At 39.4% G+C, this 72,089-nt stretch overlaps 1 protein-coding gene and 1 pseudogene across 1 annotated transcript in view; one reads left to right on the top strand and one right to left on the bottom strand.

Annotated features, from left to right (window-relative positions):
- The window catches only part of clvs2 (clavesin 2), a 57,196-nt gene extending 29,784 nt beyond the window's left edge, over positions 1–27,412 (top strand). Inside the window, exons 3-5 of the mRNA XM_062436878.1 lie at positions 21,905–22,015; positions 23,112–23,344; positions 27,319–27,412. Of these exons, the coding sequence (XP_062292862.1) occupies positions 21,905–22,015; positions 23,112–23,344; positions 27,319–27,412 (438 nt within the window). The remainder of the gene's footprint in view (positions 1–21,904; positions 22,016–23,111; positions 23,345–27,318) is intronic.
- A 10,617-nt stretch (positions 27,413–38,029) lies between these two features.
- Positions 38,030–45,653, bottom strand: LOC133998016 (NACHT, LRR and PYD domains-containing protein 3-like; annotated as a pseudogene).
- Positions 45,654–72,089: the final 26,436 nt, after the last annotated feature.

The raw sequence follows: 72,089 nt of genomic DNA, 5'->3' as shown, positions 1-72,089 counted from the left end.
CCATATTATATAAAAGTAACATGAGCTGTATGAAATGTAACAGTGGAAGAGGAAGGTGAACCCAGATGCAGAGACTGGGGGCAAAGCTGCAGAAAAAACAGACTTGATGAAACTTAGACAAACTTAGACAAACTTAGACAAAAGATCCAACAAAGACTGAACAGAAAACCAACACACTTGATTCTAATCATTAACTCGTTATGAACTTCAGCTGCTTGATGGCAAGTTAATAACAAGAATCAGGTGTGTTAGTTACAGTGAGGAGCTTCCTAAAACACACAGGGCAGCAGCTCTACAGGAGCAGGGTTAAATACAAACCAAACTAATCAAACAACAGGAAACAGGTGCAGGACACAAGGAGCAGGGGAAGGGCTTAATGAGGAAGATTCAGTGCAGGTGTGAAGAGGAACAAACGGGTAATACACAGACAGAGGCCACATAAGTACCCAACTACGTCTGTACACGTAGCCGGGTACTTATAAAAACAAATATTTCCCCCTCTCCGTTTTCAATAATGACATCGTACACATTAAATAGTTTTCAGAGAAGTTTTCATCTAAATGAACCCAAATAAATACACTGACTGCATGAAGCCTAAACAAAGTCGCATACAGGCGGGGAGCTCCGGTCCTCTGAAATGAGGCCAACACGGAAGTAACTTAAAACTGCATTCTATCAAAAGGCCACCAGGGGGCGACCGTTTTGGTGTCAAAAGGACTTCCGTCTCTATACAAGTCAATGGAGAATTCACCAACTTCTCACTTGATTTCTAACCTCAGTAAACGTTTTCAAAATGTGTTTATGGTCTCAATCGCTAGTTTAAAGCCTTCTTCAATGCAGTATGATGTTCATTTGGGACATTTTGGCCTCCCTGATTTTATATGTGACGATAAAGGTTCACAGGTTCAGGAGGGCGCCTCATGCTCCTCCTGATGCCCATATAAGTAGAATCCATGGTTTTATTTTTCCCAGCATGCACCTGAAATTTTCAAGATGGTGCTGCTCAGATCCGAAACTATTGGCTTCCGAGCAGCAGTCCACAAACCAATGGGTGACGTCACGGATGTTACGTCCATTTCTTATATACAGTCTATGGTTGCATACTGTGACGTTCGGGAACCTAAATCTTAGTTTCCTCTTGTACACACAGACACGAAAACAGAGTTTCCCCAAATCTCCACTTTGGATATTTGAGTTTTCAGAAATAATCATTTTCAGTTACCTAAAATGTTTTTCCAGAGACCTGGCTACGTGTATACATTCCCTGAAAACTAAAAAAATCAAAACCCAGAAAAACCCAAATGACCGAACACACACTGGAAACCAAGAGAACACAGAGTCTAAAAAACATGAGGCCATGACATATAAAATACACCAGATTTAGTTTTATTACTGTTACTTTGACAAATCAGTTGTTGTTTTTTGTTGCTGCTCACTCGACTGAACTTCCAAACTCGTATAAAGAAGTAAAATGTTTCATTCATCAGATCGACTGTTTGTGGTCAGAAGTGAAGCGACGCTCAGAGATCAGCGATGTTTGTTTTCTGTCAACGTTCATTTCCTCCCTTTTTTCTCCAGCTGCGCATTAACTCCACTCAGACATCGTCCCATAAAGGTAAAGAACAAGCCAGCAGCAAAACAATGTCATCACTCCAGGCTGCACTTTACGTCCTGAAAAAAAAGGAAAGCACTCAAATAGACATCCTTTTTTTTCTATTTTTTTTCTTTTCAAACTCACTTTTCTTTTCCCCATTTCTTTTTTTACTGGGACACGTTAGTTCATCCTTCAGCAGATGAGAAGTGACAGCAGCAGAGCAGAATAGAGAGAGCTCATCAACCTGATGTGCCGAACAGAGACTCAGAAAGCCTGACGGAGAGAGAGAGAGAGAGAGAGACAGGAGATGTATGACCGACCGCACGGACACAGACGACACGTCACATGGTGTAACATCAGCCGATAGAGTCACACTGTGCACAAGAAAATGATTTATTGGAGTGTTTTAAGTCTTCTTTTTTAAAGTAAACAAAAAAAAACCCCATTAAACTACAATAAATAATAGCTACAAATGCTATAAACTTTATAGCATTTGTAATTGTATGTAACAAACATGTCAAATAATCCCTTTATAGTATAAAGGGATTATTTGACATGTTGTCTTATGTCTTATGACTTGTTACATACAATTATTCTTAACCATCCTGTTGTCCTCGAGTCAAGGAAGGAAGGGAGGGAGGAAAGGAGGAAAGAAGGAAGGAGGGAGGGAGGGAGAAAGGAAAGTGGTAGGGAGGAAGGAAAGTGTTTTTAAAAGCTACATTAACTGATATTAAACACATCAAATGTCTAATGTCGGTGAAATTAAATGACAAAATAACTCGTTTTTTGTTCTGACGTCCGTATCGACAGTCTTTGCTCTCCTGAAATCACTCAAATCACTGTTGGACAATGAATCCTGGAGGTTGTATGATGAGAAAACACTGTGGTGAGAGTTTGGTTAGATTAAGGCACAAAAACAGGTTGTTAGGTTTTTAGGGAAACTTGTAGTTTGTGTTAAATTCAGGCGGGGATTTCCGGTCCTTCCAACGCGGAAGTAACTTAAAACTGCATTCTATCAAAAGGCCACCAGGGGGCGACCGTTTTGGTGTCAAAAGGACTTCCGTCTCTATACAAGTCAATGGAGAATTCACCAACTTCTCACTTGATTTATAACCTCAGTAAACGTTTTCAAAATGTGTTTATGGTCTCAATCGCTAGTTTAAAGCCTTCTTCAATGCAGTATGATGTTCATTTGGGACATTTTGGCCTCCCTGATTTTATATGTGACGATAAAGCAGGGTATGCATTAGGGCGTGGCTACGTCGTGATTGACAGGTTGATTGGTTCACAGGTTCAGGAGGGCGCCTCATGCTCCTCCTGATGCCCATATAAGTAGAATCCATGTTTTTATTCTTCCCAGCATGCACCTGAAATTTTCAAGATGGTGCTGCTCAGATCCGATACTATTGGCCTCCGAGCAGCAGTCCACAAACCAATGGGTGACGTCACGGATGTTACGTCCATTTTATATACAGTCTATGGTTAAATCTGAAGAAAAAACAACGATGGCTTGTGATTGGAAACAGGAAAACAAATAATAGACATGCAACAATCTACTTTTTTAGCCTGTTTTTTAGCTCGTGGTTCCAGTTTTAAGACACATGTAATAGTTCTTGGTTCAGTCTTGAGCTTCAGATTTTAAACTAAAGCTCAACATCGATTGTGTTCATTCAGTTTTCAATAAAAAAGCTCTGATAAACTCACACTGGAAGACATTTTTAACTGCTTCAACTGAGAGACGTGAGATCTCCTGCTGCCTTAAACATGTGAGTTAAATAAACCTTAAATTAAGTCGTGAGATTAAGATAAATTCACAGCTCAGCTCGTGATTAAAGAAATTAAAGGTATTTAGTTGAACAGCTGCTCAGTCACACTGACAGAAGGTCTCAGTCAGATTTTCTTAGTTTGGAGAGTTTTAAAAGCTAATTAAGAGCTTAGGAAGAAGTGGAGTGTTGCTAAAGAGCGATATTTTGACATTAGTGACTTTAACTAATGATCTATAACGCTTCTCTGTGTCTGCTGGACCAATAAAACACTTTATAAAGCAATGCTGCTGTTTGTCAGCTTGTTTGGAGTCTCTTTGCTCCCAAGTGACCAAAAAAGGAAAGATCGATAAAGCTTTAAAAAATTGTTTGTTAAAAAAAAAACAACCTGGAATAAAAGTTCCTAAAAACAGCGAGCAAAGAATAAAAGTATTTCATTAATTTTCTTTAAACCCTCCTGTTGTCCTCAGGTCAAGGAAGGAAGGGAGGAAGAAGGAAGGAAGGGAGGGAGGAAGGAAGGAAAGGAATGAAGAGGGATGGAGGAAAAGAGGAAGGGAGGAAGGAGAGAAGGAAGGAAGGAAGGAAGGAAGGAAGGAAGGAAGGAAGGAAGGAAGGAAGGGAGGAATGGAAGGAAGGAAAGGAGGGAGGAAGGGAGGGAGGAAAGGAAAGGAAGGAAGGACGGAGCAAAGAAGGAGGGAGGGAAGGAGAAAGGAAAAGAGGAAGGAAGGAAGGGAAGAAGGACAGAGGAACGAAGGAAGGGAGGAAGTTAGAGGGGGGCAGAAAGAGAGAAGGATGGAGGGAGGAAGGAAAGGAAGGAAGAAAGGAAAGAAAGAGAGAAGGAGGGAAGGAAGGGAGGAAAGAAGGAACAGTCAAAACAGACGGAGGACGACAGGAAGGTTAAAAAGGTTTCGTCTTTGTTTGAGATGAATTTTATGTTCTTTTGGCAGCGAAGCGACCAGACAGGAAATGAGAATTGAAGCTTGCTGGACAATTTTGGACGAACTCAGTCAGTCTCTGTCTGCCTGTGAGGATGACGATGATGATGATGATGATGATGATGATGATGATGATGATGATGATGATGATGATGATGATGATGATGATGATGATGCAGGTTTATACTGTGGGAGGATGTGTGTCTGGTTTCCATCTATCACAGACGTCCATTTAATCATCTAAATAATAAATGAGCAGCTTGTGACTCTCAGGTTGTTACTCTGTGTGACCCGATGTTACCGCTGCAGCAGGATCAGCCATCAGCACCTGTCCCTTCCTCCTCTTCCTCATGTTGTCATGTGAAATCATCCCGACAGAGGTTTCTTCTTCTTCTTCTTCTTCTTGTTCCCTCCTTTCTGCTGCACTTTAAACCTCCTGTTGTCCTTGAGTCAAGGAAGGAAGGGAGGAAGAAGGAAAGAAAGGAGGGAAGAAGGAAGGAAGGAAGGAAGGAAGATGGAAGGAAAGGAGGGAGGAAGGAAGGGAGGGAGGAAGAAGGAAAAAGGAAGGGAAGGAGGGAAGAAGGAAGGAAGGAAGACGGAAGGAAAGGAGGAAGGGAGGGAGGGAGGGAGGAAGGAAGATGGGAGGAAATGAGGGAGGAAGGGAGGGAGGAAGAAGGAAGACGGGAGGAAAGAAAGAGAGATGGGGGATGGAAGAAAGAAGGAAGGGCGGAAGGACGGAAGAAAGGGGGATGGAGGAAGAAAAGAAGGAAGGGAGGAAAGAGAGAGGAAGGAAAGAAAGAGAGAAGGAGGGAGGGAGGAAGGACAGACGGAAGGAAAGGAGGGAGGAAGGTCAGGAAGGAAGGGAGGAAGAAGGAAAGAAAGGAGGAAGGAAGGGAGGGAGGAAGGAAGGAAGACGGGAGGAAAGGAGGGAGGAAGGAAGGGAGGAGGGAGGGTGGTAGCGACAAAGGAAGAGAGGAAGGAAGGAAAGAAGGACAGGGGAAGGGAGGAAGGGAGGAGGGATGAAAGAAAGAGAGATGGAGGGATGGAGGAAAGAAGGGCGGAAGGAAGGAAGAAAGGGGGATGGATGAAGGAAAGAAGGAAGGGAGGAAAGAGAGAGGAAGGAAAGAAAGAGAGAAGGAAGGGAGGAAAGAAGGAACAGTCAAAACAGACGGGGTCAATTTGACCCGGGAGGACGACAGGAAGGTTAACCTCAGACTGTAGCTATTATCTAATGGATTTGTTCTTTTTGTTGCAAGATAATCTATTTGCAGCCCAGTTGCTTTTATTTATTTGGTTAAACTGTATAAAATCATTAAGTTGGTTCTTTCAGTTTATTTGCCAACGTGTGTAAATCAGATGTTTTTCTCTTTTTTTGGGGCATCAGACGCTGACTCACTTCCCTTTTAATGAATGAAATCTGAGCTCAGGTCCATTGACGTTTTGTAAAGCCTGACTCATGCTGGATTTAAGAGACTGATACAGATAAATATATACATGAAATTGAAGCATAAAGGATCCAATAACAACGTATATGCTGATATTTTGTAATATAACATCTTTTAAGTTGATTTTAATTTTGAATCTGAACATTCACTGTAATGAGAAAACACTGCTGTTACTACCAAACCCACTGAGGATCGACACCCTCTACTCCTGAAATGATTGATTCATTAATCAAGTATAAAATCAACCAAAAATTACCTTTTTTGGCCACTTGGGGGCACCATGAGGAAGTAAAACAGATTTATTTTCATCTTCTTGTTACTGTTATAAAATCTTGTACCTGCATTTTTTGGCCACTGGGGGGCAGCAGCAACAAATAGTGAACACAACATTGACATATAACCACCTTTTAAGTTGATATATTGAACTTATTTCCACATCTAGCAGTTACTGATCAACATTATCAGTCATTAGGAGTTGTGTTTCTGTCCACCTGCTGAATATAAGTCCAATATCCTCTCTTTTAGCTCTGTTTTTACTCTCTATTCTCAACTCCTGAGGGAAATATCTGGAGCTCTTTAGCTGCTAAATGCTTCACTATATTCACCAGCTAGTCTACAGATAACTGTGTCTGTTTGCTCTTTGGAGCCGAGCAGGTAGTGCACAGTGGCTTTTTACAGCTATAAGAGCACTAAAGTTGCAGCCGGACCTCTGAACAATGATCTGAAACTCACTGTAAAGCTCCGTAAAGCCGAGAGGAGCTGCAGAGTTACTGATAAATCCTCTGTAGGTTCGCCTCGGTAAGCTTGCACATTGCTCATATAAAAAAATAAAATACAGATTGTAGCAGCTTTAAAGGAGTGTGAACTGGACTTGTACTGAGCAGGACATTTTATTATCACTCTGCTTCTAAAAGGCCTCAAACAAATGTTACAGAAAGGCAGCCGAGTGCATTTGTTTGTTTCCTGCCTCGATACACCTTTAGGCATTAATGCAGCTTCCTGTAATTTCCTGTTTCCTGTTTGCCAGCGTACACAGCATGCCAATAATAAATAAATCTGTGATAAGCTAATGTTGGCAGACAGTATCAGCACGTCTGTCTCATGGTCAGTGTTTAATATCAGATGTAGATGTTTCTGTCAGTTGGTACATTTAACCCTTTACATACTGTTCATACTCGGACTCATAATTAGTCTCTACACCAATTTACATTCATAAGCTCCCCATCAGTTATTAATAATGGTTTGATTAACCTTATGGGAAGATTCACAATCACTATTTTAATGGTCTAAAGCAGGGGTGTCAAACATGCGGCCCGTGGGCCAGAACCGGCCCGCCGAGGGTTGCAATTCGGCTCACTCTCCCTCCTGTGTTATTTTCCTTCCTTCCATCTGCCTTTCCACCTTCCTTTTTCCTTTCTTCGTTCCTTCCTTCCTTCCATATGTCCTTCCTTCCATCTGTCCTTCCTTCCTACCTTCCTTTTTTCCTTTCTTCGTTCCTTCCTCCCTTTCGATCTGTCCTTCCTTCCATCAGTCCTTCCTTTTTTTCCCTTTCTTCCTTCCTTCCATCTGTCCTTCATTCCTACCTTCCTTTTTTCCTTTCTTTGTTCCCTCCCTCCTTTCTTCCTTCCATCTGTCCTTCCTCCCTACCTTCCTTTTTTCCTTTCTTCCTTTCTTCCTTCCATCTGTCCTTCCTCCCTTTCTTCCTTCTGTCCTTCCATCCATCTGTCCTTCCTTCCTACCTTCCTTTTTTCCTTTCTTCGTTCCTTCCCTTCTTCTTTCTGTCTTTCCTTCCTTCCCTTCGGAGAAGTCTGGCTAAAATAAATGTCTATATGGGGTTTTTACAGCTTTCAAATGTAGAATAAAATGGGTCGAATTTGACTCTGAACAGTATGTAAAGGTTAGGCTGTTTCTTTCCTCATAAAACTACAACAATGCTTCAATGCACAAAATGATGAGCTACAGATGAAATATTGGTCTTGGATCTGCAAACAGAAACAGAAAAAGATATCTACGGTTCAATATCTCTCCTGTTGTCCTCGAGTCAAGGAAGGAAGGGAGGAAGAAGGAAGGAAAGGAGGGATGAAAGGAAAGAAGGAAGGGAGGAAGAAGGAAGGAAGGAAAGGAGGGAGGAAGGAAAGAAAGGAGGGAGGAAAGGAAAGAAGGAAGGGAGGAAGAAGGAAGGAAGGGAGGAAGGAAGGAGGGAAGGGAGGAAGGAAGAAGGAAGAAGGAAGGGAGGAAAGGAAGGGAAGAAAGGAGGAACAGTCAAAACAGACGGGTTCAATTTGACCTGGGAAGACGACACGAAAGTTAAAGAAACAGGCACAACTCATTTTTATACATTTCATTTCAAGTAAACAACAGAATATCATATTATATTGTCTGTAATCGTCCTCCATGACGAGACAAAACAAGCATTTTCTGATCCGATACCTCTATCAGCAGCATAATGTTTGTAAAACCATATTAAATAACCATATTTTCTGATATTACACTGATATTATGAAGGTTTGGTTCAGTTCAGGCACATAAAAGCCTTGGTTATGGTCAGAGAAACATTGGGAGCAGCAGTCATGGCTCAAAGAAACCCACATTGAACAGGAAATGAGGAGCAGTCTCCTCTGTTGAAGTCCAATACTTTTAATTCCCACAGCACCTAAAGGCCACATGAATTTAACACATTTTAGGGACTTTTTTAAAGCTGATTCTGTCGTTTTTATAGGAAGGACACTCCACAAAATCACAAATGTCTCTCAGAGGGTTTTAAAATCCTCGTCGGAGGTGGCTGCTGCTGGATTGCCGTTTGTATCGACACCACTTACTCTAACAAGACTTTTAATCAGTTTGTTCTGTTTTTGCACATTCAGAGAGTTTGTTGGCCTGCTGGGCGACAATCCAACCGTGATTATATCCAATCAGAGCTTCCTGCCGACTGTGCAGCTCTCAGCAGTCCGCAAACAAGGACGGTGCTTTATGACAATAAAGCAGCTGTGATTATTTCTAAAGGTACGGAGGGAGGAAGGAAGGAAGGATGGAAGTGAGGAAGAATGAAGGAAAGGAGGAAGGAAGGGAGGAAGGAAAGAAGGACGGAGGAAAGAAGGAAGGGAGGGAGGAAGGATGGAAGTGAGGAAGAAGGAAGGAAAGGAGGAAGGAAGGGAGGAAGGAAAGAAGGAAAAGAGGAAGGAAGGAAGGAAGTAAAGAAGGACAGAGGAAAGAGGAAGGGAGGAAAGTAGGGGGGAGGAAAGAAGGAAGGGAGGAAGGAAAGAAGGAAGGAAGGAGGGAAGGAAAGAATGAAGGGATGAAACAGAGAGGAAGGAAAGAAAGAGAGAAGGAGGGAGGGAGGAAGGAAGGAAGGAAGGACAGAGGGAAGGGATGAAACAGAGAGGAAGGAAAGAAAGAGAGAAGGAAGGAAGGAGGAAGGACAGACGGAAGGAAGGAAGGAAGGCAAGAAGGAACAGTCAAAACACGAGGGTTAAGGTAAAGGAAACATTTGGCTCAGTTACAGTATCTATAAGGAGAAAGCTGTGCAGCCGTCTTCCTTCAGAGAGAAATGTTTACTCACTAAATGATTCGTGATGCACGGTGTGGATGAACTAACATGTGAAGGTGGATAAACTGCAGAGCACCTGCTGCTTATCATCTTCTGTTTTGAAAGCTGTGACAGCTGTTAAATATTCACCTACACTCACACTTTACATAATACCTGCTCGATCCTTTCAGTCATACCGGCGCTCTCTGAGGGTTTCTCTGCTGTTTGAAATGCAGGTTAACAGTTTGTTTTTGCCCTCAGAAGAAAGTCGTACAAACCACATAATTATTTAATTCAACACGCAGGGAAGAACTTATTGTTAAGAAGCAGAAAAATGTGTCATTGTTATTTACTCTATTGTTACAGTTAATGTTTTATCGTGCTTCAGTTCGGCCTTTCATCAGGATCAGTTTGCATATTGCCTTCATCAGTTCACTTTATACTGTATATCTTCAATATTGAATAAGATAAGAAATAAGATAACCCTTTATTAGATTAGAAATGCACAGTATTGCAGCAGCAGAGTAGACAGTAAAAATAGAAATAACATCAATAAAAAAGAATAGAAGTACAAAAACAATGAAAAACAATAGTAATAAAAATATAGTAACATTATGTACAAATAAACAAGTTTCAACCATAAATTTTGATAAGGTTTTGTACTTGGTCCACTTTTGATTGACTTGGCCAAGATAACTGCTATCTCATTTTACACTGATTGATGTAATGTGCGTTTGCGACCACTAGGTGGCACAAAAAAGTCTGTACGAACCAGGCGGGGAGCTCCGGTCCTCTGAAATGAGGCCAACGTGGAAGTAACTTAAAACTGCATTCTATCAAAAGGCCACCAGGGGGCGGCCGATTTGGTGTCAAAAGGACTTCCGTCTCTATACAAGTCAATGGAGAATTCACCAACTTCTCACTTGATTTCTAACCTCAGTAAACGTTTTCAAAATGTGTTTATGGTCTCAATCGCTAGTTTAAAGCCTTCTTCAATGCAGTATGATGTTCATTTGGGACATTTTGGCCTCCCTGATTTTATATGTGACGATAAAGCAGGGTATGCATTAGGGCGTGGCTACGTGGTGATTGACAGGTTGATTGGTTCACAGGTTCCGGAGGGCGCCTCATGCTCCTCCTGATGCCCATATAAGTAGAATCCTTGTTTTTATTTTTCCCAGCATGCACCTGAAATTTTCAAGATGGCGCTGCTCAGATCTGAAACTATTCGCTTCTGAGCAGAAGTCCACAAACCAATGGGTGACGTCACAGATGTTACGTCCATTTCTTATATACAGTCTATGGTACGAATGAGGACAACAGGTCAAAGTTAAGCAAAATTAAGTATGAAGTCCAGCAAACCCTAAAATGTGATGTCTCTATATGAGGGCGCGGGGTCGCAGGAGGTTAAAGTATTAGTTTTAAAACTCATCTGTCCCCTGCATCCTGACTCAGTCCATTAGTGCTGGAATCAAAATGTCAGAGACGCTGGGAGGGGAAAACAGCGTGTGATGTATGTAAAAGGACACATTGGGTCTCTCGCTTAAATAGTCAGAGAGAGAAGCGTTTAGTGGGAGGACGTTTGAGTGAAGAAGAAGCGGCGCCTGCAGACGATTGGCTGACTCTGTGTGTTCTTTGCTGCAGCCGTCGGGGCGATGTCGACACGTCACATGTAATTACTGTTGAGTATCTCTCGACAGACGCTCAGTGTTTAACCCACAGTGTTGGTGGTGGTGGTGTGTGTGTGTGTGTGTGTGTGTGTGTGTGTGTGTGTGTGTGTGTGTGTGTGTGTGTGTGTGTGTGTGTGTGTGTGTGTGTGTGTCCCTCTGGATCTGTGATGTTTTTTATAACAGCAGAAACATACAAGAACTTACACACACACACACGCTCGAATCACGTGGGACAGAAGGTGCTGATGGGAAGATCATCATAGATACGACTTTCTCTTTCACACCATTAGAAAGCTGATGTCAGTGTTACAATCAACACGTTTAATTTACTCACTGTTATGTTGGTTCTCCCCAAATTAGCAGATCATTGTTAATACAAGTTTTTAACATTCGTGTCGTCCTCCCGGGTCAAATTGACCCCGTCTTTTTTGACTGTTCCTTTTCCTCCCTTCCTTCCTTCCATTTGTCCTTCCTTCCTCCCTCCCTCCTTATCTCTTTCTTTCCTTCCTCTCTCTTTCCTCCCTTCCTTCTTTCCTTCCTCCATCCACCTTTATTCCTTAATTCTGTCCGTCCTTCCTCCCTCCTTCCTTCCTTCCTTCCTTCCTTCCTTCCTTCCTTCCTTCCTTCCTTCCTCCCTCCCTCCTTGTCTCTTTCTTTCCTCCCCCCTACCTTCCTCCTTCCCTTCTTTCCTCTCTCCTTCTTTCCCTCCTTCTTCCCTTCCTTCTTTTCTTTCCTCCCTTCCTTCCTCCCTCCTTTCCTTCCTTCTTCCTTCCTCCCTTCCTTCCTTCCTCCCTACCTCCTTTCCTTCCTTCTTCCTTCCTCCCTTCCTTCCTCCCTCCCTCCTTTCCTTCCTTCTTCCTTCCTTCCTCCCTCCCTCCTTTCCTTCCTTCTTCCTCTCTTCCTTTCTTCCTCCTTCATTTCCTTCCTTCCTCCTTCTTCCTCCCTTCCTTCCTTGACTCGAGGGCAACAGGAGGGTTAAAGAGATTTATTAGACAAATTTAAGATTTTCACACATGGTGCAAGAAGATACAGTCTTTTTTTAAAATAGAAATCCAGGTTTAATGGCGATATGAGAACAGGAAATGCTTCTGGAAATAAAAAAGTAAAGAGAAAAATGGAGGACAATCACAACAGCTGCTACATGTAATGACTCAGTGGATATGAGCTCCAGATAATTTCCCTGCAGTGTTTATTTTATGCCTGACATGATGATATGAAGCATTTTAGCTGGTTATAATGTTCAGCTGTATGCTTTTAAAGGAACATCTCAAAACCTGGAGTAGGATTCACAAGCTGCTGTTATCTCATTAGCAGGCAGATGTACAAAGAAATGAAGTTGGCAATGAGTAGCAGGCTGGGAGATAGAGGACAGGAGAGCAGCCAGCATGGGTGATGTTAACAAGCTGAGACACCTGTCAATCAAAGCAGTACACTCCCAAACTCACATTTCTTTTCTTTTTTTTTTACCATTAAAGGAGACATATCATGCACATTTCCAGCTCTATGTGTATATTCTGGAGCTCTACTGGAATATATTTGCATAATTCCCAATTTAAAACTCCTTATTTATCTTATTCTGGTCCTTTATGCAGCCCCTCAGTTCAGCCTCTGTCTATAAACAAGCAGTTTTAGCTCCTGTCTCTTTAAAGCCTCTCTCATGACGAGTCTCCTCTATTCTGATTGGCTCTGAAGGCCTTTTTACCCTCCTGTTGTCCTCGAGTCAATGAAGGAAGGAAGGAAGGAAGGAAGGAAGGAATGAATGATGGAAGGGACGAAGAAGGAAGGAAAGGAGGAATGAAGAATGGAAGGGAGGAAGAAGGAAGGAAAGGAGGAAGGGAGGATGGAAGGGAGGAAGAAAGGAAAGGAGGAAGGAAGGAAGGAAGGAAGGAAGGAAGGAAGTAAGGTAGGAAGGAAGGAAGAAAGGGAAAGGAGGAAGGAAGGGAGGAAGGACAGAGGAAAGAAGGAAGGTAGGAGGGAGGAAGGGAAGAAGGAAGGAAAGGAGGAAGGAAGGAAAAGAGGAAGAAAGGAAGGAAGGAGAGAAGGAAGAAAGAAAAGGAAAGGAGGGAGGAAGGAAGGTAGGAGGGAATGAGGAAAGAAGGAAGGGGGGGAGAAAGGAAAAGAGGAAGGAAGGAAAGAAGGAAAGGGGAAGGTAGGGAGGAGGAAAGAAAGAGAGAAGGAGGGAGGAAGGAACAGTTAAAACAGACAGGGTCAATTTTACCCGGAAGGACGACACAAAGGTTAATGTAGACATTTGACATCATAACATTATAAAAAATAATCTCAATAAGCATTACATGTCTCCTTTAAATAATCACACAGTGGGCAAAGTAGTAATAATCTGGGGTTTTTCCCTTTATATTGGTTTACTGGCCCTTTATTCCAAACAGTGAGAATGTGGAAATGAATAATGAGTGATTAGTGTAATTACTGTGGTAGGAAAAAAAGATGATTGGCAGCTTCTGATCTGCATTTCACATGTTGTAGCTGCAGGTCAGATTTAAAGTTTAAATCTGCTGCTCTGCTTAATGCCACAAAGCAGGAGGTGGGCGCTGTGGTGCTACATCAAACCCAGCTTTGAAGGGAAATCACTCATTATGTGTTTATGTTTAGTGAAGCCACAGGCACTCAGCGAGGAGGGAGGACACACATGAAGCTACAGGGTTTCTGGGGAATGATAGTGTTAATAATGACTGAGTGTGTTTAACCCTCCTGTTGTCCTCGAGTCAAGGGAGGAAGGGAGGAAGGGAGGAAGGAAAGGATGAAGGAAAGGAGGGAGGAAGGAAGGAAGGGAGGAAGGATGGAAGGGAGGGAGGAAGGAAGGAAAAGAGGGAGGAAGGATGGAAGGAAGGAAGGAAGGAAGGGAGCAAGAAGGAAGGAAAGGAGGGAGGAAGGGAGGAAGAAGGAAGGAAGGAAAAGAGGGAGGAAGGAAGGAAGGAAAATATGGAGGAAGGAAGGAAGGGAGGAAGAAGGAAGGAAGGAAAAGAGGGAGGAAGGAAGGGAGGAAGAAGGAAGGGAGGAAGGGAGGAATAAGGAAGGAAAAGAGGGAGGAAGGAAGGAAGGGAGGAAGAAGGAAGGAAAAGAGGGAGGAAGGATGGAAGGGAGGAAGGAAGGAAGGAAGGGAAGAAGAAGGAAGGAAAAGAGGGAGGAAGGAAGGAAGGGAGGAAGAGGGAAGGAAAGGAGGGAGGGAGGAAGGATGAAAGGAGGAAGGAAGAAGGAAGGAAAGGAGAGAGGAAGGAAGGAAGGAATGAAGGAAGTAAGGAAGAAAGGAGGGAGGAAAGAAAGAGAGAAGGAGGGAGGGAGGGAGGGAGAAAGGAAAAGAGGAAGGGAGGAAGGAAGGAAGGAAGAAAGGAGGGAGGAAAGAAAGAGAGAAGGAGGGAGGGAGGAAAGAAGGAAGAGAGGAAGGAAAGGAATGAAGGAAAGAAGGAAGGAAAAAAGGAAGGGAGGAAAGAGAGAGGAAGGAAAGAAAGAGAGAAGGAGGGAGGGAAGAAGGGAGGAAAGGAAAGAAGGAAGGAAGGTAGGAGGAAGGAAGGAAAGAAGGAAGGTAATGGGGAGGAAAGAAAGAAAGAAGGAGGGAGAGAGGAAAGAAGGAATGAAGTAACAATCAAAACAGACGGGGTTAAAAGAGACTCTTCTGTTCAGCGTGTTGTCTCGTTGTTTGTTTGACGGACTTTTTCTCGATCTTTCTTTCTGTCACATTTCATTCTCTTCAACCTTCGCTGTAGCTGAGCTCACTCAGAGGTGACCTGGAGTGAGACTCCAAAAATAAATCCCCACTGTCGCTCATTTGTTTGGGATCGTTCATTTTTCACTCCCCCGGAAAGCCAAAAAACATCAAAGCAAACCTTTAAGAGATTTTGAATGTCAGGTTTGAAAGTTTTATATTTACTGAATATTTAAGCTTTTTACTTATAAACCAAAATTCTACTTTATTTCTAACCTGTGAAATTAAGCATAAAACCGTCTTCATCTGACTATTGAAGACAACATGGTTTCTATTAGCCCTCAAATTGTCATCATATCCTGTTTGTTTTAACCTGTAACTGTAACTATTTCAGTTTGGTATGTTTTTTAATAATTTTCAAAACCTTTCTTATTTACATATTGAATCATTTTTCTAATGCTTCTGAGGTTAAAAGGTTCAAAACAAACAACAAATCTGAATTTAATGTGTTTATAAAATCATGAAAACATTTTATAATGAAATCAGATGAAAACCAAACTAGATGCGACCTTTAAAGAAACCCCCAAGAGCCTAGAGTCTAAAACCCTGAGAGTACAGACAATAAGACAATAACTGGAGGGAAACACATTAAGATTCTGAATTTGACTTTTTTTTTTGATCATTTGACTGCACAAACAGAAACCACATTTCATGCTTTTTACATCTAGTTGCATCAGATTTCTGTGGCGTTCAGTTGGTTGTCTGATTTTGTTGTTTTCTTTCAAGTGTTGTAGATGATGACAGTGAGAAGATTTACATGCATACTAATATTCCACATCTTATTCGGACTATGACTATATTCTGAATTGGATGCAGGTAAACATCATATTGTGTTTGGATATTCTGAATTAGGTCTTGTTCTGAATGTGTGGAACGGAAGGAAGGAATGAAGGAAAGGAGAGAGGAAGGAAGGAAGAAAGGAAGGAAGGAAGAAAGGAGGGAGGAAAGAAAGAGAGAAGGAGAGAGGGATGGAGAAAGGAAAAGAGGAAGGGAGGAAGGAAGGAAGGAAAGAAGGACAGAGGAAAGAAGGAAGGGAGGAAGGTAAGGGGAGGAAAGAAAGAGAGAAGGAGGGAGGGAGGAAGGAAGGAGGGAGGAAGGAGGGAGGGAGGAAGGACAGAAGGAAGGAAGAAAGGGGGATGGAGAAAGGAAAAGAGGAAGGGAGGGAGGAAGGAAAGAAGGAAGGTAATGGGGAGGAAAGAAAGAGAAAAGGAGGGAGGGAAGAAGGGAGGAAAGGAAAGAAGGAAGGAAGGTAGGAGGAAGGAAGGAAAGAAGGAAGATAATGGGGAGGAAAGAAAGAAAGAAGGAGGGGAGAGAGGAAAGAAGAAATGAAGTAACAATCAAAACAGACGGGGTCAATTTGACCCGGGAGGATGACAGGAAGGTTAAAAGAGACTCTTCTGTTCTGAATGTATACAGGACATTCAGAATATGCGTCTCTATTGGAGGTTTTATAGTACTTTACGACACACAGCCTTCATGCCTGTTTCCCCCTCGTTCAGACAAAATGACAAATACTGGAGCAGGAACAAGGGGAGGAATTAGAGCGCAACTTCTCTACGACGGGGATGGAAGGGATTGGTTATTATCCTGACATGCAGTCACGGACTGACAGTGATGATTTGGCGTGATGACTCGCCGTGATGACCCAAAAACACTCAGCAGTGTAGTAAACAACATGCGACAGCCTCGGTACTGGATGTGTCTGGAACTATAAATCTAATTAATGTGATGGTGGACGTGGCTTTATCGTGTCATAGGAGGAGTTCTCAGTGAATGTCAAAATCAACTTTAATATCTGAATTTACACTGAAAATATGACTTTTCAAACCCAATACCCTTAAGACAGAGAAGTCAGGTTAATAAAATGGTGAGAATTGATTGTAGAATTGATTGTAGGTCTGTCCACCATTAAGATAAACGATATTGTTTAATGTGTGATAAAATCTGTTGCTTTCGACAATTTCTGTGCATGATTATAGCACTAAAACTATAGTTATGATTAAATTAGAGTCATGATTAGGAGAAAAGGAAAAGATCATGATGGCTATAGTTAATAAAATGATGAGAATTGATTGTAGGTCTCTCCACCACTCTGATCTCCACATCTTTGCTTTCCATCTCTCTAAATGAAAAGCACTAGAAGAGGATCTCTCATTGGCACTGAATGTTTAAGGCATTATTCATGAGGTATTGTATAATTGTCGAATATAGATGTAGATCTTAAAGCAGACATGTCCAAACTATTCAATAGAGGTTAAAATGTGGCTTCATGTTGTTGTTCCAACCAAGCAGGACGACACCAGGCTCGACTCATTTAATCAACTGATCTCGGTCTTCAGACAGCTGATTGGTCGAATCGTGTATTCTTGATTGGTTGGAAGAAAAAGCTGCAGGCACACAGCCCTTTATGGAATAGTTTGGACATGTTTGCTTTAAGATCTACATCTATATTCGACAATTATACAATACCTCCATGAATAATGCCTTAAACATTCATTGCCAATGAGAGATCCTCTTCTAGTGCTTTTCATTTAGAGAGATGGAAAGCAAAGATGTGGAGATCAGAGTGGTGGAGAGACCTACAATCAATTCTCATCATTTTATTAACTATAGCCATCATGATCTTTTCCTTTTCTCCTAATCATGACTCTAATTTAATCATAACTATAGTTTTAGTGCTATAATCATGCACAGAAATTGTCGAAAGCAACACATTTTATTGAACATTAAACAACGTTTGCATTCAGAGTATTTCTGGAGTTTTATGGGAGAAATATGTCGTGTTTAACCCTCCTGTTGTCCTCGAGTCAAGGAAGGAAGGGAGGAAGAAGGAAGGAAAGGACGGAGAAGGAAGGAAGGAAAGGAGGGAGGGAGGAAGGAATGAAGGGAGGAAGTGAGAAGGAAGGAAAGGAGGGAAGGAAGGAAGGAAAGGAGGGAGGGAGGGAGGGAGAAAGGAAAAGAGGACGAGAGGAAGGAAGGAAAGAAGGACACAGGAAAGAAGGAAGGGAGGAAGGTAGGGGGGAGGAAAGAAAGAGAGAAGGAGGGAGGGAGGGAGGGAGGAAAGAAGGAAGGAGGGAAGGAAAGAATGAGGGAGGGAGGGAGGAAGGAAGGAAGGACAGAAGGAATAAAGAAAGGGGGACGGAGGAAGGAAAGACGGAAGGGAGGAAAGAGAGAGGAAGGAAAGAAAGACAGAAGGAGGGAGTGAGGAAGGAAGGAAGGAAGGAAGGAAGGAAGGAAGGAAGGAAGGAAGGAACAGTCAAAACAGACAGGGTCAATTTGACCCGGGAGGACGACAGGAGGGTTAAAGGATGTTAATTGTTCATTCAGTCCTCTCCTCACTTGTCTTACGCCTCGTCGTAGTTTGTAATAAGAAAACAAAAGAACATTGTGGAAGGATCGTTGTAATGCCTGCTCCTGCTCTGCTTACATCTCCCTCTTGGATCTTCTTTACTTTGTATTATTCTCACTTCCTCCACCTCTATGAACACGTTCTCCTCATCTCTGTCTCTTTTCCTTTGTCTCCCAGACGCCACTGGGGAAAAGCAGATCAATCCTTTAGCTTCTGTTTCTTCCTCTTTTCCTCCTCCGGACCCTCGGGTACAGCCGAGGCTCTGGGCTGTAGCTCATATTCCATTTTCAGTGTTTCATGTATAATGCAGCAGGTCCCTTCATCACAGTGAGGATGTCTGTCAGAGCTAAGGGCAGGCCGGAGGTTCAGAGTCCAGAGGGATGTGACAGCTGAGGGGGTGGAGGGGGGTGCGTGGGTGGGGGGGGCAGACTGACCGCAGTTTGACCAGAATAAGTCTCTTTATTTTGGGATCCAGCTGATAATCAATATTTTGTGACAATATTCATTATCTATTTAATTCTGCCAAAAACGGTCCACCGATTCTGTGTTTCATGTACAATCTTACTTTTGCCATTATAGAAAAGGTTACTTATATGTATTTAGGGTGAAAGTAAAAAAGATGTAAATTAGGAACAAAGAGGAAATGTCAGGGAGTCAAGAGTCAAGAATTGATTCCAGTCCTCTGGGAACAATCAATCAATCAAGCAGCAATCAATAAACAATCAAAATTAACAATCACATTTTCAAAATAAACGTGTTGGACATGACTACGACACACGATACAATACAATAAGATAATATACGATACAATACAATATGATACAGTATGATATTAAACAATATGATGTTACATTATGGTATGATACGATGTAATGCGATACGTTACATTATGAAATTATATGATATGATTCATTACATTATAATACAATACAATATGGTACTATACGGTCCCATGTGATATGATACGATACAATACGATACTATACACCAAATTACGATACAATACGATATGTTACTATACGGTCCCATGTGATATGATGCGATAAAATACAATACAATACACTGCATTACAATACAATACGATACGATATGATACGATATATGTTACATAACGATAGCATACAATACGATATGGTACTATACGGTCCCATGCGATATGATACAAGAAAGTATGATACGATACGATACGATACAATACGATACGATACAGTACCATACAATACAATACGATACAATATGATATGATATGATATGATATGGTACTATACAGTGCTATGCGATATGGTACGATAAAATACGATACAATACAATACGATACAATACAATACGATACAATACGATACAATACGATACAATACAATACGATACAATACGATACAATACGATACAATACGATACATTACGATACAATACGATACGATACAATACGATACAATACGATACAATACGATACATTACGATACAATACAATACGATACAATACGATACAATACGATACAATACAATACGATACGATATGGTACTATATGGGCCATGCGATATAATCCAATAAAATATGATACGATACACTACATTACGATATAATATAATACAATTCGATACATATATGTTACATTGCGATACGATACATTACATTACAATACAGTACGATTTATTTGTTTATTTATGGTTTAAAGAGAAACCTACATTATTACATAGCTTATATTTAAACACTTAAGAACAACCAGCAGCTACTTTTTGTCAACTCTCTGTTTTTCCTCCTTAGTTTCAATAAAGGGACGAATTGATCTGAGCTGTTCCTGGTGAAGATAGCCTGATTTTGTTTAAACTTCTTACAGTGAGAATCATTTTGGAGGGTGTTTGAGGACAGTAAATATGCTCCTTTTTTCAATAAAAACAATAAGCATTATTAATTAATTATCCACTAGTGAGGATTTTGGACTGATGGAAGCAGTCAGCCATCAGTTTCAATCTTTGGGAATTAATTTATACAACAAATATGTCAAATCAGGCATTTGATTTTTAGAGCAAGTTGAAGATTTAACGGGAGGATGGAAAAGAGCAATGAATAAGTGTTATTAATATTTATATTGTTATAAGTCTTGAAGTGTTAAAAAATGAATTGAACTTGTCTTCTGTGGAGCATGAGTGTCAGTCTGTCCATTAGAGTCTGATATTTCAGGATATTTAGGGGATTTAATCAAGGGTACAATGTCATATTAACAGCAAATGTCATTAAAATACAAAAATTAAAGAAACCTTCTTATGAACAAGTGGTCAGAGGTATATTTTGGCCAGACAGTAGGTCAGGAATCACCCTCTACAGACAACGAACAGCTGTACTAAATTGCATGTAAAATCTAATGGCCACTGGTTGTTTAGATACAGTGTTTTGTTCTGGATTAAAAGCTGGCAGAGCAAAGGCAGCGGTTCAGCCTTGATGACTCATGCGGGTTAAACCTGGCCTGACCTCAGAGACTCTCACTGTCTCCATCGCTCCGACACAGCGCTAACAGTTTTTATACAAATGTCTGCCCCGAGCCGTTTCCATCAGCCCTGCTCTGTTATGTCAGAATATAATCTCACCATACTGCTGAACTACAGCCAAAATATGACTCACTCACTCTCTCTCACACACACACACACACAGACACACAGTGGACTGTAATAATCATAATTGTGTTCAGCGTTCTAGGAAACACAGTGTCAGACCCAGACTCCACATCCCAACCTGTATGAACGAGGACTCATTTCCCTCAGGCTCAGTGCCGCGTTGACTCCAAAATAGACCGGACCATTTCCTATTGACTATGAGATTAGAGGCCATTTACAAAACTAATCTAATGAAAAGGGACAGGAAACTCACAGAGGTAATTTTTCATTTGCTGGAACTCCAAGAGGACTGAAAAGAGAAAAAAAAAAAAAATCCTCCTGATTGAGGTTGGCTCTTTGTTATCTGTGATAAAACATTAGCTGTACTGATTGCTACTGTCATTAAGTCCGAGTACCCTCCTGTTTGAGAAATGCACAATCTACAGAAGGAGATAATGAATTTTCAACGGCTTTTGAAGACACTGAGCATAATGACGATACTACAGTGGCCCCTAAGGAAAATGAGCTCTGAATCCAAAATTGGAAAATTAAAATATAGATGTATGTTTTTTGTCATTTGCAGTTGTTTCTTGTTTTTTTGGAGCATATTTCTCTTAATGTTTGTGCTGTTTCTTTCTTTGTTTGTTTTGCTAAAATTGCCTTTAATAGATAATTATTAAGTGTTGCTCGTAGTGATGAACCTACAGAGAATTATCAGTAACTCTGCAGCTCCTCCTCGGCTTTACGGAGATTTATAATGAGTTTCAGCTCATTGTTTAGAAGTCCAGCTGCAACTTTAGTGCTCTCAATGCAACGTTTCCCGAAGAAATAGCTGTAAAAAAAAAAAGTCATTGTATATTACCTGCTCAGCACCAAACAGCAAACAGACACAGTTATCTGCAGACTAGCTGGTGAACATAGTGGAACATTTAGATATTTCCCTCAGGAGTTGGTAGAGAGTAAAAACAGAGCTAAAAGAGAGAGAATATTGGATTTACATTCAGCAGGTGGACAGAAACACGACTCCTAATGAATGATAATGTTCATCCTGTTGATTGCTGGAGGTGGAAATAAATTCAACATGTCAACTTAAAAGGTGATGACGTGTTAGTGTTGCGTTCACAGCTTGTTTCTGCTGCCCCCAAGTGGCCAAAAGTCAGTCAATGCAGGTACAAGATTTACAGTAACAAGAAGAGGGGAATACAGCAGTTTTACTTCCACATGCAAGAAACAACCACCGTTAACACGTCTGTCACATGTCCCTGTTTGTTTGTATTTACATGAATTGTTTTGTTTGTGTTCCCAACAGGACAGTTTTCCTGCCAGATTTGGAGGAATCCACTTTGTGAACCAGCCGTGGTACATCCACGCTCTGTACACCGTCATCCGGCCCTTCCTCAAAGACAAGACCAGGAAGAGGGTAAGTCCAGAATAATCTTATACTGAACATGAATATGTCTGTCACGAAACAAGAAAGCAGGAAAAACATTTTTGACATTCACTCATATTAATAAATACTGTAGTCTACTGATTGTTGAAGCATTTTTATTGCATTGCACCTGTCTTTAAGAGGATAGTGTCAAACCAGAGTCTCCTCCTCCTCCATCATGTGTTCAAACTAACCTGTGTCTGTATATTCAACAACCTGAACAGCCTCCCCCAGCTGATCCACCCTATTAATAAATACTGTAGTCTACTGTTTGTGGAAGCATTTTTATTAGACAGATAGATAGATAGATAGATAGATAGATAGATAGATAGATAGATAGATAGATAGATAGATAGATAGATAGATAGATAGATAGATAGATAGATAGATAGATAGATAGATAGATAGATAGATAATTAGATAGATAGATAGATGTAAACTTTATTGATCCCCTAGGGGAAATTTGGGGGAATTTTAAAAATAGCAACAAAAATCCAACAAAGAAATTTGCTTCTACATTATGACGAGTTTCCAATAACACAGACTGAACTGCATTGGAATGAGCATTTACTATTATTAGTTTTCTATTAAATAGTAAATTAATTTGGCTGGATTCCTTATTCAAAATGTCATGACTCCTATAGAGGAATGCACAATTATATATTAATACTAATAAACTGGGCTACCTGTACACGGAAGCCAGGCTAATATATCATCTTTATACAGGTATTTAAATTATACGCCATAAATATTGATCAGAGAATAAGGATTGTGAAGTAATTTTTTATTTTTGTATACATTTTAGCCACTCACAACTGAGAGTACCAACTCAAAATATTTTTAAATTTACGATGGATCTATAGAAATTAAGCTTTTCAGTCTTCAGCTCTATGAGCCTCCATTTGAACACATCATGGTATATGATGTTTGTACACTTCCTCTGTATATATGTATATATACTTTATCTATATCTACTGTCACTTTACACCTGTAGAAAATAAATAATCTGAAGAGGAAGCTGTCAAACCAGAGTCTCCTCGTCCTCCATCATGTGTTCAAACTAACCTGTGTCTGTATCCTCGTGCAGATCTTCATGCACGGAAACAACCTGAACAGCCTCCACCTGCTGATCCACCCTGAGATCTTGCCGTCGGAGCTTGGTGGGATGATGCCGCCGTACGATATGGGAACATGGGCACGAACGCTTCTGGACCACGCCTACGACGAGGAGACCGACTACTGTCCGGAGTCCTACACCCTGTCAGTACAAGACCTGGAGAGAGACCTGGAGAAAAACCTGTCCCCAAAAACCATGAAGAGGTGAGTCCTATTTGTCTTGAGTTTAACCAGTAAAATCTTTATCTTTCATTTGAGTCTTTAAGATAGTTCACTAACTGGGTTAAACAGTTAGAAGGAAGGAAGGAAGGAAGGAAGGAAGGAAGGAAGGAAGGAAGGAAGGAAGGAAGGAAGGAAGGAAGGAAGGAAGGAAAGGAGGGAGGGAGGAAGGAAGGGGGGAAAGGAAAGAAGGAAGGGAGGAAGGAAAGGAAGGAAAGAAGGACGGAGGAAAGAAGGAAGGACGGAGGGAGAAAGGAAAAGAGGAAGGGAGGAAGGAAAGGAAGGAAAGAAGGACAGAGGAAAGAAGGAAGGGAGGAAGGTAGGGGGGAGGAAAGAAAGAGAGAAGGAGGGAGGGAGGAAGGAAGGACAGAAGGAAGGAAGGGGGATGGAGGAAGGAAGGACAGAAGGAAGGAAGGGGGATGGAGGAAGGAAAGAAGGAAGGGAGGTAAGAGAGAGGAAGGAAAGAAAGAGAGAAGGAGGACCCACGAAGGACGACACAAAGGTTAAGTAAAGGAAAGTTTAGAGTTTAGTAGATTTTAAGAAAACTGTTACTCATTCATCTTCTTCATCTAATATATTACCAGCTGTTGCAGTGATTTGAATCAACAGCTTTCAATAATATGATTGTTATAAACTTTACTTAGGTGGACCAAAGAGGTTTTAACAATAGCAGTTTGTGGAACATGTTTATACCAAATAAATCTGTATATTATGGTTGTTTTTCTGTACATATTTAGTAGTTATAGCTCAGGCTGCATGGACCAAAAGCTTCATCATCAGTAATCTCTATTGTTTAATTGTCTTCAGCATGTAGAGTATCAGTGTCTCAACAGAACATCAGTATATTGTGGAACTAATTATGTAATCTTTGCATAATTAGCGTAAACTAATGAGACAACAGTGCAGCTAATGTGTAGATTTTATCTCACTGGGATTTTCTCGCCTCCTCCAACTAACTGCCATCTTTAGCTTGACTGATGATCTTGAATGCTGTTTGAGTTTTCTATCCTAACTATACAGAATATATGATAATTATCATTTTCATTTGAAAAAGAATAAAATACTGTTGAGAAACATCAACAGCTGTAGGACAGACTCAGTTAAAAATAAAAGTTTTTAATCAGATGTTCTTGCTGTTTTACGAAGCAAGGAAAAAGTAAGCAGAAAAAACATGACACAAAAATATATAAATATATATAAATATATATTTTATATACATATTCATAAATAATTAGCAATACAAAATGAAACAGTTCAGTTATATACTTAATGAAAACATGAACACAATAACTAAATTATAACAGTCAAAATGATGAGGAAAAATAACTAAAATTATGAAGTCATAAGATTCTACAAAATAATAACAATAATAATTATTAGAAGAAGAAGAAGAAGAAGAAGAAGAAGAAGAAGAAGAAGAAGAAGAACAAGAAGAAGAAGAAGAAGAAGAAGAAGAAGAAGAATAGGAAAATTAAAGACAAGCAAGAAAAATATATCATAACATACAGTATATGATCAGTCATTTTTAGCATTGAATGGCACTTATATTTTTTGCATCTATTGACACTGAATAGTGTCTTTAAATATCAGCTACAGTATTAGAAAAAACAATAACTCACTCATAGAAAAATATAGATAGAAGACTGATAGAAAAAACAAAATAGTAGTAGAGTAACTGGCTGTAAAAAGCTCATATTATCTTATCTAAAGTGATTATCTTACTTCGAGTACATGGACATAAAACATGATATACACCAGCATGTTTCCCTGGGAGGCACTATATGTTCAAGCACCATAAACGTTTCTTTGGCACCGTGCAGCTGTGAGTATGTTTGACATTGCTTGGTGTATCATTCCCCCCCCATAGGCTACCACGCAGTATGATTCACTCTGACAGTAAATCATCTGACCACGATGAGATGTCGACTCACTCATCCTTTCATTTAGAAGAAGTCTGACAGTAGACTGAGAGTCACTGCGCTGCAACAAAGTCCTGCCAATAACCAATCAATCATCTAACAATCATCCCGGAACATGCACGATTATTTCAGTGCATGGAGTTTCAAACACAAAGCAGCTTTATTAACCATTATTTGCAGCCAATCCTCAAAAAGAAAAAAACCCAGCATATGTTTAAAGTCTAAAATTCTGTCTGCAAAAATGACAATTGTTAGGTTTAAGTGACAGACGCCATCTAGTGGCCATAATAATTATGACGTGGAGATGTGACGAAGTTCAGATGACGTATTAGGTGAAAAATTTCCATAATCACAGGTGGCTGAATGGATAGATGGCAAAAAGGAGACCACTATTCACCTTCCATCTCCAACTGTAGTTTAGTGTTAGAAGTAGTAACTTTAACCCACACCCTCTTTCAAGTGATCATTTTAATGCAAACCATGATCTTTTTCTAAACCTAACCAGACTTTAACCACAGTGTTGTTACATTATCAAATTATTGTTTAACTGAGGCAGAATAATAGAAGACGCTCCTATGAGTTGTTCTGGAGTGATTGGTGGTCGTTTGACATGTTTAGAATCAATCAATCAATTAATCTTTATTTATATAGCGCCAAATCACAACAAAGTCATCTCAAGGCACTTTACACATAGAGCAGATTCTAAACCGAACTCTTCAGATTTTAATTTTAAAGAGACCAACCATTTCCCACATAAGCAAGCACTTAGCGACAGTGGCAAGAAAAAACTCCCTTTTAACAGGAAGAAACCTCAGAACCAGAACCAGGCTCAAAGTGGGCGGCCATCTGCCTTGACTGGTTGGTTTAGAGAGGAGAGAGAGGAAGGATAGGAGAGAGAGAGGAAGGAGAGGAGAGAGAGAAGGAGAGGAGAGAGAGGAAGGATAGGAGAGAGAAACACGTTGAAAATCAACATTGAAGCTAGTAGGTCCGGGACTGGAATCTGTCTTCCGGACGTCTACAGGAAAAAGAAGACATCTGAAGTCATAAATAAGTATGACTGCATGTTTCAAAAGTGTTAGGGCAGACAGGGAACCAAGTGCAGGACACAGCGGAGACAAGGGAAGTTTCAAGAGTTTTATTGCAAATAATGTAAAGAGTGATCAAGAGTCTGGGAGCTTGAAGCTGCCAGGGGAATGAGTAGTGGAAAGGGGAAGGGTGAGTGGCTGGTGGCGATTCCTGAAGGGCTGGAGGCAGACACAGAGGAGTCCACTAGAGTTTGAAGTGGAGGCAGGCAGACACTGATTGACACTGGGAGCTGCTCTGGTTGCTGGCAAACAGGACTGAGTGCATGTGATCACAAGAAACACAGAGGGAGGCACTGGTACAATCAACACAAAGCACAAGAGATCAAGTTAAAGTTGGCCAAGAGCTACAATACCAGGTGTCTGGAGAGCCGGGGTAGATACTCTGCAGCTTGATGAGTTGATTAGAAACAGGTGAGTATGATTGCTGACTGGGACTGGAAATAGGCACAGGTGGCTAAAGCAAGCAACCAGAGAGTGGAGAAAGGACCTAACCACACCAGCACACAATATGACACACATATCAAAAGGAAACACAGTGAAACAGTAGGAAGTACTGGACATGGAGGGAGCATCTGTGACAAAAAGAATCATCATATAAAACTAGTGTTCAAAAATGCAGGTTTTAAATGCAGGACAGCAAGAAAGTTTAATATTGGAAAATCTTTGCCTGGTTATAGAAATTGAAAAACCTTGATAAAAAGGAAAAAGTTCAAAATAGACCAGGATGTGATAAGATCTCACTTAAAATTTGGTGGACCTGAAGAGAATCAAACACTCTCAGCCTCGCTTCAAAAAACCACATTTCTCTCCTGTGATGCAGCTCACGATATCAGAGCAGATAGCGAGTCCATTTGGATCCATTCTGATATCTGACACATAAACACACAGATCCAACGTGACTCACAGCCGAGGTCAGGTCTAATGCATGAATGTGTTATGTTCTGTATCCCTGCAGGTCTCAGTCGGTGGTGGAACCGGGCGTCCTGAAACGACCAGATAAAGTCAAGAGTGAAGAGGACAACATGCAGCCGCTGCTCTCGCTGGACTAAACAACACACACACACATACACACACACACACACACAGGTCCAAACCATACTTAAATCAATATCTACACACTCACACACACACACACAAATACACTGACTTACCTGTGCACATGCTGTACGCAAAAAACACGCGCGCCCTGAAAAAACCCTTTTTCCTCCAGAAAATGCTGCTGCTGCTGCTGTTGGATTCTCGTTTCTCTCGAACTCGTTGGAAAAAAAACAAAAACAAAAAAAAGAGCTGAGATGAAGCAGAAAGACAAAGGACATCGTTTCCTCGGACTGCAACAGCATCCTAAGAGCTACTGATGGCGTTCCATATGATATTTATTTAGTTATTTGTCAAGTGCCAATTCCAAAAAAAACAACTGTATTAATTTTAAAAAAAACAATCCAGCCCATCGGTGTGGAGCAGGGGGAAGGGAGCGACGGCTCGAGAGAAACCGCGACGACTGCAAAGAGAAAGACAAGTTGTGAAGGTGCCACTTGTGTGTGTGTGAAAGCAGCGTTTCCTATTCACAGTTGTATAGTATATGAGTGAGGGGGCGTGTGGAAAAACTGGAAATCATACTTTAATGGGAGCTCGGGGCAACGTCTCCCAAGTTTTTTTTCCTTCTTCTTTGTACAGTAATTTAAAGAAAGCACGGCTCAGGATTAGCAGAAGTGATGATAATGAGTTTGTTCGACTTCCTGGACCTAAATTGGCAGACAGGCAGGGAAGTGGGTTTACCAGGAGTTTTTCTGGGAGGTTTTTTTGGGATTTTTTCCTGTGAAAACAATGTCTCAACTATTGGTCTCGCTCTTGTTATCTCTTGGAAAAGCAAACCCCCCTTTACAGTAGCTCTATGGATCATCTGTTTTGTTTTGTTTTCATCCCTTTTGGCCCTTTTTTCTCTAATTTTCTGATGCACACGATAAAGAAGGAATTACAGTATTTCTTCCTCCGTCTGCAAAAATATTAAGCTGCAGGCTCTTTCTAAGGAATGAGTCACTACATCAAGTAATTTATTTCCCTCAGAATTCATCACGTGACCAAAAGATACAGATTATTTTAAGAATCTAATGAGTAGGAGTCAGGCGAATAACTGTAATTTTGTAGAAGCAGAAGAACAGAGAGTGTAACACCCCCTCATGTGGCACATTTGTTAGATTTTCGGACAATAATAATCCAATTATCCTGAAACGGTCAAACATTACCATCATTTCCTTTGACTAGGATTAAATTAAACATATCATTACATTTTCAGAATGAGGGATTAAAGGGACTACACTGATGTTTCTTGCAATGCTTTAGATGATTTCAAAGTTAGACTTCTTACAGGGTGCCGTTTCTTTGAGTTAATGCAGTTGGAAATTGAAGGTAGTAATTAATCTTAGCTTAATGGTTCACACATTACCTTTTAGACTGCACCTCTCGCTCAGCTGTTAGAATACTTTGGAAAATATTTTAATTGGCTTTCTTGCAGAGTTAAATGAGAAGATCGACAACACTCTCAAATTTGTCAATCCATAATCAAGCTGCAGATAAAATAATTAACCTATCAGCAACTCTAAAGCTCATTATTTACCACATTGCTACCAACTTATCTCCGAGCAGTCCTGCGGAGACAGATTAACACATCAAACAAACATGATAAAGCAATTTAATTAGTGAGCGATAAAGGTGCAGGTAGGTGTTTGTTTTTCCTCTCATGTAACTGCAGCCAAGAGAAAAAACCTGTTTCCCAAAGTGTTGTACTTTAATTAGCATAAATTGGTCGACAATTGAAGATTTTTTTATTTTGTTTTCTCTTCAGGCGCTTACTAGATATCATAGGTTGTGATAGAAAGGCTGTTTTGGCAGCAGACTCAGGTGTTGACTGTTAAAGCTTCCTGACAGCACACAAACACACCACACTGCGTCCAGCGTTGCCAGATGGGAAATGTTAAAGTAGCATTCAAGAGGCTTCAAATGATCATATTTGGAGGAAGATTATTGTAGATGAATCATAGCCAAGAGAAGAAATCGGCGTAGATGTGTAAGAAAACACATTTTTATTGAGACAAACAACTTTGTGACACCACCTACAAATTGCCGACATGGTTATATCATGTCAGAAAGGAGGGCAGTCTTTCGGGTCCCAAACAGCAACAAACCCAACAAAAGCATAGCTGTTCAATTAATATACAAATACTTAAATGACCTTACTTTTTTCACATGGATGCAGCAGTAAGTTATCGCTCATGCAAACTCTCAACAGCGCTCAAATTATTGATCGTACATGGGGGAATCTTGGATCTCTAAATTAGATTAAAGAGTACAGTCTAGACCTGCTCTATGTGAAAAGAGCCTTGAGATAACTTTTGTTGGGATTTGGCACAGAATTGCACAAAAAAAAGATCTTACAAATATGATAATTATCGTACATTTGGCAACGCTGAAACTGCATTACCACACAATCATGATTTTACTTTAACAAAATTAAAAAATATGAACAATTTTCACTGTCATGGATCATCTGTTGAGTAATATCCAAATTGGCAGTAAATGGACTAAAATAAAAAATAGTCCTTTTTTTCAGCATGAATCATTATTTTCCACGCAGGGGACTTTGAATCTACAGTATGTTAAGTTTCATTTCAGAAAAGTATTATTTACATATTTAATATACAGTGTTTTATTATAATTACAGTCACATTTGAATTTAAATGCAGTGTAGATACATGTAGGATATTTAGAATGACACAGACGCTATTTTTCACTTGCCAGGCTCACGTATTTTATTTGCTTTTTGGGTTTTTTTTATGCTGCTGACTTCCCAAAAATACTTGATATATACCTGTTTGACATAGCTTAAGCACTTCCAAGTCAACATTTCACTGCAGGTTTATGTTATGAAGAGCTAAAGGTATGACAACCGAATGCTAAGAAGGTGGACGGGCTGTGAGTATGACAGCGGAGGTAAAGCCGAGTAAAGCCGGTGGGCAGGTGAAGCTGGTCAGGCTGGCAAGTAGACAGTTGAGCATATCGCAGGAAGGCCGGCAGGCAAGAAGCGTGAGGTGACCGGCTGCAACCAGAGCAGACAGCTGGAATGCTAAACCATCACACCAGTGAACACGACATGTCAACCCCAGTTACAACAGGCTCTGAGCAGAGTCCAGTCAGACTCCCAGTCGCAGTGGCTCCATGTGATCAAATCAGTGTCAGGTGGATTTAACAGTTTGTCGAACATGATGCTGATACTGTTTTCTATTAAAAATGTGATCGCCCAGTCAGTCCTCCGAGAAACAGACAACCTGAGACCACTGGGTTTCTTTGCACATTTCCTTTACTCATTGCAGCATAAATCCAGCGTAATTTAATTCTAGCTTTTCATTTAATGTTTGGAAAGAGTCTAACCTCTGCAGTGGATTTGTTATAGTCAGCTGCAACCTAATTCTGCTGCAGCTTTGTCCTAAAAGTCAAAAACTCCTGTTTGTTACCTGCTTTTGTTGCTTTTATTCGCAGAGGCAAAACATATCCTTAAAGTAAATACATTCAATACTGACATCTGTGATAACGACACTGAGCACCGTTCACTTTCAGTTCTGTGATATTGGAAACAGCTTTTTATTCACTCCAGTAATAGCAGCTTTAATACATTTTATTTAAAATGACAAACAAAATATGTTAAACCCTTCTGACTGTGGCAAAAAAGAAAGCAAATAGGGATGTAAAGTATAGAAAATGACTGGTATTTTTCTGAAAACTCCAGACATATTATCAGCCTTCATCAGAAAAAGGAGGACTGAACAGTGTGAAGGCGGCCATGCAGAAACAGCTCAGCTTTCAATTTCAGATATTACTCTGCTGAACTTGCTGAACTTGGCATCAGAAAACTCAAAGCAGTGAACTGCGGGGACAAAGCTTATCAAAGAATATAAGCAGAACTGACTCACAGGTCATCTGATTACTTAAACCTGCAGTAATTGATTTTTTGGCCACTTGGGGGCAGCAGAGAGTTGATATGTTGAACTTGTTAGCTAACAGTTGCTTATTTCCACATCCAGCAGTTACTGATCAATACTATCATTCATTTGGAGTCGTTTTTCTGTCCATCTGCTGAATAAAAGTCTAAATATTCACTCTCTAAAATTCAGCTGACAAAAATGACCAATTGGTATATTTATGCCATCTAGTGGCTGAAGTGATGCAGTTCAGATGACATCAACATGAGGTTAGTTAAGTGCAGGCGGGATGATAGCGAGATAGTTAACTAAGGCAAAAAGTGGCCCTAGCTGCAGGAGAACACTGTGTAATGTTTCCAACATTTTGGCATTTGACATTTTTAATCCTAAACCTTTAACATAGTGTTTACTGTTGCCATGACGATAAAGGTTGTCTAATTTTAAGGAAGTACTATCCACATTTCAAGGGGATAATTTTAACCCAAACTATGATCTTTCCCTAGCCTGTACCAAGTGGGTTTTGAGTCTAAATCAAACCAGACCTTAACCACAGCGTTGTCACATCATAAAATCATTATTTTAGATAGATTAGGCAGATTTACTCAAATTAAACTCTGCCACATAATGCGGTTACTGATAGTAAGAGTGGTTTTTGAAGGTATTAATGTTTCCTGGAGAAATTCAATATGTTGCTGCTGCATTGAGAAACTCCTAAACATGGAAATTTGAATGAATCTAATGTAATTAGCCAGTTTTGGTGCCACATCACGTTCTGTTACATGCTAACACTGCTTGCCTCATGCTAACATTGTACAATGCTATTATTATTATACTGAGACTGAGAGGATCCAGTGATGAAGAGTTGGTCAGGGTTAATGTGTTGACATCAAAGTCCACATGCTGTTTTTACTTGATTATCAATCTGATGTCACAAATCCTTGCAGCAATACAGACTTTATAATGCATGTTATTATATGTTAATAACTGTTAATTCACTGCAGTGTCCACCCTGAGAATTGCAGCCGTTGCCTCAGACATAAAGTTCCCAGTAATGCCCAGTATCACTGATGTTCTGCAGCATGTAATTTTAGCCCAATGCTTCAGTTCAGATAGTATTTTTCCCTTCGTGTAGCAGGAGCGGCTTTTATACCAGAGACATGAGACTGAGACCAAAAACAAAACAATGATCCTTCTTTAATCATCTTTAATCTTAACCAAATCATTTTCATCTCCTAACCTTTACGACGGAGTGTGAAGAATTATTTTATTAAAGTTGGTATTTAAAGGACATCTTCTCATTGATCGTAATCTTGGGTGTTGCTGATCGGGGTTGAGCTGTCTGAGCAAGTCATCTTTCTGCAATTTAAAATTTTATTAGCATTATTACTGATGTCGGTTTTCAAAACCCAAAACTGTATTTTAAAACTTGCGTTGCTTCCTTAAAATGACATTAAGATCATTTTGTCAAATCTCATGCAGTTGTTTTTTTTTTCTTGATGTATGAACAATGTAAAAACTGCCACTTCTCTGCACTTCTGTAAAGACAGACCAGAAAAAAAACATGTTTGTCAGGTGTTAATATGTTAAAATGATTTATTTGCTTTATAAAATATTGCATTAGTTACGATACACACATGCAGACAAACCATTTCGAGCCGATAGGTCAGGATTCAGTGGAGCTTTTATTCCAGGCAGTCAGACATTCAGGAGGAAAATACGATGCTGAACACAGATTAGCGCGACAAAACAGGGACACACACACATTTACACACAGCCACTGTAGATGCTTCCAGTTGTTAGGATACAAAGTTTACATTGAATAAACATCTGTATACTGCTTGAATATTGCTAAAACTGAGTTTAACTGAGTCTCTCTCAGAGCGTCCTGCAGGTCCGCTGTATACGTATTATATAAGAGGTTTGATTGAGTTCAGAGCGGCTGCTTTCGTTCTGTTGTAAAACTAATTGTATGTAAAAGAAACTTAAACACAGTTAATAACACACAGGTGAAGATTTTTACTTTTATTACAAATATACTTTATCGGGTGATGCTTTGTGCTTTGCCACACATTTAAGGTTTTTTAAATGTTTTTTTTTTCTTGTCAGTATTTTATTAAAATTGCTATCTACCTTCTTGTTTATTACACAGTTGACAGATTGATATATATGTTGTATGAATTGTAAACAGATGTTAGAAGAAATCTGTTTTTATTTAAGTATTTTCAGCATTTCGAATGTTCTTTGTGTTGTTATGTCTGATTTTGGATCCACAGTATTACCGAATACATTCAGATAATTCTGTTAGAAGCTGATTTAGAAGATTTTCAGGCTGTAAAAAAAACCCTTTTGGCTGCCATAGTGGAGGTTCTGTGATTTTTATTTAAAACTCAACCACTTCAACACAAATTGTTCATTTCTGTGCTAATTTTGTGCATCCTGTCACAAAGACTTAACATCAGTTTGTTGTGTTGGGAGCAATCTATTTTTCACACCAGCTTACGTGAGATGAAATGTAAAGCCAGCATACTGTCATGCTCTCATGCAAAATATGATCAATCGAATGTGACACACAGACTGAAGAGAAACATGAGTGATGCTTCTTCTTCTTCGTTGTCACCTGTAGGTTTCTGAAGAGATGTTTTGATTTGTGGTCCACTGTTTGAAGCCAGAAAATCCAGATTTTATGTGATTTCCAAACAATCAAGTTCACCTCCAAACATAGCTGTCTGTCAGCTTTAAAGGGGGAAGCATTATGAACATTCACAGGTCTACTCATCTGGATCATCTCTGCATGATTTACAGAGTATTTTTTGCATACGTTTGGAAGATTTGGAACAAACATCTGATATCATAGCAGTATATAAATGACAAGAAATCACAGAAAGCATCTTATGTATTCTTTAATAGCACTGTAAACTGTTCATTTTGAGAGTTTTACCATTAAATTCAAATCAATCAGACTGTTATTGCAGTCAGGATTTAGTGGCCATTACAGGAACTGCATTTTAAGACACTGATATGTTAAAGGCTCACTTTTAAAACATTTAAAAAGTGGATGTTTTTTTAAAAGTATTTTAAATCTTGTATCGTTTACATCCATCTTTACTAGCTTGTCTCCTAGTCCTCTTTTTCTTCCCTTCCTTTTCTGGCATATTGCTTCTTTTCTTGGTACATTGCAGCCACCTGTAGATCATTGGAATAGTATGAAAGCTTTAGCAGGATTGTGTGCAGCATCACTTGAATGTTTTTGCACATGCAGGAGGCAAAAAAACAACAACAACATACAAATTGCTCCATAGTGCTACCAGATGTCAGAAACTTTACAGGGTACCTTTAACTACAACATTCAGTGGTAACGTTTGGTGCGATGTTTCCATTTTTATCACTTTTTCAGACAAAAAGACAAAAATCACATAATCTTATAAATACACTTATACACACTTAATAGTATTTTGGGTTGTTTCTCTTTCTTTCTTTCTTTTGCTTCTTGCTCTTGGTATGTTTAGATATTAACTTTTGCAGAACTGCAGTATAGACCTCCACGATGGCGCCAAATGTGGTTAGCAGAATATGTGAGAAGCCTCCATATATGTGGAGCATTTTCGCACCTACAGAAGTTTGAATCCCAGTTTGGAACATATGACTACACTGTGCAGATTGTAGAAGAGTTTGCATTCATCTGGGTTCATATGTTTTGCACTAAATAGATATAAAAAGGGCAAATGTTTAACCCAGATGTTTGGTTTCAGTGATGTAAATGTCTTCTGCTTTTCTCTGCAACCCCCAAACTATCCCCGATCATCACAATAACTTTGTTGATGTAAAAACTGGCAGCAAAATGACTGCACATGCATTTCAATTTATACAACACTGTGTAGAGCTGTACTAGAAATGAAGTGTTCACATATAGAGTTTTGTTCCAAAATGAGGTCACAAAATAAACCGCTTAATCATTTCTGATATGGAAAACATTGAATGATCGTCTTTATTCGATTTACAGATTCATTTTCTTTATAATAACGCATCATTTTGGAATTAAACTCTCCATCACGATCTTTGTCAATGTATTTCAGTCTTTATACCGACCTCCTGTAATGTGGGAGGCTGGACTTTAATGATTTATTTCTCACTGACGTTGACTAATGTTCAATTTATCTCAGCCAAAGCCACCTCTTCTATTAAAAAGTCAAAGTATTATTTCTAAGCATTAAGTATTTGTGCATTGAGGGTTTAAGCATTGAATGACATTTTTTTAATGATTGATGATTTCCTAAAAATGAATGCACAGATCTCGGTTGGTAATATATATTTATTTAAGTTTCATAACACTGTTCTTTGATTGTATAGTTGCAGTAGGAGCTGTACGGAGACCAAACGACTCAAAAACTGAATTGTGAAGTTATCATTGGGAAGCCGGTATATTATAGGAGCAAAAACTGTTCATTTAGCAGGTGTTAAATGTATAAATGTCCTCAAAGGCAATTTGCTGAAATGCATTATGTAAAATGAGCAAAATAAATATGGACACACATAGATTTTCTCACTGGTCACATTTCTGTCTCATCACTGCAATCACTGCTTTGATAATAATCCAGTATGTGAGAGATGGAGGTGGAGCTCCAGATGTAACACAAACTGGGAACCAATCATCAGGACAAAGGTCTGTTTACTGGGAGAGAGACTGGAGATGAAAAGAAGAAAGGTTTTCAGGTTGAAAAGAAGATGGAGCTTCAATTCACTCTGCATTGAAAAAGGTTGAAGTAGCCTTGAGTGCAGGACACTCTCGCTATACTCCCGCTGTCACATCTGTCTCCTAGAAATCATGATTGTATGCTTCTAATGTGCAAAAGAAAATATGTTTTAGTGAGGTTAGGTTATCTGTTTCAATTGTATTTATTCACCAGTAGATGTTTTCAGCATGTTTAGTAGTTTTATAGTTAGTACAACTGTTGTAAGCTCATCTGCATGCTCAAAAAACAAACTCAATTTCAGTGCATTAAATTTAGGACATTTACACACCAGTTATGTCACTGGTATGTTAAAGGCACGTTTGATGTAAACAAGTAAGATTTTGTTGACTGAGAACACACTAAACATGTTTCTTACTTTATGAAAAATCATTTTAAAGCAGGACTATGTGACTTCTGCTGATTAGCACAACAGCACCATCTGGTGGTGATTACAGACGCTGGTGCATTTGATACTGTTGATACCTGAACAGTGAGGATACCATACTGTTGTAACAGACTTCAACATATATATTATATGCCGGGTCTTGATCGCAAGCATGAGCAGCAACAACAGTGACTGCTCCGTCTGTGTGTCTACACTGTTAGCACATTTAGCAGACACACTAAACATGTTGGTCACTCTACACTCATGGTCTAGACACAGGGTTACTGTTGTGATGCGCCTGTGTGTACTCATAGAACTGTAGTTACATCCAGGTAACTACTGTTTCTTGCAGTTGATGGTTAAAAGTTATCAAAATATAAAGTCTGCATTGAATGCTGTTGTCGTAGCGATGCAACACACTTTGATGTTACGCCATGAAGCAGGAAGTTGCTGTAACTTTAACATAGATGTTCCAATCCAAAATTTCTCTTGATTTTGATAAGAGTCCCGTCCTGAACACATCTATGCTTAAGTATTGAGTCGTAGTTATAGCGCCACCTAATGGACACAGGAAATCAGCATGTGACAAACATGGATATAGGTTATCTGTCAATGAAGCCTTAAGTTGATGCTCCAATGATTCCCCTTCAGTATCCATATCCAACAAAATACACAGGACGACTTGATCGCTTATAAAAGGTTTACTTGAAACAACAACAAAAAAATGATACTGTCTTCCACAGTTATTACTGATACAAAAATATTTAAAAGGAGAAAGGTCAAAAAACTGTGTCGGCTCCACTTTCCACATCCCTGGCCAACACCCGCTCCTCCCGTAATCCTCTCTAACAGTGCACGGTTACTCATTATAAGAAAGCAACAATAATGAGGATCTTTTAACAAATGTTACAAACATAATATCAATGAAATTTTCCACATACATTTTAACTAAAATTAAATTTTTACCTTTATGAAAATATGAACTAAAAATACATCAACAAATGAAATGCAAAATATTCCCTTTTATCTTTTAAGTCTGCTGTTTTATACGAACTTAAATTACTACATACCAATAAGTCAAACAAGATAATATTTACATCACCTGTAGAGGCAAGAAAAACTAAAGGAAAGCAGCCCATACATGTTATTATATACATACATGTCAGACACATGACATCACATAGAAACATACGTTGATGTTAATGACTGAACACAAACTGAGCTGATGTCAAACAGACTGGGATGTCTGGTGGACATTTTCAGGAAAAACACTTTAAGATCCTGATAAAATGGAATAACTAACAGCCACTAACAGCTGCTAGATGCTGCTCCAAGAAAACTTTACTCAAGTGAATATCAGAGTGAACACAGTTTTTACACATCAATTAAGTCCAGAGGAGATCAATGCACTACTTCTAATAGAAACTATATTCTGACATTAAAGCACAGTCAGTGATCCAAATGAAACTAATCATAGTGACTAGTGAAACCTCGTGATCAACATCAACATTTAAACACAGGAAGCTGCTGTCACTTCCTGTTTCTATTGTTCACTGGTGAACAGAGTGAACTGTGATTTCAGCAGCTGTCTTCAGTCAGCAGTGTGACTGATTGTCTACACAGGAGGAGACTCTCACTTAGACAGAGGACACACAGATACTGAGGAACCAGGATATTGCCAGACCCTAAATCCAGCATACAGAGGTTTAGTGAATGTGGTGTTGAAGGTGTGGAGATGGATCAGTGTGTCAGAGGAGACTCTGTAGAAGGACAGAGTGCCAGCAGGACAGTCCACATACACTCCTACTCTGTTAGAGACGGAGGAGAAGGAGAAGGAGAAGGAGGAGGAGGTGGAGGAGGGGATGGATGTTTCTCTGTTTTCGTGACGGACAGAGTAACCAACATCAGAGCAGATCAGACTCCAGGACTGATCATTAAATCCAAACAAACAGTCATTACTGTTTCCTTTCCTGCTGACTCCTCTGTAACTCACTGATATATTAACTCCTCCTCTCCACTCGACCTCCCAGTAACAGCGACCAGTCAGAACATTTGTACACAGCAGCTGAGGCCAGAAGTCAAATCTGTCTGGATGATCAGGATATGACTGATCCTCCTCCACATATGTCACCTTCCTGTTGTTGTCAGATAGTTTGAGGTATCTGTTTACAGTGTTTGTGTCCAGTGTGAGTTTCCAGAAATCTGATGAAGAAAAGAAGAAACAACACAGCAGCAGTTTATCATCTGACACACCTGATGGATTTATTCTCTGTTTGACTTCTGATCTGTTGTTCATTTCTATAAAGTTTAATGATGACACATTTTGTCAGTAATGTTTTAATGAATAAATACCACAAAGACCAACTTTGTGTTTAAAGAGAAACTGACTGTTTGCTGTTTAGTTTACATGACTCAAATTAAATTCACACTTACACTTCTTCAGACCAGGTTTTAACCTGTGCTCTCCACCATGATCCATCCTGGAGGAAGAAACACAGTCAGAATGATTTTCTATCCAATATGAGTCCTAAATGCTGTTCAACATGAAGCAGTGTTCCTCAGTTTGTCAGAGTGACACAAAAACAGGCTGAAACTCATCAGTCTCAACTGTCTGCAGGATTCTTTCACTGAAGTCTGAGAGGAAAAGACCTGAAGAAGAAGATGTGATGTAACAAAATAGTCTCCCCCAGCCCCAACAGGAGACTCCCAATTTTCACCCTACTCTCTCCATTCAGTCTGGACTCTCCACTCCTGGATTTCACAGAGAAGATGAAGAAACTTGTCAATATTGGAATCCAATTCACACCATGCCCAAATTCCATATTTTCTCCCCTTTACCTCCTTCATCGCCCAGCCCCTCCCATTCCACCACGATCGAAACAACCCTCAACAAAAAATTGCCGAGCCCCCTCCACCTCCCCTGAATAATTACATCTGTGAGTCTGACTGATATGTGCCGGGTCCAGGCTGCAATACTGATATCAATAATGTTCTCCCCCAGGAAAAGTCGAGGCCCTATGGAGTTCAGGTAGCCTTCTTAATCCCTGTGATGACATGAAAAATGGTTAAACTGGTGAGAAATAAAAATGATTTAATTAAATCTGCCCATTTATTGAATATATCATCGCAATCTCGAAATATACCAGTGTCTCCTGTTAGCTCCACAAGGTTAGCTCTACTCAAAATCAGATCACTAGCCAACAAATCACTGTTAATTAATGAAGGGGGAATCTGACTTTTCTTAAAGATTATTGTGAAGTCTGTCCAAATTGATTTGCAGCAAATAACAATTTCTTGAACTCCAGTGGACTTTTTGACACTGGCTGGAGCATGACTCAGCAGAACAGTCCTAGAATGGTTCAGGTCCTACTTGGAGGAGCAGAGTTATTTTGTGACCATTGGAAGTTATGAATCCGATCAAGTGGCTATGACATGTGGAGTTCCTCAGGGGTCAGTTCTTGGACCCCCCCTAGTGTCCTTGTCACTACTGGTAGCATGAGGTGGTAACCTGCAACCCAATCAGGTTGCACAGGTAGTCTAGCTCCTCCAGGATGGCACATCCATACATGCGGTCGCAAGAAGGTTCGCTGTGTCTCCAAGAACAGACTCAAGAGTATGGAAAAGTTGCCAGGAGACCTGGACAGGGCTGTATCAACCCAGCAGTAGTAACCGGTATCTGCTCCTTTGTGTGAGGAGGAACAGGAGGAGTACTGCCAGAGCCCTACAAAATGACCTCCAGCAGGCTACTGGTGTGCATGTTTCTGACCAGACTGTCAGAAACAGGGTGGCATGAGAGCCTGACGTCCTCTAGTGGGACCTGTGCTCACAGCCCAGCACCATGCAGCTCGATTGACACATAACAGTGGAGAGGTTTTATGTGCACCACAATCTGTCATACACTCATGGACTCTCCTCTGGCGAGTTCAGGGACACCAGGAGATCATGAAAGTTTGACAAAAGAATAACTTTAGGTCCATGGTCGTCAGAGGTATTGAAAATACGGGTGAGACAAATTTGCGTTGAGTGTCATGCAATAAAGGTCTGATGCCCCACTCAAACCACTGACCTAGCAAATATCTGGTATGCGCCCTAACAACTGCAGTGCAGTTTTTCAACAGTTAGCTAACAGAGCATTGAGGCTGCTGTCAGTCTGTATACTACAGACTGTGTAACAAAAACAAAAAGACTGTGGGTAAAAGATGAACAAAATACGATGCCAGGCTTTGATTTTAAGTTCACATACTGAACATCTTGTTGGGACAGTGTGTCACCCACTTTAACTCAGCTACCTGGCACCTAAGCATCAATTACGAGCTACGGTTAGCAGCACTTGTGTGTGTGTGTAGTGTCTGGATTGTTCTTATCCTGTGATAACTTGAGACGTCATGTCTTTGTCTTGTATGTCTTCCAAAAGTAGATGTTTACTTAGGTTAAAGGTTAAAGGTTAGCCATAAAGGACAGGCTAGAGGCTATTTCTCCAGACTGACCATTTGTTAAAACTAGTCATAAATGATGAGCCAGGAGCTGTTTTCCCAGACTGACCATTTGTTTAGAAGGTGGAGTTTTATTTTGGGTACTATATATATAGTGTTGCAAGTGTTGTAGAAAGGGAGAAGTTCCAGGCCAGGACTCTCTCAGATTGGACATGTGACACTGATCTCTTTGTAATAAAACTTTTTAAATATACAACTGAGACGTGTCAGCGGTGGTTTCCTTCTTCATCAGCACATCAAGAATCTACCTATTAAATTACACTTCATGTGTATGTATGGTATGCTGTGTTAGACTCTGCCTGGCTGAAAGGTAGCAGTGAAAATGTGGAAAGGAGTTTAATTGATTTTGTCATTTTCTCAATAAACAAGCATAGTGTATTTAATAATGAAGCACTGACACAGCGCTGAGTCGATGATGTACTGATTATCGACATGGTAAAATGTGTGTGGGGGGGTCCAAAGTAATCATTTTTAAAGTGGATGGGACTTATACCACCCACTTTTATGTTCAGCATCAAAGTTGATTACCTGAGAGTGTCCACCTGTCTGTTCTTACCTGACAGTCTCCAGTCTGCAGTGTGGATCCTTCAGTCCAGCAGACAGCACCTTCTCTCCTGAATCTCCTGGATGATTGTAGCTCAGGTCCAGCTCTCTCAGATGGGAGGGGTTGGAGCTCAGAGCTGAGGCCAGAGAAGCACAGCCTTTCTCTGTGATCAGACACCCTGACAGACTAGAATTCCGAAAATAAAGTTAACTCAGTGCTTTAAAAAACCATGTTAGCAGGAAAATCCTATAGATGTTCAAAACTTTCACTAATATAAACCTAAAGCAGGATGAACTGTTTATCAAACATCTGAATCCGGACCTGAGAGTTTCCAGTGTACAATGTGGATTCTCCAGTCCAGCAGACAGCAACTTCACTCCTGAATCCTGCAGGTTGTTGTCACTCAGGTCCAGCTCTCTCAGACTAGAGGACTGGGAATTAAGAACTGAGGACAGGGCTGCACAGCTTCTCTCTGACAGGTTACAGCCACTCAGGCTGAAGAAGAATTAATAATGAAAACAGAAAATGTTTTATCAAAACAAAATTACAAAAATAAACATATTTTAAGTTGTTCATATATCCAGTGTTTCATCCACTTACAGAACTTTATTTGAAGCTTTGACCACTGGCAGCAGCCTCAGAAGAGCCTCCTCTCTAGCAGAGTATTTTTTCAGGTCAAACACGTCCAGATCTTTTTCTGATGACAGTAAGATGAAGACCAGAGCTGACCACTGAGCAGGAGACAGTTTATCTGTGGAGAGACTTCCTGATCTCAGATACTGTTGGATCTCCTCCACTAGAGAACGATCATTCAGTTCATTCAGACAGTGGAACAGATTGATGTTTCTCTCTGCAGACAGATTCTCACTCATCTTCTTCTTGATGTACTTGATTGTTTTCTGATTGGTTTGTGAGCTACTTCCTGTTTGTGACAGCAGACCTCGTAGGAGAGTCTGATTGGTCTGCAGTGAAAGACCCAGGAGGAAACGGAGGAACAAGTCCAGGTGTCCATTTGGACTCTGTAAGGCCTCATCCACAGCACTCTGGTATAGATGTTTTAGTTTAGGTTTGTCTTTAAATACTTTAGACCACCAGGATGTTGTTTGTTCCAGCAGATTGACTCCAGACTTGATGAATGTCAGATGGACATGAAGAGCAGCCAGAAACTCCTGAACGCTCAGATGGATGAAACAGAACACCTTGTCCTGGTACAGACCTCTCTCCTCTTTAAAGACCTGTGTGAACACTCCTGAGCACACTGAGGCTGCTGTGATATCGATGCCACACTCTGTCAGGTCTGATTCATAGAAGATCAGGTTGCCTTTCTGCAGCTGCTCAAACGCTAGTTTTCCCAGAGACTCAATCATCTTCCTGCTCTTTTTATTCCAATGTGGATCTCTCTCAGCTCCTCCATCATACTTGATGTTCTTCTGTTTGGCCTGAACAACGAGAAAGTGGATGTACATCTCAGTGAGGGGCTTGGGCAGCTTTCCTCCCTCTCTGCTTTTCAACACATCCTCCAGAACTGTAGCAGTGATCCAGCAGAAGACTGGGATGTGGCACATGATGTGGAGGCTTCATGATGTCTTGATGTGGGAGATAATGGTGTTGGCCTGCTTCTCATCTCTGAATCTCTTCCTGAAGTACTCCTCCTTCTGTGGGTCAGTGAACCCTCTGACCTCTGTCACTATGCTGACAAACTCAGGAGGGATCTGATTGGCTGCTGCAGGTCGTGTGGTTATCCAGAGGCGAGCCGAGGGAAGCAGTTTCCCCCTGATGAGGTTTGTCAGCAGCACATCCACTGAGGTGGACTCTGTAACATCAGTCAGGATCTCATTGTTGTTGAAGTCCAGAGGAAGTCGACACTCATCCAGACCGTCAAAGATGAACACAACCTGGAACTCTTCAAACCTGCAGATTCCTGCTTCTTTGGTTTCAGTAAAGAAGTGATGAACAAGTTCCACCAAGCTGTACTTTTTCTCTTTGACCACATTCAGCTCTCTGAAAGTGAATGGAAATGTGAAGTGTATGTCCTGGTTGGCTTTGTCTTCAGCCCAGTCCAGAGTGAACTTCTGTGTTAAGACTGTTTTCCCAATGCCAGCCACTCCCTTTGTCATCACTGTTCTGATTGGTTGATCTCTTCCAGGTAATGCTTTAAAAAGGTCTTCTTGTCTGATTGTTGTTTCTGGTCTGTCTGGTTTCCAGGATGCTGTTTCAATCTGTCTGACCTCATGTTCCCTGTTGATCTCTCCAGTTTCTTCCATTAGGATGTAGATCTCGGTGTATATCTCTTCTAGGTGTTTTGAAAATCCTGCTTTTGTGAGTTTCTCGAACAAATACTGAAATTTCTCCTTCAGCTTGGATTTGAGTTTATGCCGACACTTGGCAAGAATCTCTGAATGAATGCAATAGACAACAAAAAGGGGAGAGTAATGTTGGAGTAAGTTCTAGTAGTTTCCTGATAATTGTGCACATTTTTTATTCATAACAAAATATTTCCTTAGATTAAAGTATGTTTTGCATTGAGATGACACAAATTATACAACCATTTACACCACTTCATCCTCTTGAATTTTAGGCTTGGTTTAAGCTCCCTCTCCACTACTCTCACATTGGTTTCTGACATATCCTGAGTAGCAGCAGCAGTCGTTGTGAGCTCCCCTTACTACAGTACATTCAATTAAAAACACTTCATATTGGTGCAAAAACACTTTCTTTACATTAGAAAAAAGTCATGTGCCTTTTTCCAGTTTAATCAGTTTGATCATGACTTACTTTCAGAGATGGTATGTGACCATTGTTTATTCATCTTCTTCAGAACCTTTCTGGTCACCTGCAGAGTGTTTTCACTGTAGATCTTGACCATCAGATCCACTGTGTCCAACCGGTCTGACTCCTCCAGTTGACACTTTGGGATTGGTGGGAGGCCTTCCAGGACCTCAGGCTGCTCCAGGTACCACTTGAATGTTTTAAAGTCATCTTTTCCCAAATTCTGTAAAGTTTTCAAGAGGTCCTCTTTAGGGTTCGATTCAGCTGATTTTTCTCCCTGTCAGAAACAAAGAAATTATTTTAAACCTTAAACAAAAATACAGCTCCCCACATCCGGTCTCATCACTTTGCTGCTCACTGTTTCCATTAAAAGTTTCCATAAATAATGTGGAAAATCTGTGCAGGAATTGTCTTCTTTTATTGACGGCAGCTTTACAGTGACTTTAATTAGTCAGTGCACTTTCAGACCAGTGAGTAGAACATGCCGCTGTTGTTGGAAATGGACATTATACTGAGTTTATAAAACAACAAAATTGAGGGTGTGTTGAGTTCAACAGAAGCACATCAGAAAACAGAATGTCTTCTAATGAACAAATTAAATGCAGATCATTGTATACAGTAATCCCAACTGTTGACTTCTTATCTGTGAAACAACACAGGTGCGTTTCTTATACCTGGAAATAATTCAAAAGCTAAAATTCAATAATGTATTTTCTCTTTTTCAGTGACCCCTATGGTCCTCCATATTAAATATCCTCAGCCGCATATTCTTTGAAATATAAAATTAAATTAGCAACTTCACACAGAGATAGTGGCATTTAGAGTCGGGTTTAATTTGAATGGTTTAATTTGCATTGAAATTGACCCTTCGCTAAGCCCCGCCCCCCTTAGTTACTGTTGCTATGTCTGTCAAGCTTTCGCTCCTACCATCATGATTCAAGTGTTGTATAAATTCCGCCACCAGGTGGTACTGTCGAGTCAGTAAGAAATGAGTTGAGAGCGTTGAGAGAAGAAAACTCCACTGCAGTGTTGTACACAATTTAGGGGTAGCAGCTTATTTAGCAGCTGAGGAACCATACCGTTGGACTGTGAAGGTGAAAATCGTTTGTTTCATCTTGTCAAGAAATAAAGATACTGTTAGTTACAGTCCTGCTCTTGAGAGTCCTTGGCTGCAACACAAACTATATTAAAACAGCTGTGGTTTGAAGCTAACTTAGTGAATGCTAGGCATATGCTAATAATTTAACATTAGCACATCCTCCACTTAAACACATATTTTTTCCTTGATGTTACACCCATCACCCATCAATATAGTCTAGTATAAGATCATCTCTGAAACAGTGTTTCTTACCTGCTCGCTGGTGTCAGCAGCGTCTCCTGAGGGAGCAGAAGCCATTTCCAACCAAGTTTAATGTAACAGAGGAGGGCCCTCCTTCACTGTTATGCTGTCCATCCTTATTTCACACCTCTCTCGCTTCAGTAATATCAAGGCCAAAAGTCTGAAAGTGAAAAAGAAAAAAAATTGAAACCATAAAAAGAAAAAAAATGGGATTAAAATAAATAATTTATTCCCAAAAAAATGTTTTAAATACATTGTTGTATTTTTCTAAATCCAATATCAAAACTTTATTAAATTACTCAGATTTGGCACCATAGAATAACATTTCTAAAAAGCTTCTGTGCTCTTGGTCCCAAAAAATACGGACTGCAGGCATGAAATGTGCTTCCCATTGAAATACATTAGTTTGAAAGTTGTGGGTTACATACTGTGCATTACATTTCATACATGCAAATACAAACAGTGAATGAGAACGGCCTGCCCTACTCATCCACAGTTTGTTGTTAGGAAAGCACAGTCTAATGCATTTTTCCACAGTGACACAGTCAACATGCTAAAGCTGTTAAAATTCAGTTTATTTCAACCGACAAACACTTCACTGAGAAAGATAACTATATTGATAACTATAAATATATAGTTTAAAATATTTTTCTAATTAATGTGGATGGCGGAGTCCACACCACAATTATAACGATAACGATAGAGAATTATTTAATTGGAATCACTTTCAGAGTGATTTTATGAATGATAGAAACACTGACAACCAATCAATGTATTTGTTTATTTGAATGCAGCTCTGCTCCTCTCTCACCACGGACTGACACGCTGTAAATACAGGATGACAGAGGTGATTTCTTTAGAGAGTATTACAAAGATGTTGGAACATTGTTCTCTATTATAATTAAAAAACAAAGTTAGCAGATCTGTGCCCATACTGTGTGTCACTGCTGCAGTGGTGTACTTTTACACAACATCTGTCAGTTTGGTCTGTAAATACTGAAACATCACAGCAACTATAGTGTCCCGAAATACATCTGATCAACACACTGAATCAGCACCTATCTCTGGACTCTTCTGGTCTTCTTTTTATTTCTCCGTACAACATACTACAGCAGTAACAGCTCATCAATAATTAGCTGCAGACACAGCTGGAGTGAGAAGTGCGTGCTGCTCCCAGTGACGATTTGCTAAAGGGTTCCTTACACTTCAGCCGCACCTCATGTCACTGAGCACCCGAGGAGCTGATAATTTAGGCGTTTATAGATGAGTGTAATGTAGCAAATTTAATAAAAATGACTTATTATCAAAACATATTTCATTTCTGAAGAACATAACAGTGCTGTGGTCTTTCAGAAGTTTGAATGAATATAAAACCATTTAAACTGACTGCATATCAATTATAATGATAATTATTATAGTTTGATCTTTTTAAAACAATCAGGATAGCACTTTCTGTTAACCCCCGTGTTTGTCATATGATCCCTCCCATGATACGGATCATGTCTTTTCCCTTCATGTCTTTACGTCTTTCAGCTCCCTCACCGTGCTCACTTCAGCGGTTGTGTTTATATATTTGCACTGATGGTCTACAGGTAGTGTCCTTACATTTCAAAGCAACCAAACTATCAAAATACTGTTCTATTGTTTATATAAAGCCTTGTTATAGGCATAAATACTCGCTTCAACCTCTAATCAATACCCAATTATGCTGATAACTCACTTACATTGTATCATCAAACACAAGGTCATTACAGCTTAAATATCAGTTTGTCTGATTAGGTAAGAAAGGTGATTAAATACCAGAGACTCGATGTTTTGCAGTCCGGCAGCCTTTAATGAATCTTCCTGAACTCTGCAGCAAGAGAGGCACACTGACTAGCTCACACAAACACTTTATATTTTCAGCCTCCGCCCAACACAACCACGACCACAAATGTTCGATCCATCACGTACACATTGATGTGAAGTCACACTGTCCTGTAAGATCATCAATAAGAACTCCATATATGGTGTCATGTCTTTCTGTACAGCTTCCTGTTCTTGCATTCAGTTACCCCTTCTAACAATCATCTCTTTTTTCTTTTGCACTTTTCTGTTTCTTTCAGATGAGGCACTCATTTCCTCTACACCAGACAAAGTGAATGATCTTGGTGAGACATCTGACTTAAAACAGCACAGCGTTGTTACAGCATATAAAGGGTCATACATAAGGTCAAGAGTGCATCATGTTCTGTCAAAGCAAAATTGAACATGGTTCTACATTGGATGTTAATGACTGTTATTTTTTTCTCTATTTTTTGTCCCCCTCCACTTAAAAATCGGTTTTTCCTCTAGTTCTATCAGTTGGATGTTTGCTGGTCTGTGCAGAGTTTGTTTTCACATTCATCTGCTGAAAAAAGAAAGTGTTTCTGAAAAAACAGCTCACACAAACACGTTATATTTTCAGCTTCCACCAAACTACCACAAATGTTCGATCCATCACGTACACATTCATGTGCAGTCACACTTCACTGTGAGACATCTGACCCTAAAACAGAACAACGTGGTTACAGCATATAAAAGGCCATACATAAGGTCAAGAGTGCATCATGTTCTGTTAAAGCAAAATGTAACACATTTCTATGTTGGATTAATGATAATGTGTTTCTCAGGAGTTGGTGAAAACCAAACCAGAGTGAGACATTGTTACATCCTGGTGTAGCTCGTGTTTTATTTTGAAGTTATTCTCCCTTTGTGTATTTTGTTAGTTTTACTTCCTGTGTTGGCCCTGTCTTAGTTGATTGCCTCATGTGTTTCACCTGTCTTGTTTCACTCACCTGTATCCTGTTTAGTTATTACCCCACGTCTATATAGGTTTTGGTTTTCAGTTCAGTCTTTGTCCAAGTCTGTGTTGTTTTGCACGGTGTTTAGTAGTCTGTTGTCCGCAAACTCTGTTAGTTAGTTCCTATTGTGTTTTCTTTGCTGCCCAGGTGGCCTGAGTTGTTTAGTTGTTTTTTCCTGAGTTGGCCAATAAAGTGCCCGTTATCCAAGACTGTCTGCTTTTTGGGTCCACCCGCTAAACACCCGTGACAGACATCATGTATAAGCAGAGCAATAATAAAATGTTACAAAAAAAATGTCATACAATCCATTTTACTACATTGCCAGGAACCAAACAGAAAACACATAGACAAGGTATGCAAAGCAATTTGTTGTCTAAAAATATCATAGAAAAACAATTTCTATCCACTAAAAATGCCCAATATATTTGACCGGAAGGTAATATAAATCCAATCGATATCAAAACTTTAATGCAAACCTATTATCAACATATTGTACTTAGTGGGAATCAGATATAAACCTTGAACCTTGAACTTAGCAGCACATGCTGCGCCTGCAGAAAAGAAGTGTGATCATCTGCAGTTGTCTGTAGCTTTGTCCAAAAATAATCTTTCTATTTAAATGCAAAGAACCAGTTCATCTGCAGTAGATACAAACCGCTGACACTGTGTTTAGTTCTGGTCTCTTGCAAAACACTGACAAAGTCACGTATCTGGCTCCTCCACTTCCTCTGTCAACGTGTTAAGACAACACGTAGTCTGACCCAAAATTAAAAGTGGCACCAACAAGGAGGAGCAAAAGCAGCTGAAGTGTGAGAGAGAAATGCCAGAGACTTCACCAATAAATTATCGAACTATGTAACTAAGCATCTAAAATAATTAATGTGAACTACTCCTGTGAATCTGTGAAGTACTGGATCTCTATCAGGTAGAGGTTATAGCCCTCTAAGGTATTTCTAACTGTATGTTTTATGGGTCAGCGCAAGCTTGAGTAGACAAGCTATGGCTTAAGTGTTTGTGACGCAGATACACCTTGACTTGGACTGAATGTTCATCTCTGTTTCCTTTTTCAGAGACATGGTAGACGAGGGGAACAAGAGAGTAGCCGGTGAGTAAATAGTTTATTATGTTTATAAATTACATAAGTTTGGACACACTTTCCTACAATGAAAGTGTGCCCAAACTTTTTACTGGTACTGCAAATGACTCTTTCAAGAATGCAATATTTCAATGTTGTACACAATAGGTTACATTTAGTCATTACAAAAGGTTCAATTTAATACTTCTCTAATGAATATTGTTATATAATTAGTTATATAGTTAAATAACGACTTGTATGTGAAAGCGGTTGCTGTTCAGTTGTGACGAACATGCAGATAATTATAAGCCGACTCTGCAGTTCCTGTCAGTTTCACAGAGGTCATCTTTCAGCCCACAACTTTACTATTTTGGTAGTAGTTTCATTTTCTGCAGAAACAGGCTCTTAAAAAAAAAAAGCTCTAAAAACCCCATGTACACTACCTGACCAAACAGACAAAGAATATATATATATTATAAATATAATAGAATATAATATTTATAAATCTTATAATACATTTATATATATTATAAATTATATTTATATTATTTTATAAATGTTTCCCTCAGGAGTTGGTGGAGACAAACAACAGAGCTTAATTTTAAAAAGTTAGTCCAAAAGGCAGCAGCCTGACTTAAAACCAGAACCAGTTTCCCTCCACTGGCTTCCTGTAAAATCCAGAATCCGATAGAATACCCTGCAGATTACATACAATGCCTTCATGGACCTTTGACCCAAGCTATATTTCTGACCTTGTGGTTCTTTAAAGTGGTTGAGAAGTGGAGCTCAGATCTCGGCCATTTTACTATCCCACGCTGATGTGTCTGGTCCTCTAGGGGCGGTGTTCCACCCTGCTTGCTGCTTGGTCTGTCTCTCTCTGTCTCTCCTTATCTCTTGCCTTCCCTCTACCACTTATTTTCTGTTAATTTCTCATCTGAGAAAGGATTTGAGGAGGAGTTGGAAGAATCCTCATTCTGTCTCTAGCCCCTGCCCGAAACACTGAACTGTAGAACCATTTGTTTTCCCCAGTATGTTTTTGAGGGCTGCATGGGTGTTTGTTTAGTTAGTTTACTTTAGTTTGGGAGATTACCAGTAGTTTTCGATTTTTGTTTGGTTGAATTAGGTTAAAATATTTTTCTCCTTTTTATAGTTTAGGGGGAATAGCTAGGTGGGACGGCCAAATGTCTGACAGTTTATTTCCTTTTCATATGTCGCATATGTTTCGAGTTGACCCTGTGTGTTAGAGGGACCATAACACCCGCATTAACCGTTAAACAAAAGGTTATCTCACATTTGCAGTCTTTACCCCCTGACTCTATTAGATCTGCTGATACTTTGGACTGTTTTAAACAGTGCTTAAAAACCCAGTTTGGCCTGTTTCTCTTTGTTATGTTTTACATTGTAAATTACACTATTTTGTTAATCTATTTGCTTCAATTGTCTATATGTTGGTGAATCACTTTATAACTGTGTGTTCAGAAAAGTGTTATAAATAAAGCTTTACTTCCTTATTGACTTACTACTACAAAAGCCACTGATTCAGGTTTTGAAGTGAAGAATTGTTCAAAAATGTGTGCCGTCACAGTCATTTTAAAGATATTGTAAGCATATGAACATTTTATACATATCGGTTTTAAGTTGTGAGTTGAATGTATGAAAATTGTAATAATTAGGGATCATCTTTTTTTTAATGCTAAATCTTGCTTTTTTTTTATATTATTTCTCCGTCTGGTTTCTGATTTTGTTACAGTTGACAAATCTCATTATTCTGTCCCTTTAGCCTCGTGGAGACAGTTCTTTGTTCTTGAGACGAGAAAAACAAACGGGGCTCGTTTAGACTTGGTTAAAAAGATTAAAGGTATTGGCCACATTGAGGTGTATGATCCTGAAGAACGTGACTATCTCCTGGTAATCTGTCCGGCTGTTTCACAAGTTGGAACGTACATCAGTGAGGCCACGGAAAGCTTGCCTGGTAAGAATGCCTTTATCAGGCTAATTGAATGAAAACATGATCACTGTTATTAGTCTCTGGAGCTGTTTCTGAACAAACAAAACTCTTCTTACTGAAAGAACATGTCACCCAGTGCAGCAGTGTGGCTCACTATGTGTTTTTAATAGTTTTCAGACATTATCCGAGGAATGAGATATATCAGACTTTGGATAATACTTGTTAGTAGATCAGTTCATTGTTGGTTTAGATCCAAAGATGAGATTTAATGACAGCAAGATAAATACAGAAAATTGCTAGTTGTGCCCTTTAAATGTATATTGTAAATAAAAAGGTTTAGACCAAAAATAATCCTGTTTCTGTTGTTATCTTGTGTTGGCAGCTGGTAAACCAGCGATTCTGGTGGTGATGCATCACACTTTCAATGATTTCAAGGTTGTTGTGGCTGACAGCAGGAGACAGGTGAACAACCCAAATGTCTATGTCACTGTAGATGTTCTGTTCTATGAGAAAAAGCTCCTTGTAGGTTCTCGAGTCCAGGTACTGATTATATTTACTGACCGTATTTAAAGTCCATGTAAAGTAAGAATAAATATGTGTTCTGAGTTTGACATACCACAGAAAAGTGTGTTGTTAACCACCCTGCCAAATTTGAACGATTAAAAAAATCGTCAAATATATCAAATTAGGCTTCAAAGTTGTGTAAAATTCAGCCTCTGCTCCCAAACGATGTGGGAGTGCACGCCGAGTTCACTGAAGCCCCGCCCCCTACCAAGTGTCACCTGTCAATCAAAGTCACCACTTTTACCATTTTTTTAATCATTCAAATTGTAGCTCTGCTATTAAAGATGAAAAACAAATTCATGAGGAGCGTTTCTGAATATAACTGAACAGTAAAAAATATTAATCATATTGAGACCAAATTTGCTGGGTGAAATATCCGCCTTCAAAAAAAAGAAAACATGCTCGTTGAGTCTGTATAGTGATGTAATGACTGTTAATAGTGTTGTAAGCTTTAGTTTTTTTCTTTGTGTCTTTTTCATTCTCAGGTCCCCAGGATAAGCTGGTGGAACAGAGTCAGAAGCAGTGATTGTAAGTTTGAATTCTTTAATTCTTTTATGTAGTAAGACTGTAGTCCTGGGGGGTTTTCCAGTAAAGAGGTTCAACAAACTCTGAGTCTAACCCTGAACTCTGAGTATCCGGTTCCAGAACAGCTGATCTGAATTAGTTCAATCAACTCTGAGTATGTTCACCTTGAGTTTAGCGCATGCACGGCCGCTATAAAAAGCCATCATCAATACCTTGATTCACCATGGCAACTACTGTACTGAGAAAAAAAAGATAGAGTTATGTCACCTCACTGTAACTGGAGTTCCCCCTGCAGGCCTGTGGTGAATATGATCATATATTTCACAAAAAAGTAACACTGCTGCAAACGCTAAGCAGAGAGAAGTGGCTGCTGCCCGAGTCAATGCTTGTTTTAATGCACTACTCCACTGACTTAACTTACCTCACTTAAAAAATTGTAGCATACAGGTGAAAAAGTGGTGTAACGTAATTGGAAGCAGCTAAAAATTAAATACAAAAACATCATTCAGAAAAATAAGGCATATTTTGCTAGGCTATGATTTTACCTCACTTTTATTCAGAGTTGACGTAGGCTATTAAACAAAGTCAATATTAATTCAGTGGCTATTTCAACACACAGTAATTTAAACCCCCAAAAGAAATCTGTTTTACCACATATGTCCTCTCATCTAATACCCTGCTTAGTAGATTAACATTTTACACTATTTAACACTTTTATTTAACACAATTTTATGTGTACATGAACACTCAATGATAGATAGATAGATAGATAGATAGATAGATAGATAGATAGATAGATAGATAGATAGATAGATAGATAGATAGATGGATAGATGGATAGATGGATGGATGGATGGATGGATGGATGGATGGATGGATGGATGGATGGATAGATAGATAGATAGATAGATAGATAGATAGATAGATAGATAGATAGATAGATAGATAGATAGATAGATAGATAGATGCCTGGCCAAAGTGTTCTGCGTCGCCAGTGTTGTACAGAAATCCATTTGCATAGAAACAATGCACAAAATTTGCTGTGAGACTGGATATGTATGGCCGGAGAATGTTAAGAAATGATTGAGTGTAATGAACAGTGATACCGTTCTAACAGATATTCATCTCGGAATGAAAGCACATCCAATTGAGCCCTGAACACATCTCCCGACATAAGGCATTGCAAATTAATTCTGCCTCGATATCTATCAAATTGCCAAGAAACAGACAACCCATGTGTGTCAGCTTGCTTCAGGTAGGAGGAGACAGGTAGAAACTCTAACAGAAAACCTGCCAGCGAGCAGGTTATGTTCACAGAGTCAGTTACCATGGCGACTGACTCAGAGTTTCAGTTACCTCTCTTTCTGGAACGGATAACAGAGTTTCCCTCATCTCAGGGTGAACTTACTCTAACTTCACCTTAGTTTTGCCTCCTGAAATCAGTTTTTATCCAAAACTATTGAAATTTCCTTTCTTTATAAATGTAATTACATTGCTGTTATTCTAATGTAAATAAAATAATGTTAATGTTGATGGAGCTATGAATGATACCAGATGACTCATTGCTCTTTATTTCTTCATTTTAGGGATCCGCATCAAATGCATATGGGTTTTTGTCGGTGCAGTTCTTGTTGCAATAATGATTATATTGTTGACCATTGTCATTCATATGGCATAACAGAAGGAATCAAATAAAGTTGAGATTAATTACTGTTTGATGAGGAGAAAAAATTGATTTGCCATCTTGTATAAGTGAGACCTCCTTGGCTCTCAAATGTGGACCACACAACCAGAGATAAAACTGATGAAAGATATTCCCTTTTTTTCTTTTCCTTTTGTATCATTATTGGTTTTGTATGTAATATTGATATCTGTCTTTTAAAAGTCTAACTAGGGACAGGAGATGGAAACCAGCAATAGCTATAATCTCTATCAGTTACTGCAGCTCATGTGTAACAAGCTGAAGTTGTACTATGTTAATTTGCATGGTCCCTAACAAATAAACTCAATAAATAAAAATAAATAAATAATCTGAAAAGAGATTAATAACAAAAGGATTGACTGTAATGTAATGCAGAGAAAGAAAAGAAGAATTACAGATTTTGATCACAAAAAAGTGAGCCGGCTTAATGAGACTGCACAGTCAAGTTTACTTCTCATTGCAGTACATGTGCTTTTTTTTTTAAGTGTGCATGTTTATATTATAAGCCTATGTATATGCAGTGTGCCATCCATCTGTAAAATAATGAATGCTGCTTCTTTGTGCTGATTAAAAATGCAGAGTACACTTTATTCTTCACAAAGAATAAATAAAAATGAATAAATCTGAGTTTTTGTTATCATATATGTGTGGGTTGCCTTCATATGCTATTTGCCAAAACTGTTTAATACAAGTAACACCATTATAAGATTAAATAATTGTATTATAAAAAAATAAAGATCTAAGCTTCACTACCCATATTTTAATTTGGATATACAAACATTTTTATTTGAATAATGAGTCAGGATTTAGGGGAGGGTGAATGGAGTCAAATAAAGAAGAAAGATTCTTCTGTGAAAATTAAGCTTTGGGGAAGACAACATCAACATATGCAGCAAAGAATGATATGCATCCAATCTGAGGGAGCTGACAAACCAGGTACATAAACAAGGTATCAGACAAAGCTACCTGAAGCTGTCACTAAAGAATGTGATGTCTTGTTAACTGTTGTAAAGAAATTTCAAAATATTTGTCGACTTTTTCAGAAAATGTTTTCTTTGTATGTGACCTGATGTAAAGTTGACCAAATTGGGTCTGACACAAGAAAAAGTTGAGTGAGTGAATCCTTTGTTTACCTGCTGTATGTGTGCTTTTGCTTGGTTAACCCAGCTGGAAACAGTGTCATGGGATTGGTTTCACACTGAATATGTGCTTGAGAAATCTATCAGCCTGGTCAGACATGTGCCAGATTCATCAGTGAAGGTTTCTGATAATGTCACTTTAATGAAAGATAATGTCAGACCACAGTGAGCAAAGCAGTCATTGTGGGACATCTGAACATTTGTACCAGAGTAAAGGCCTCAGTATGCTTCATGATACTTAATTGTCCAACAACCTTTCTGAAACAGACAACGTAGCAATCATGCAGACTTTACGCAGCACTTTTGAGATTGATTGTGATGAGACTATAAAGAAAAGACGAAGAATTCTTGGGGAAATATTGAAAGTATTGGGGTGAAGCTAGAAGGAGGGTATGAAGCTTTTTAGCCCCACCTTTGAGTGTGGCTAAGTATAAATCACAGACTGTAAAAAGATGGGTGCAGCGAGGAGTGTTGTCACATGTCAGTGTGAGGCCATGTACACACTTAGCCGGGTATTTAAAAAAAAAAGGATATTCTCCCCCCCTCCGTTTTGTGACTGTGACGTTCGGGAACGAAAACTCTGTATTCCAGAATCTCCACTTTGGCCAGAGTTTTTAGCAATAGTCGTTTTCAGTGACCTAGAACAGAGTTTTTTTGTGGATGAAAGGAAGAAAATGCATGAAAATATATTGTTTTTTCCAGATACCATGGTACGTGTGTACATGCCCTAAATCAGAGCTGGTTTGAAGCCCGGAGCTGCAGCTTAAGGTCAATCTGTTTCCTTTCACAAGGTAACACTAGCTTACTGGGAAGCATTATTATAGATCCCAGTGCTTTTCTTGGAAAGACCCACCAGACTCTGCCTCTGATTGGCTTACCCTGATATTCATACCCTAACCCTAACAAATCTAACTCCTTATGCCTAAACCAGACCAACCCAAGCAACTAAGACAACAAGTACAAGCCAATCATAAGCAGAGTAGGGCAGATCTTGCCAAGAAAAGCAGTGGGATCTATAATAATGTGACTGGGAACACTTGGGTTAATGTTAGCTACTTTTACCTAAATTGTGCTTATAGGAAAGGTTTTGTAATCAAGTAACATTAAACTTATTGAAATATTACAACAATAATCTGACTCAGTGTGAGTCCCGGAGCAGTGGGTGAGCCAACTGTCAATCACAGCTGTCAATCAACACCCACACAGCAGACATCAAATCTTATTAACAGAGCAATAATCTACAAAATGACCACCAGCAAACTTAATAGAGGGCCTGAACTTAGAGTGGAGACCATTGCAAAAAATGATTGACTACATATTTCTAAAGAGAATTTGGCACTCTAAAGTACTTACTAAGCTTCAGTCTGAAGACCAGCCAAGTCACTGTTTGTTTTCATTTACTCTTTCAAGTCAGTGAATGTCACCAAAGCACTTTCAGATTGTGTCAGTACTATACACATAGTAGTTAATTTCTTGTGATGTTTGTATTGTTTCATTGTTCAGAGGAAGTGTAATGAAGCTTAGAGAAGGAAGTCTTTTTGCATGCTCACATCTAGAGTTGTATTTCTCATCCTTCTCACAGCTCATCATTTTTTTGTTGTCATTTCTGGAGCATCAAATAAGACATCAGCTGTTCACCTGGTCAAATCCAACCAATAGCATGGTGACACACCTTCTTTGTTTCTTTGTGTGTTTGGTGATATAGACCTGATCAACTGTGACCCTGTCCGAATTGAACTGAACTCTTTTGACAACTGTGAATAAGGAAGTGATGCAGCAGTTACATTGTGGACTGTGTGTGTCTGAGCGTGCATGAGTATGTGTGTGAGAGAGAGGAAGAGAGAGAGAGACAGACTGTGTGTGTATTTTTGCTCTTATTACATTCTTGTGTGTGTGTGTGTGTGTGTGTGTGTGTGTGTGTGTGTGTGTATGTGTGTGTGTGTGTGTGTGTGTGTGTGTGTGTGTGTGTGTGTGTGTGTGTGTGTGTGTGTGTGTGTGTGTGTGTGTGTGTGTGTGTGTGTGTGTGAATGTGACTACTGTAGATCCTAACAGGTTTTTTGGAACATGCAGTATTTCATTGTTCTGGATTGTTTCAATAATAATTAACATACATTTGCATAAAGCAAGCATATATATCTACTACCATGATAATTTTAATTATTCAATTATAGGAAAAATATCCCTTTAAAGTACATTTAGAAAAAAATAAATTTAAATGGGTGTTTTTCGTGAGTTCAATCATGACAATCATGCGGTTAATCACGATTAAATATTTTAATCGATTGACAGCCATATTTAAAACAAAATTTAATAACTGTCCATGCATGTTTATTGCACCTGCAGCAATGAACCACTTTTATCTGCAGTAGATACAAACCACAGACACATGTTTAGTTCTGGTCTCTTGCAAAACACTCACAAAGTCACGTATCTGGTTCCTCCACTTCCTCTGTTGTCGTGGTGAGACAACACGTAGTCTGACCCACAATTAAAAGTGAAACTAGCAGCAGGAGGAGGAGCAAGAGCAACTGAAGTGTGAGAGAGAAATGCCAGAGACGCCACAAAGAAATTATCGAACTATGTAAGTAAACATTTAAAAAAATTAATGTGAACTACTCCTGTGAATCTGTGAAGTGCTGGATCTCTACCATGCCGAGTCGTAGAGGTTATAGCCCTCTAAGGTATTTCAGTGTGTTTCATGGGTCATCGCAAGCTTGAACAGATAAGCTGTGACTAACGTGTTTGTGACGCAGATACACCTGCTTTACTTGTTTAGTTTAAGTCAATTTTGTTAAATGACTTTGACTGAATGTTCATCTCTGTTTTCTTTTTCAGAGACATGGCAGACGAGAGAGTAGCCGGTGAGAAAAAGAGTTTATTATGTTTATAAAGTATATGAGCTTGGATACACTTTCTCATTCTGGGGAAGTGTGTCCAAACTTTTGACTGGTACTGTACTGTAAGTGACTCTTTCACAACTGTAGACAATAGGTTACATTTAGTATTTACAAAAGGTTAAATTTAACGCTTCTCTAATGAATATTGTTATATAATTAAGTATATAAATAATTGACCACTTGTATGTGAAACGGGTTGTTGCTTGGTTCTGTGATGAATTATCAACTGACTCTGCAGTTCCTGTCAGCTTTGCAGAGGTCATCTTTCAACACACTACAGGACTACAGGTCGCAACTTCCCTAATTTGGTCAGAGTAGTTTCATTTTCTGCAGCAGGAGGCAGTGAAAAAAAGCTCTGAAAACCCCTATATACAATACTTGAACTTAACCAAACATAGTTGGGGCCAAAAATAGAGCATTTAGCAGCAAAAGAGAGAAATATTTCCCCCAGGCGTTGGTGGAGACCAAAAATAGAGTTGAAAAACAACCGTTAATATTGGACTCAAAATGAGTGTAAAGACCTGCTGTGTTAAAATAAGACCTATATTTCCCTCTACTGATCTTGAACGATTAATCCACACATTCATTTTCTTTCAGCTAGACTACTGTAGCTCCCTCTACAGTACACGTGCCTCAGTCAGACTGCTCGAAAATGTTTGCAGTTAGTCCAAAAGGCAGCCAGACTTCTCACCAGAACCAGTTGTAGGTCCCTTATTACCCCTGTTATAGCTTTCATCCACTGGCTTTCGGGAAAATCCAGAATCAGACATATAAGGCCTTCATTGACTATCTATATTTCTGGTGTGTGCCATCAGAGTCATTTTAAAGATTTTGTAAGCATATGAAAATTGTACATGTATAGTTTTAAAGATTCTTCTTCTTTTTTATGCTAAATCTTAGTTTTCTTTTCTTCATCTGGTTTCTCTTTATGTTACAGTTAAATAACTTCTCATTCTTCTGTCTCTTTAGCCTCGTGGAGAAAGTTCTTTGTTGTCGAGTCGGGAAAAACAAACGGGGCTCATTTAGACTTGGTTAAAAAGATTAAAGGCATTGGCCAAAGTGAGGTGTATCGTCCTGAGAAATGTGACTATCTCCTGGTTTTCTGTCCGGCTGTTTCACGAGTTGGAACGAACATCAGCGAGGCCTTGGAAAGCATGCCTGGTAAGAATGCCTTTATCAGGCTACGTTCTTACTTATTGATCAAAGTTATCCATAGAGTTAGTCCATACATTTATATTATAAATAAATGTTTAGATCAAAAATAATCCTGTTTCTGTTGTTATCTTGTGTTGGCAGCTAATAAACCAGCGATTCTGGTGGTGATGCATCACACTTTCAATGACAAGCAGGTTGTAGCTGAAAGCAGGAGACAGGTGATCAATCGAAACGTCTTTCTCACTGTAGACGTTCTCTTCTATGACAAAAAGCTCCTGCCCTCCGGCCGCAATCACATCGCGTGGTATGAGATCCAGAGTTTCCTGGTAGGTTCTCGAGACCTGATTATAATTACGGAACTAGCAACTTTATTTAACCTTTGTGTCGTCCTCCCGGGTCAAAATGACCCTGTCTGTTTTGACTGTTCCTTCTTTCCTCCATTCCTTCCATCCGTCTGTCCTTCCTCCCTTCTTCCTTCTTTTTCTTTCCCTCCTTTCCTTCCTCCCTTCCTTCTTTCCTCCCTCCCTCCTTCTCTCTTTCTTTCCTCCCTCCTCCCTTCCTTCTTTCCTTCCTCGATCCCCCTTTCTTCCTTCCTTCTGTCCTTCCTTCCTCACTCTCTCGTTCTTTCCTTCCCTCCTTTCCTTCCTCCCTTCCTTCTTTCCTCCCTCCCTCCTTCTCTCTTTCTTTCCTCCCCGCTACCTTCCTCCCTTCCTTCTTTCCTCAGTCCTTCTTTCTTTCCGTCCTCCTTTCCTTTTTTCCTTTCTCCCTCCCTCCTTCTTTCCTTCCTTATTTCCTCCGTCCTTCCTTCCTTCCTTTCCTTCCTCCCTTCCTTCTTTACTTTCCTCCCTCCTGTCCTTCCTTCCTTCCCTCCTTCCTTCCTCCCTCCTTTCTTTCCTTCTTCCTTCCTCCCTCTCTCTTTTCCGTCCTTCTTCCTTCCTTCCTCCCTCTTTTCCTTCCTTCTTCCTCCCTCCTCTCCTTCCTTCCTCCCTCCTTTCCTTCCTTCTTCCTCCCTTCCTCCCTTGACTCGAGGACAACAGGAGGGTTAAACACAATCATCCAGGTGTGCACTGATATTGTCATTTTACTAAAAAATAGATTGTGTTCCACCTCATGATCGATACAGTTTGAGTACTACACAGTCAGGCAAAAAGAGAAACAGTGTCTCATGCTTGTTTGGCAAGATGAGAAATAACACTGGTTCCAACAATTGACACTGGGTTGCATCACGTCATTGACTCATTTACAGATGTTTTCTTTGTGTCTTTTTTATCCTCAGTTCTCCAGGCAGAGCTTATGGGACAGAATCAAAGGTATGGATTGTAAATTAGATTTCTTATTTAATTTTTATTTCTTTATGTTTCTGACATTTAATCAAAGGCAAAACAATTGTAGTGTTGATGGAGTTATTAATGATACCAGATGACCCATTGTTCTTTATTTCTTCATTTTAGGGAACTGGATCTGCTTTATTGTTGGTTCAGTATTTTTCCTAATATTGTTGAAAGTATATAATGTTTGGTGAAGAGAAAAACAAGTTCAGTCATCTGCAAAGAGAGTAATAACAAGGATGCTGTTATTGCTATCATTGTAAAAGGTTGGGAAGGTTGATGCATTTGTTTTTGGCTTTTTATGACTATAATGTAACTGCAGCTCAACACTGCAGAGAAATGAAAAAATGGCTGATTTTGCTAACAAAAGTTAAAAAGTGAGCCGGCTTAATGAGAAGGCAAACTCAGGTTTACCTTTCACTGCAGTAAATGTGCTTTTTTTTAAGCGTGCATTTTTATGTTATGACTCTGTGTGTAACATTACAGTTTGCCATCCAGCTTTAAAAAATGTGTTTTAAATAGGGCTGTCAATTGATTCAAAAATGTATTATTTTTATTACTCTTTGGAGCTGAATTTGCGTTTCATAAGACCTTTTCTTTCTCCATTTCTGCTTGTTATCCAAAACATTACTGCTGCATTGCCTCCTTATTACCAAACTACAGGCCGGGACAAGGGTCAAACACAACGTTAAAAAAACAACGTTGTTAAAATGAATTTGCATTAATGCGTTATTAACTTTGACAGCCCTAGTTTTAAATGAAGCCAAAACTTATCTGTAAAATAATGAATGTTGCTTCTTTGTGCTGATTAAAAATGCTGAGTACACTTTGTCCCTCACAAAGAATAAATTAAAAATGTTTTTGTCATCATATCTCTGCAGGCTGCCTTCATATACTATTTGTCAAAACTGTTTAATACAATTTCATTATAAAAGTCATGGTCTCATTAAAAAAATAAAGTTCTAAGCTTCACTTTTTTAATTTGAATGTACAAACATTTTAAATTTGAAGTGCAGCCTGTAATAAGTCAGGATTTAAGCGATGGTGTATGGAGTCAAATAAAGAAAGATTCTTCAGTGAAAATTAAGCTTTGGGCAGGACAACATTAACGTATGCAGTAAAGAAATCTGCAAGAAGCCAAGAAGACTGTATCTAATCTGAGGGAGCTGACAAACCAGGTAAAGAAACAAGGTATCAGACAAAGCTACCTGAAGCTGTCATTAAAGAATTTAGAGAAAATAAAAAATCATTATTGAATTATTGAATTTTCTTTGTATGTGACTGATATAGTAAACCTGATGTAAAGTTGACCAAATTGGGTCTGACACAAGAAAAAGTAAAGTTAGTGAATCCTTAATTTACTTGCTGTTTGTGTGCACTTTTGGTTTGCTAAGCCAGCTGGAAACAGTGTCATGGGATTGGTTTCACACTGAATATATGCTTGAGAAATCTATCAGCCTGGTCAGATATGTGTCAGATTCATCAGTGAAGGTTTCTAATAATGTCACTTTAATGAAGGATAATGTCAGACCACAGTGAGCAAATCAGTCATTGTGGGAGGTCTGAACATTTGTACCAGAGTAAAGGTCTCAGTATGCTTCATGATACTTAATTGTCCAACAACTTTTCTGAAACAGACAACGCAGCAATCATGCAGACTTTACGCAGCACTGGCCACATGTGGTGCAACACAAGAGTTACATCATCTGATTGATTGTGTTGCGACTACAAAGACATGCCAAAGACGAGGAATTCTTGGGGAAATATTGGAAGCATTGGGATGAAACCAGAAGGAGGGTATGAAGCTTTTTCTGTGATTTATACCTAACCACACTCACAGGTGCCCCACCTTTGAGTGTGGCTAGGTATAAATCACAGACTGTATAAAGATGGGTGCAGCGAGGAGTGACGGCACATGTCGGTTTGAATCAGAGCAGGTTTGAAGCCCGGAGCTGCAGCTTAAGGTCAATCTGTTTCCTTTCACACTCTGGAAACCAAAGGTAACACTAGCTTACTGTGAAGCATTATTATAGATCCCACTGCTTTTCTTAGCAAGACCCATTTTACTCTGCCTTGGATTGGTTTACCCTGTTCATACCATTACCCTAACGAGTCTCACCACTCATGCCTAAACAGTAAATACAAACCGCTGACACCGTGTTTAGTTCTGATTACTTGCAAAACACTGATAAAGTCACATATCTGCACTTCCTCTGTTGTCTGACCCAAAAAACAGAAGTGAAACTAACAGGGAGGAGCAAAAGCAGCTGGGAGTGTGGGAGAGGAATGCCAGAGACGCCACAAACAAATGATCGAACAATGTAAGTAAGCATTTGAAATAACTAATGTGAACTACTCCTGTGAATCAGTACTGGATCTCTAGCATGCTGAGTCGTAGCCCTCTAAGGTATTTCTGTGTGTTTCATGGGTCAGTGTGAGCTTGAACAGATAAGCTGTGACTAAAGTGTTTGTGACGCAGATAGACCTGCTTTACTTGTTTGACTTTATTCAGTTTTGTTAAATGACTTTGACTGAACGCTCATCTTTGTTTCCTTTTTCAGAGACATGGCAGACGAGGGGAACATGGCAGCCGGTAAGAAAAAAATATATATACATGAGTTTGCACACACTTTCTAATTCTGGGGAAGTGTGTAAAAAAAACTTTTGACTGGTACTTTAAGTGACTCTTTCAAAACGGTAGACACTAGGTTACATTTAGTAATTAGAAAAGGTTCAATTTAACGTTTCTCCAATGAATATTGTTATATAATTAAATAATAATTGACCACTTATATGTGAAAGGGGTTGTTGCTTGGTTCTGTGATGAATTATCAACTGACTCTGCAGTTCCTGTCAGCCTTACATAGGTCATCTTTCAACACACTATGTTCATTTTTAGAGCTGACAACTTCCCTAATCTGATCTGAGCAGTTTCATTTCCTTCTTTGTTTCTACAGTAACAGGCAGTTTAAAAAAGCTCTAAAAACCCCATGTATACTACCTGACCTTAACAAAACCGATAAAGTTAGGGACAAGCTGCTTTTAGTAGCTAAAGAGACAAATATTCCCCCCCAGGAGTTGGTGGAGACCAAAAACAGAGCTAAAAAACAACAATAAATATTGGACTTATATTCGTCTGCTGGCCAGAAACATGACTCTAAATGAGTGTAAAACCTGCTCCATGTGTCACATCCTGTCTGTAGTTCCTGTTGTGTTTCAGCTTGTGTGTTTTTTTGAAGGTTTTTCTCCTTGTGTGTGTGTGTGGTTGTTTTTTACTTCCTGTGTTTCCCAGCCTTAGTTGATTTCCTCATGTTTTTCACCTGTGTTTTTGTTTCACTCACCTGTGTCCTGTTTGTAATCACCCCTAATCTATATAGGTTTTGGTTTTCAGTTCAGTTTCTCTGTGTTACTTGCCTCCGTTTTGAGTCTCTCCTGTGTTGGCAAAAATAAAGTAGGTTCTTCAGTTTCGCTCTGCCTGTTGCATTCTCTGCATTTGGGTCCACCTGCTCTACTTCCACTCTGTGACACTGTGTTTGCTGGATGTGTAAATAAACAACTGTTCATAATACAGTCTGTCACTGTTGTGTTTACAGCTTTAAAGTAGCCGGATATATAAATGGATAACCATGACATTACTGTTCTAGTGGTCTATTTTAAATAAGTCTGTAGTACGATGAAACTGTGTCTTTCAGTGCAGTTCAAAACTAGCCCTCCATTATTGAATAACCTCTCATTCTTCTGTCTCTTTAGCCTCATGGAGGAAGTTCTTTGTTGTTGAGTCGGGAAAAACAAACGGGGCTCATTTAGAGTTGGTTAACATGATTAAACACATTGGCCACATTGAGGTGGATCGTTCTGAAGATTGTGACTATCTCCTGGTAATCTGTTTGGCTGTTTCACATGTTGGAACGAACATCAGCGAGGCCTTGGAAAGCTTGTCTGGTAAGAATGCCTTTATCTGGCTAATTTCCTACTTAAAAGTTTTACCAATCAGTGTGAAAGAGAATTATTTTGCTCCATGAAAATGCTTAACATAATGTTTTAATGTTTGTGTATCTAAAGCCTGATATATCTTATTCTTCTGTGCTGTAGATCTCCATTAGTGTCCAAAAGATATATTGGGTCATATTGGCACAAAGATATTAACCCTCCTGTTGTCCTCAAGTCAAGGAAGGAAGGGAGGAAGATGGAAGGAAGGGAGGGAGGAAGGAAGAAGGAAGGAAAGGATGGAGGAAGGAAGGAAGGGAGGAATAAGGAAGGGAGGAACAAGGAAGAAAAGGAGGGAGGGGGAAAGGAAGGAAGGAAGGGAGGAAGTAAGGAAGGAATGAAGGGAGAAGGAAGGGAGGAAGGAAAGGAAAGGAAAGAGGGAAGGGAGGGAGGAGAGAAGGAAGGAGGGAGGGAGGGAGGGAGGGAGGGAGGGAGGGAGGGAGGGAGGGAGGGAGGGAGGGAGGGAGGGAGGGAGGGAGGGAGGGAGGGAGGGAGGGAGAAAGGAAAAGAGGAAGGGAGGAAGGAAAGGAAGGAAGGGAGGAATAAGGAAGGGAGGAAGAAGGAAGAAAAGGAGGGAGGGGGAAAGGAAGGAAGGAGGAAGTAAGGAAGAAGGAAGGAATGAAGGGAGGAAGGAAGGGAGGGAGGAGAGAAGGAAGGAGGGAGGGAGGGAGGGAGGGAGGGAGAAAGGAAAGAGGAAGGGAGGAAGGAAAGGAACAAAAGGAGAGGAAGGAAGGAAGGAGAGGAGGGAGGAGGAAGGAAGGACAGAAGGAAGGAGAAAGGGAGTGGAGGAAGGAAAGAAGGAAGGAAGGAAGAGAGAGAGGAAAGAAAGAGAGAAGGAAGGAAGGTCAAAACAGACGGGGTCAATTTGACCCAGGAGGACGACACAAGGGTTAATCACAGTAGTTTGTTAGAAACAGCTCCAAGACTCCTACTAATCCTTTCTACTGTTTTTGTGAGAAATGTACAAAGTCAAGTGGTTGTGATATGTAACACAAGCTAGTGGCGTCTTACACAGAACTACTCTCTGAAGAATGAAAACATGATCCCTGTAATTAGTCTTTGGAGCCGTTTCTAACAATCTAACGTGACCAAACTCTTCATAATGAAGCAACATGTCAGCCAGTGCAGCAGTGTGGCTCACTGATGTGTTTTAATAGTTTTTGGACAACAACAGAAGAATAACATATATCAGGCTTTGGATACACAAACAATACTTGTTAGTAGATCAGTTGATTGTTGGTTTAGATCCAAAGATGAGATTCAATGACATCAAGAAAAATATAGAAAATTGCCAGCTGCTGTGCCCTTTAAATGTATATTGTAAATAAATTTTTAGACCAAAAATAATCCTGTTTCTGTTGTTATCTTGTGTTGGAAGCTAATAAACCAGTGATTCTCGTGGTGATGCATCACACTTTCAATAAGTGTCAGGTTGTGGCTGAAAGCAGGAGACAGGTGACCGACCCGAACGTCTATCTCACTGTAGACGTTCTCTTCTATGAGAAAAACCTCCTGAACTGTAACCGCAATCAAAGCGCATTGCTCGAGATCCAGATATTTCTGGCCGGTTCTCTATACCAGGTACTGATTATATTTACTGACCGTATTTAAACACAATCATCCAGGTGTGCATGGATATTGTCATATTACTAAAAAAAATGGATTGTTCCACCTCATGATTGATGCAGTTTGAGTACTACACAGTCATGCTAATAGAGAAAAAATGTGTCATGCTTTGACACTTAAAATCCATATTTACATATTCACATTATTGTATAAGTGGTGTTTTTGGTCCTGAGCCAATGTTTGTAGGCTGAACGTTTAGATTTATTGTACTGGCCCTTTGCAGCTCTGCTATTAAAGATGGTTAACAAATTCATAAGAAGCGTTTATGTATATAACTGTACAGTAACAAATATAAATCCTATTGAGACCAAATTTGCTGGGTGAAATATCAGCCTTCAGAAAAAAAGAAAACATGCTCCATAAGTCTGTATAATGACCTGAAGACTGTTAACGATGTTGCAGGCTGGAGGTTTTACAGAAATACTTTCACTTGTTGATCACTATGGAATTTATAAATAGCTTTTTTTTCTCCACTGTAATGTGAATACAGTGTTATAAGAATAAACCTTTGTGGGAGAGTTGGATTTCTCTACTGTGATTATTTACAGATTGTTTTGTGTCTTTTTTTATTCTGAGCACCATGGGATGAGCTGGTGGAAAGACAGAGTCAGAAGCACAAGTGGTAAGTTTTTAATTCTTTAATTATTTTATTTAGTAAGACTGTAGTCCTGGCCATCACTCTTCCAAATACAATAAATATTTACTGTTGCTGGGTCACATGCTTTCAGACTTTTCTGCAGTTCAATATTATCTGAAACGTGTTCAATAAGGGGATTATAATAGACCTTTTTGAGTATGTTCACCTTAGTTTTGCCTCCTGAAATAATTTCCTTTCTTTATAAATACAATCACATACTATTATTCTTATTTAAACAAAGCTATGAATGATACCAGATCAGTCATTGCTCTTTATTTCTTCATTTTTAGGGAGCAGCAGCGAATGAAAATGGATTATTGTTGGTGGAGTTCTTGTTGCAATATTGTTCGCATCGGTGGCCACTATGGTAAATCATTTTCATAATTAAGAATATCTTTGAGGTCTGTCGATAATTTGGCGTAACAGAATGGCTTTTTAAATATGTTTTCTCCCTCTCTGCTTTAGTGTTTTCTTGATGCTGTTTTGCACGACCCGGCACCTCCACATCACGACCCAGTCTTCAGATTCATCAGTGCATCACTTCATCAGCAGAAGTCAGTCTCCCTCTTCTCCTTCTCTCTCTCTCTCCCCCCCCCCCCCCCCCCCCCCCCCTCTCTCTATCCCTCAACCCCAACCAGTCAAGGCAGACGGTCACCCACTTAGAGCCCGGTTCTGCTTGAGGTTTTTCCTTGCTATTGTCACCAAGTTCTGCTCATGTGGGAATGTCAGGTCTCTTTAAATCAAATTAAAGAGTACGGTCTAGACCTGCTCTGTGTAACGTGCCTTGAGATGAATTTTCTTGTGATCTGGCGCTATAACGATGGATTGATTGATTGATTGAAGTCATCAGCCACCCCCACCAGTGTCTGGACTCAAGAGGGGGGGGGTCGGGTCGGGTCGGGTCTGGTCTATCTTGCTGCTGCTCAGGTCTGAAGTCCTTCAATTTAAAAAATCCCTGCAGTCCAAGTGCCAAAGACTTTGCTAATATTAATCATCAATATCATCTTCATATTAAACAACTCATTTTACTTCATTCTCTGGTTTCCCCTGATTGAAATCATGCTTGTATGCTTCTAATTTGCAAGAGGAAATATGTTTTAGAGAAATGTTATGCCGCCGGGATTATATTTATATACAAACAAATATGCATAATGAGGGAGCATTTTTCAGTGAATCTGCCAAACTGTTGTGAACCGTGATGTTTCCCTGTTATATCAGCTCAGATCATCAAAAGCTTGATAATGATTTTTTTAATAGTTATTTTGTGTTTATGCACACACTATGCGCCTGGATAAGCATGAGACATATTTATTAATATTTAAGTTTAATTTGTATGAGCATAAATATACAATACACCATTTTAAACTGCTTCTAACATTTTAACACTGAGTTAAGGCACCTGATAAAAAATTGTTAATTGTTCCTTTCAATATTTAACCATCTTGTTGTCTTCCCGTTGACTGTTAATAAAGCATAAAATATAAGTTATCACCCAATTGTGTGCTACGCCTTTTTAGCCAACTTCATTCCAACTTATTACCACAGGTTTTATACATATTTTTTGGAAATTATGGTCAATAGGCCTCATTTAAATGAAACTATACCTCCTTTTTGACATAACGCCTGTTGTCCCTCCAGGTCAAAAGTGACCCAAGGACAACAGGAAAACCACAATCTTTCCTTAACTTTAGTGGTACATAGGATCCATTCCCCTCTTGAAGTCCTTTGTATAAATTATGTCATATTTTCTGGATTTGTTACATAATATATTTGAAAAAGCAAACTAATGGCATGAAAACACCTCATGCATCAGTATTAATTATAGGTATTAATTTGTTCTTAGGATATAAAAGCTCTTGGGTCTGAACTTTTGATTTAAAGAAACCAGAGTTCATCAATGATGAATGTTCTCCTGTGTGCCGATAACATCGACCTCTGAATGAGGAATTGTGTTCGCTTATAAAAGAAATACAAGAAACGGAAAACACAATGATTTTCTGCATGGTTTATTCAAATTATGACTCAAAAACGGCATTTTGGTTCAGTATTCTACACATGACACAGCAGACGTTCTCAGTACAGCCTGAGATGTGATTTATGGTGTTTAATTTGCTCCTAAAATGTTCAATACTGTGAATGGATGATTGCACACTTGCTTTATTATAATACATGCAACAGACTTTTAATACTGTTTGTTTATGAAACAAAGTTAAAATAGTCTAATGACACTGCTCTGCAAAGAAAAAAACATCTAATTAGAAAAAAGTGAATTTTTCCAAACAAACACTGAATTTTTTTTTACACTCTTACACCTAATGATTCAGTGATTAGTCTCCAGGGTGCAATGAATAAAACAGTCTGTGTTATCGATGCTGCTTGATGTTTATTTTACACTGGAGAGCGATGTTTGTGTGCAACTGAATTACATCTGTGCAAATTACAATTCAAAAAATGTGGCTTTGTTTGAATAACACCGGCATGCATAATACAGAAGACATCACCAAAAATTGCTTCAACATAAGCACAGCTAAACACCTTCTGCAATTAATCCGCTCTCGTTCCTGCAGCTACAACACAATCATCATCATCATCATCATAATGTTCCCCACTGGCTTAAATTCTTGAAACATTTCCATATTAATAGAGTTCATTCACAAACAGACAATCCCAGGATATATACGGCTCTGTTGAGTAAGTAAACATCCGTAAATATGAAGTGAACGGAGGTGTTTAAATGGCTTTCAGTAACAATGAACCAGCTACAGATTCCTTTTCAAGGCTTTTTTTTTTTTTTAAATATTCACACACATACACACAAACACAGCTTAAATCTGTTTAAAGCCCCAATATTCTCCTTAAAGGAAGTTGGAGAGGCTCAACGAGAACCATAAATGATAAAAGCACCATGTGAAGCTGGGATGAAATCTATTTATGCGTCTATTTACAGTATATGGGTTGATACTCTATATAATCCTGTATAGTATGATTAAGGCAAACAGTGAGTTTAGTTCATCTGCGTCTATTTTCACTATGTTTAGTAGTTTTATACTTAGCACAGCTGTTGTAAGCTGACCTACATGCTCAAAAAACAAAAACAAACGAATGTCAGTGCATTAAATTTAGGACATTTACACACCAGTTATGCCACTGGTATGTTAAAGGCACTTTTGATGTAAACAAGTAAGATTTTGTTGACTGAGAACACACTGAACATGTGTCTTACTTTATGAAAAATCATTTTAAAGCAGGACTATGTGACTTCTGCTGAGCTGCACAACAGCACCATCTGGTGGTGATTACAGACGCTGGTGTATTTAATCCTGTTGATACCTGAACAGTGAAGATAATGCACTGTTGTAACATGAGAACAGACTTCAACACTCATGCCATGTCTTGATTGCAAGCATGAGCAGCATTTAGCAGAGCAGCAGCGATAGTGACTGCTCCGTCTGTGTGTGTCTACACTGTTAAAACATTTAGCAGACACACTAAATATGTTGCTCACTCGTGGTCAAGACGTATGGTTACTGTTGCGACGTCCCTCGCTGTGCTTTTGGCTGTTCTTCTGTTATCTTTAACTCACAGCAGCCATGTGCTAAAATGTACCTGCTAACATCTAGCTTTATACTAACTGAATTATTTTATGATACGTTACGATATTCTTCTCACACGTAGAAAATAAAGTCGGGTGGCTGCTAGTACGTATCTTACTTCTGTTGATAAAGATATACGGTAGTTACATCTTAACAAGTTAAGTGTTAAGATGCTCCAGGTGTACTCATAGAACTAGAGTTACATCCAGGCAAACTACTGTTTCTCTCAGGTGATCGTACTCGCTCAACCCAAAGTACAAGAACAGGTGTTGGGGGTGTGGCATGGGAATAAAAGAGGCGCCATTGACCCTACAAGTCAGTGTACCATCAAAAGGATTCTGAAGCTGTGATTTAGTTTGCAGCTTGCAGTCGTCTCTTTTATTGCAGTTACTCTACTTTTTACATCATGAGACCATCATTAAATCTTCATAAGTGAAACTGCATGAAACAGCACAGCTGTTTAATGTCTCATCTGTCTATTCAAACAACACACAAGGCAATGTGACATGCAGGCCTGCAGTAGTTGGCAGCTCTAAAGACATTAGCTTTAATGCCAAACACTATTTAAAATCTTAAAATGTGTTTTTGGAAACTTGCCAGTTATTGCTCTCTGCAGTCATAAAAATATGAATCCCATCATCCTCATATACATTTGCATTTTTTTGTTGGCATGCTGGTAAAACCTGCCCCTGAAACATTATTCTACCTGCCATTAATATCATAAACTCCACAGGGAACCTTTAATGGCAAATGAGTCAGTTGGTCAGTAGAAATAGGTAGAAAGCAGGTAAGCTCTTAAGTCATTTATATTGCAGATCAAAGTATTGATTATAACTGAATTATAATCATGAATGAAACCTAACAATCAAAACGCTTCAAGTCACTGACAACTGACAAGCACGTGAAACCAGGTCCAAACTGTCAATACATGTGAACTACTGACTAAAAAAGAATCAAAGGAAAGAAAAAAACAGTGAAATGAAACAGTAATAAAAGTGAACTCTTTGTTTCGAGTGTACAAACTGCCACACGTCACCAACAAAGACTCGTTCTTAACAGCATCATCTATATTTAAAGCACATAATCAGATATACAGTCAAGGATAAACACAGTATTCCACCTTTAGACTCACATGAATATCAATGAAGGCTTTGAAACTTGTAGAATACCATATACTGCAATTAGATTATATTAGATTATTCCATGGATTGATTTCCAATTCCACTCCTTTTGGTTTGTTTATTAAATAACTGTTTATAGTACTTAAAAACATAATTACACCACATAGCTGCAGCTGAGTGGTGTGATTACAGTTGGTTAATATCACGCAGCTGCAGGATAGCTGGAGATTCAGGATCTCCACACAAAGCTTCAGCTCCCTGCTGCAAGAGAGTTTGATTAAAAATGAAAATTCACTTATGAACTAAAGTATTCACATGTAAAGTAAACACCATGTTCTTAAGTGTCTTCTTTTTAAACACCACTTTAACATCCA

The sequence above is a fragment of the Scomber scombrus genome, chromosome 17, assembly GCF_963691925.1.
Source record: "Scomber scombrus chromosome 17, fScoSco1.1, whole genome shotgun sequence".
Lineage (NCBI taxonomy): Eukaryota > Metazoa > Chordata > Actinopteri > Scombriformes > Scombridae > Scomber > Scomber scombrus.
Note: the sequence above shows the minus strand (reverse complement) of the source record. Positions and strands in the feature narration are given on the sequence as shown.